At 44.4% G+C, this 72089-nt stretch overlaps 1 protein-coding gene across 1 annotated transcript; it reads left to right on the top strand.

The window, feature by feature from the left end:
* The first annotated feature begins 36134 nt into the window (after positions 1–36134).
* TMED10 (transmembrane p24 trafficking protein 10) lies at positions 36135–71757 on the top strand. Its single transcript, XM_047795273.1, has 5 exons — positions 36135–36420; positions 51129–51240; positions 57243–57316; positions 67752–67878; positions 68601–71757. The coding sequence occupies exons 1-5, from the start codon at positions 36196–36198 to the stop codon at positions 68720–68722; spliced, it is 660 nt and encodes a 219-aa protein (XP_047651229.1). The 5' UTR covers positions 36135–36195; the 3' UTR covers positions 68723–71757.
* Positions 71758–72089: the final 332 nt, after the last annotated feature.

Here is a 72089-nt window from a genome sequence, read left to right as displayed (position 1 = left end):
CAAGGGCTGTCTGTTTCCTGAAATGCCCCACGTGCAGGAGGACTTGTTCTGCTGCCCATCCTGAGGCTTATTCACAGCAGATCCTCGGCCTCAAAATAAACAGCCAGGGTGTTTCCTCTTCCTAAAGGGGAAGCAGAAGCCCCTGGTGAGCAGAGAGAGGGAAGGGTGAGCCCTGTCTAGACCATCATCCAGGGGGAATTCTGTCCACACAGTTCCCCCTGGAAATCCCCGTGGCCCAGAGCAGCTCTGCTGACTCAGGCCCCCCATTTGATGACGCCTCAGATCCCAGCCCTTCTCCAGCACCCCCATCCATCCCAGCCCCCTAAGAAAAGGCAAATTATCCTAGGGGTACACTGATTGGGGTGATCTTCCAAAGGAGGATTTGCTCAGATAAGGTAATGGGTCCAAGGAGAGCCTCCTAGATTGACATGGCTGCCAGGTCCAGCCTTGAGTCTTGCCCGCAGGTAATCCTCTCTTCCCAGCTCTGGGAACGCAGCTGGCTGAGGCCTGGCCCAGAGACACTCAAAGAGACATTGCAGGAGTGCAGGTAAATAGACCCCCTTTCAGTTCTGAGTCAAAGAATCAAGTAAAGGGGAGTTCCCGTCGTGGCTCAGAGGTTAACGAATCCGACTAGGAACCACGAGGTCGCAGCTTCAATCCCTGGCCTTGCTCAGTGGATTAAGGATCCGGCATTGCTGTGAGCTGTGGTGTAGGTTGCAGATGCGGCTCGGATCCCACGTTGCTGTGGCTGTGGTGTAGGCCAGTGGCTACAGCTCTGATTAGACCCCTAGCCTGGGAACCTCCATATACCGCTGGAGCAGCCCAAGAAATGGCAAAAAGACAAAAAGAAATTAAAAAAGAATCAAGTAAAGTGATTCTCAACCATGGAAAACTTGCCCCTGGGGAGACATTTGGCAATGTCTTGTGACACTTTTGGTTGTCACAGCTGGAGGGTGTGTGTGTGTGTGTGTGTGTGTGTGTGTGTGTGTGTGTGTGCGCGCTCACACAAGTACAGCCTGAGATCTGGAAGCATCTCAGAATGCACAGAATAGCACCCTCCCCCATCAAAGACTTATCCAGCCCCAAATGTCAATAGTGCTGAGGTTGGGAAACTCAGGTCCAAGGGGTGTTCTTTGCTTTATAGAAACAAAGAAAAAGGGCTCTGGGGGATCCCCAGACTTCGGGACATCTGAAAAGGAAGCCCCACTGGGAGAAGGGTTTCCTGAAGATAAATGTTTCCAAGCTACTGGCCCTCCTTAAAACATGGTATAGCTCTATTTCAAAAGTGTGTTTTAAAGACGTGATTGTCTTAAATACTTATCTTTATTTATTTATTTATTTATTTATTTATTTAGGTCTTTTGAGGGCCTCACCCACAGCACATGGAAGTTCCCAGGCCAGGGGTTGAATCAGAGCTGCAGCTGCCAGCCTACACCACAGCCACAGCAACTCAGGATCCAAGCTGCATCTGTGACCTACACCACAGCTCACAGCAATGCCGGATCCTTAACCCATTGAACGAGGCCATGGATTGACCTCATGTCCTCATGGGTACTAGTTGGGTTAGTTACTGCTGAGCCACAACAGGAACTCTTTTTTTTTTTTTTTTAAGAAATAAAAATAATATGGGAAAGGGCAGGGTAAGGCACTAGCTTACACTGTTCTGAGCATTTGATAATTAAAGCTAGACTTCTTTGTCAGAAACCCAGGAAATAAAGCAAAAGAATAGAATCCTTATTTGTCATGTCAATGATTATAATTGCAATCTTGGAAATATTCTTGACCGCTCTTAAAAAATATATTAGCATAGGAGTCGTGGCGCAGCGGAAATGAATCCGGATAGGAACCATGAGGTTGCGGGTTCAATCCCTGGCCTTGCTCAGTGGGTTGGGGATCCGGTGTTGCCATGAGCTGTGGTGTAGGTTGCAGACATGGCTCGAATCTGGCGTTGCTGTGTCTCTGGCGTAGGCCAGCAGCTGTAGCTCCGATTAGATCCCTAGCCTGGGAATTTCCATATGCTGCAGGTGCAGCCCAAAAAAGGACAAAAATACTATATATATTTATTTATTTATATATAATACAATATATATACTATATATAATACAATATATATATACTATATATATACAATACAATATATATACTATATGTATATAATACTATATGTGTGTGTATATATATATATAATACAAAGTGACCTGTAAGTTTAATAGCACTTAACTTGTAGGTAGGTGGTCAAATGTCTGAGGTCTAAGTTGTTCCAGCAAAGATTCGGATTAACTATGTTTGCAGGGATCACATTTGCCAGATGTTTGCTAAGTTTCTCCCTGGGAATCTTGGGTACTTCCGTAGGTATCTTGAGCCTTTTAGTAGGATGCTGTTATATATCCTTCTCCTTGGACTCCTTTCCCAACATCTGATTTGACTCACCACGACTAGACTCCTTCCCATGTGCCCTACAGTATGGTAGCTGCTGTGGATACATAGTACAATGCATGGATGCTAATTTAGGATTAGCATCTCTAGAGCTGAGACTGAAGGTTTGAAAATATGCTGTTGCTTCTAAAGGAAAAGAATACTAGGTGAGTGAGTGGGAGTTGGATTGGGCTGGAAGATAATGACTCAGCATCAGATGATCAAGCACATCCCAGTGGAAAATGTTCGTGAAATTGTTGGAGCTGGAGGGTTGGGTCTCAGGTAGGAATATGAGCTCAAGTTCTAAATGTGGAAATCTTCCACATAAAGATGAGTCCACAGAGACGGGCAGAAAATAGAACAGAAGCCCAAGGGCTGGACTTTGAGGTGCAATTCCTGGTTGAGGGGTAGGAGGAGGAAGAGAAAGCAGCAAAGGAGATGAGTAAGAGCAATTAGAGAAATAGGAAGAAACTCAAGAGAGCACAGCACTGTTATAGTGGAGGAGTGAGAGTTTTTTTTGGGTTTTTTTTGTTTTAAAGGGCCAGTCAAAAGGTACCAAAACTTTATATCATGAACCCCAAGAACACTGGGATATAGGGTGACCAGTTGCCCTGGTTTGCCCGAGACTATCCCAGTTTCGTTACTTGAAAGTCCTACATCCCAGGAAACATCTCAGTCCTGGGCAAAGCGAACGGTTGTGATGCGCCAAACCTTAAGCTAGATACTAAATTGGGGCACCAAAAATGAGGCGCTCAGCAGCCAGTCATGTAGATACATACCCTCTAAGAAACCATATTTTTAAAAATCAGATCCTGTATTCACCACATCCTCTAGGCATGCATGACCCTGGCTCAGACACAGGCTAAGGTTAACAAACTGAATGAGTTTGATCCAGTCTTTGAAAACCTTTGATCACTTTTTGAGAGTTTTGGCCTGCAAGCATTTCCTATCATAAAGTTTCGTTAGCCAAACTCTTATTTGGCTGAAGTACCATTTCTCTAAATTGCCTTCACTCCAGGCATTGCTTTTACTGGAAACTCAGCTGTCAAGATAGAGTCAATGGCCTTTCAGAAAAGAAAGTAAACCTAAAAAATGATGTACAACGCTCCCCCACCCCCGCAAAAAAACCCCTCAGACAAACAAACAAAAAACCGTGATGTACCTGAGAGAAAGATGAAAGAAAATTAACTCACTCCATCAAAAGCTATAGATCCGACTTTGAGGAAACTGCAAAAGATTTGGGGAACTACAAGGTGCCTCTCTGACAACTTCCAGAAGCCCAGAGCTTTTCTGAAGACCAAACATATTATGGTTTTGTGAGTGGTTGTCCCAAAGCTCTTTTTCCAGTAGTATCTTATGGTGTTTGGAAATCGGGAAATTATGAATGATTTTCATGTTTTCTGTTTTTGTTGTTTTTACATGTTTCTGTTTCTGCCCATTTCCTTTAAGCCGGAGGCCAAAAGCTGGCAGCCTGTGAGCCAGTTCAGCCTGTGAATGTGTTTTCTTTGGCCTACAGAGTGTTTTTCAAAATTTTGAATTAGTGGCCAGCATTTAAAAATTAGATTTCATCCCCCTTTAAAAAAAAAAAATTCCGGATTTCCTGCTTTTCTTGAAAAATTAGAGGATCTGAAGACATTAGGGTTGCATGTCCACATGGCAATGAGCCACAGGAGCTGAGCAGCATCCGCCCCTTTCGGACAAGCCATGTGCTCTTCCCTGGCCCCAGTCCCACCTGGCCCTCGACCTCCCTTTACTTTAATTACCGGGCCCATCCCACAACTTCACAGAGAAGAAGGCCTCCAAAATACCTTGGTCATTAGTTCTAGACCACTTGCCTTCACCTCCTTCCTGTTCTACACCCCAACATGTTCCCAAGACATGGAGGTTCTGATGTCATGGCTGATTTCCTGTTTGTGGATTTGACTCATCCCCCTGGTCCAGCACCTGGCACCATTCCCTCAGGCTACCTGTGCTTCCTGCCCCCCCTGCCGCTATCCCTCTAAACCAGGAAGACCCACCCATGTCCCATGCTGCTGGTGGCTACAAAAACCAAGCCAGAGGCACCCCGTGTGGTTTGCTTCATATCTGTCCCGCTCTGATTTCTCACTCACTACTTCTTTAAGGCCCCCCCCACTCCCAGTTGTTGACCCTCTGACTATCTCCTGTTTCCATCCCTGAAATCATCCCTTGGACTTGACCATAGAGTTCAGCACCTGCTTCAATTCTGAGCTTTCTCTCTCTCTCCCTTTTTTTTGGAAGGGAATATGGAAGTTCCCAGGCTAGGGGCTGAATTGGAGCTGCAGGTGCTGGCCTTCGCCACGGCCACAGCAACACAGGATCCAAGCCAAGACTGTGAGCTGCACCACAGCTCACGACAATGCAGGATTTTTGACCCACTGAGCAAGGCCAGGGGTTGAACCCGCACCTGCATGGATACCAGTGAAATTCATTTCTGCTGCGTCACAACGGGAACTCCCTAAGCTTCTTTCTCTTAAGCTTTGCTTGTAACTCTTCCTACTTACAAAATCTTCCACTGGGGAGTTCCCATTGCGGCTTAGTGGGTTAAGAGCCCAACTAGTATCCATGAGGATGTGGGTTCAATCCTTGGCCCCACTCAATGAGTTAAGGATCCAGCGTTCCTGTGAGCCGCGGCATAGCTGGCAGATGTGGCTTGGATCCAGTTTTGCTGTGGCTGTGGTATAGACTAGCAGCTGCAGTTCTGTTTCAACCCGCAGTCTGGGAACTTCCAGATGCTGCAGGTTGGGCCCTAAAAAGAAATCTTCCCCTGAACCCAGCTCCAGCTCTTGGAAATGTGTTAGTCAGAGTAGTGTTAGCTGCTTTAACAAACAAATCCCCAACATTTCAGTGGCCTAAGGCCAAAACATTTACTTCTCTCTCCCACAACAGCCAAATGAGAGTTTTCGTGGCCTGAAGGCGGGATCCAGGCTCCTCAGAATCCTCTGTGTCCAGCTAATGGGCAGCAAAAAGGAGAGAAGGGTGAGGGACCCCTCCTTCTTCGCTGCCTTTCAGCCTGGAATTGACACGTGTCGTTTCCACTCACATTCCCTTGGTGAGAGCATGCCATGAGTTCCCACCTAATGTAAGAGGATGGGAAGTGCAGTCTGGGGGTGAAGTACCACCCCCCAATGAGTGTCTGCAATGGAAGGGAGAGGCTGAGTTTGGGGAGGGCAGCTGGCCTTCTCTGCCACTGCACCCTATCCAAGCAGAGGTCCGCAGAACGTTTTCCCAGGCTGAACCGGCACGAGTCCCCATTAAGTGTGGGAAGGAAATTGCACATTTTTCTCCAGGATTATAGAGCTCTCCATGGCAACCGACAAAAACCCAAATCGGCCTAAGAAAAAAAGGTCATTTATTGGTTCTCCTAATTGAGAAGGGCAGGGGGATGAGGTGGCCTAAAATGCAGCTGGATCCAGACCCTTAGCCATGGGTTTTAGGTTTCTCTTTCTCTCTCCATTTCCATATCTTGACTGAGGCCCCTCTATGCTTCTGAAGATCTTCTCCCCATGGCAGGGAAAGAGGCTGACAGCTGCCCTTGAGTCACCCCTCCCAATTCCATGCTCTAAAAGACCCAGGCCCTTTTCCAGCAGCTCTGTGCTATAACCACAGAGAAGGTTCTGACTGGCTGGCAGGAGCCACAGGCCTACCAGGGAGACAGACGGCCTGTGAGTTCCGTCCCCACACATTGGAGTGGGACAGGAGCAGCTTCCTGAGGGAATCAGGTTCTGCAGGACATACAGAGCAATGTGTACATAAACCTTAGACCGCGCAGCCTCTGACCATATCTCTGTGGCCAGCCCAGATGCCAGACCTCCGTGCGGGACCCAGGGAGCAGCCCCTGTGAGCAGAGCACATTCGCTCCATACACTTTTAGTTAAAGCTATACTTTCCATAATAGTTTATAAGAGCTTCATGGCTTTCCATGAATTCACCAGAGTTGGAAAAAGCCTGACGATTTCTCATAAGACCTGAAGGCTTTGTGAGTTCCATCAAGTTCCATCAAACGGATATATTTACATAATGAAATATCCTCAGAAAAGCATGTGTTTTTTCAGGCAAGTTTCATTTCAAATGCTAGTTTCAAATTCAAGTTTCACTTCACCTCTTTTACCATCCAACAAATAATTCTTAAGAATCTGCAAAAGAGTTCCTGTTGTGGTGCAGCAGAAATGAATCCAACTAGGAACCATGAGGTTGCGGGTTCAATCCCTGGCCTTACTCAGTGGATTAAGGATCTGGCATTGCCATGGGCTGTGGTGTAGGTTGCAGACGTGGCTTGGATCCTGCGTTGCTGTGGCTCTGGCGTAGGCCTGCAGCTGTAGCTCTGATTGGACCCCTAGCCTGCGAACTTCCATGTGCCATGGATACAGTCTTCATACCTTGGTTCCCATTCTGGGAAATCAAAATGAAATCCCCTTTGTAATGTTTTTATTTATTTATTTATTTATTTATTTTATTTTTGTCTTTTTAGGGCCTCACTCACAACGTGCAGAGGTTCCCAGGCTAGGGGTCTAAACGGAGCTACAGCTGCCAGCCTACACCACAGCCACAGCAACATGGGATCCAAGGTGCATCTGTGACCTACACCACAGCTCATGGCAGTGCCATATCCTTAACCCACTGAGGGAGGCCAGGGATCGAACCTGCAACCTCATGGATACTAGTCAGATTCATTTCCGCTGAGCCACGATGGGAATTCCCATGACCAAGTCTTTAAGATAATATTGTTATCTTAATACAATATATATAAATTATAATAAAATAAATATAAGTATCAGTATAAATCTTAATAAAATAATATAATAAAAACAAACAAAAGAAACCCTGAATCCTGAGTATCGAATGAAGAGATTCTCAAGAATGGAAGAAATTCCTGATATGCTGACTATATGTTCCCAGAGCAAAGAGCAGTCAGGATATCTTGGAATCATGCTACATGACAAAGCGATTTGGAGTGTGGTTATCACTGGTCTGCTACCTTGCAGGTATGACCTTGGGACCAGCCATCCTCTAACTCCTTCCTTGACTGCTACTGAGTTTTCATTTGTAGACGTTTCTTCCCATTAACACATAGTTCCAGTTTTTTCTTCTTAAGTCAATGGCAATTGTTTTACATGTTCAGCGCCTTGTAATACCATCACACAAAGTAAAGAAAACTCATAGAGTCTAGCACCTGATTCCTTTAACAAACTTTTAATTTCTGAATAATTTTGATTTACAGAAAAGTTGCAAAGATAATACAGAGACTTTCCAAATTGCCCCTTACCCAGGTTCTCCTCCGAATGCATTTGGCAAAACTAAGAAACCAACGTTGGTACATTATTATTAACTAAACTCCCTTCTTTGTTCTGATTTGACCAGTTTTTCTGCTAATATCCTTTTTCTGTTCCAGGATCCAATCCAGCGTACCACGGTGCATTTTGTAGCTCTCGATTTTTGAGGATCATTATTCGTCAGACATGGGTCATCTCTACTTCCTTTCCTCCTCGATGCCAATGCTTCAGACATTTCATGGTTCATTAGCACCTGCTGTAGGGTGTGAAGAAGGGAAGGAAACAATTTTGAAATGCAAATCAGCCAAATGTTATTTATTGGTTTGTGGCAGTTAGTTCAGTTGTTAATAAGGCCAAGGTTATTAGCTTCATCTTGGTAAATGAGTCAGCCGGCTTAGCAATGACAGGGGAAATTTTGTCTTCTGGCCATATTTGCACCCTAAACATTGTTTGCCTTCTCTGAAATGCAGACTTTATGCCACGGTGGGGTAGGGGTGGGAGTGTCTATTCTCTTACCTTGCTACTCAAAGTGTGGCCCAGGGACCAGAAGCATCAGCATCCCCTGGAGCTTGTGAGACGTGCAGACTCTCAGGCCCCACCCAGATCTAAGAGTCAGAATCTGCACCCTTTTTTTTTTTTTTTTTTTTTGTCTTTTTAGGGCCGCATCCTCAGCATATATGAGGTTCCCAGCTAGGGGGTCGAATCAGACCTATAGCTGCTGGCCTGCACCACAGCCATAGCAACACCAGATCATTAACCCACTGAGTGAGGCCAGGGATCAAACCCGCATCCTCATGGATACTAGTTGGGTTCCTTAACCACTGAGGCATGATGGGAACTCCAGAGTCTGCACTTTCAGAGGATTCCCAGGGGATGAAGATGCATAGCCCTTCCACAGATGTTTATTGAAAACCGGCCCTGTAAAGCTGCTGGAGTCTCAAAAGAAAAAAGGAAGCATATCTCACCATCATAAACCATACCATCCACCTCGTAGGGATTCCAGACAAGCCAAATGACAACTACAATTACAAAGGAAATGTCATATTTAAGCTGAGCGCTGAAGAATGAGAAGATTTAGCCAGTTCAAAGGGGGAAGGAGGGGAGGGGTGAGGGTGGAGGAAAAGCAGGGTAGGGTTGGAGGAACTCACAAACAAGAGAGACAATGGCATCTCTTAGGAATTGCACAGAGGGCAACACAGCTAGAGCATCAAATGCCAACACTGGGAATACATGATGGGGATGATCCAGAGAGTTCCTTCTCTCTGTAATCATCAGCATCATCAACACATGTTATTGAGCACCACCTACACACTAGGCACCCCGCAAGGGACTGGGGATATGGGCCATAAATACCATGGTCCCATTAGATACGGGACTCCAGTCCAGGTCACTTAAATGTTGTAATTCCTCAAACAATCGGAGGGGAAAGACGCACAATACACCAGAGGGGCCTTGCAGGATACATCAAGGATGCTCCAGATGGAACAGTCCAAGGGAGACTAGGCCTGTGTTCAGATAGGATCAGTAGAGCCTGACACATATCGAAGGGCTAAGAGGAGGAGTCCCAACCAAAGCATCCTGTAATAAAGGATATATGAGTCCCACAGGGCCAGAAGGCAATGCTGAGGTCAACATTAGACAGAGGATAGACAGTATATTAGTTTTTTGTTGCTACATAACAAATCACCACAAACTTAGTGGTTTAAAATGAAAGCCACATATTAGCTGACAGTTCTGTACATCAGAAGTCCAGCAGGCTTACTTGGGCTCTCTGCTTAGGTTCTCACAAGGCTGAAGTCAAGGTATCAACCAGCCTGGACCCTTATTTGGAAGCCCTGGAGAGGAACTCGGTTGGAAATTCATCCAGATATTGGCAAAGTCCAGTTTCTTGTGGCTATGGAACTGAGGTTTCTATTTCCTTGCTGGCTTCCAGTCAGGGTCCATCACTTTCTGTTCCTAGACGCCACCCACATTCTCTTTCAAGTGGCCCTTATATCTTCAAAGCCATCAACAATGTATCAAGGACTTCCTATGTGGCAGCAGGTTAAGAATCTGCCTGCAGTGGCTCCGGTTGCTGCAGAGGAGTAGGTTCAATACCTGGCCTGGCACAGTGGGTTAAAAGATCCAGGAATTCAGAGTTCCTGTTGTGGCACAGCAGAAACGAATGTGACTAGCAACCATGAGGTTTGCGGTTCAATCTCTGGCCTCGGTCAGTGGGTTAACAATCCGGCGTTGCCGTGAGCTGTGGTGTAGGTTGCAGACACGGCTCGGATCCCGAGTTGCTGTGGCTCTGGCGTAGGCCGGTGGCTACAGCTCCGATTCAACCCCTAGCCTGGGAACCTACATATGCCGCGGGAGCGGCCCAAGAAAATAGCAACAACAACAACAACAACAACAACAACAACAAAAAGACAAAAAAAAAAAGAAACGAATTTGACTAGCATCCATGGGAGGCAGGTTCGATCCCTGGCTTCATTCTGTGGGTTAAGGATCACAGACATGGCTCAGATCTGGTGTTGCTGTGGCTGTGGTGTAGGCCAGGGGCTACAGTTCTGATTTGACCCCTAGCCTGGGAACCTCCATATGCTTTGGTGGCAGCCTTAAAAGCCAAAAAAAAAAAAAAAAAAAAAATCCAGCATTGCCAGAGCTGTGGTGTAAGTCCCTGGCCCAGCAACTTTCATACACTGTGGGTGCAGCCATTTAAACAAACAAAAAACAATGATGTCTCAAATCCCCCTCATGCTCTGAATCTCCAACTTCTTCTGCTGCCCTCTGCAAAGCTCTCTGCTTCTAAAGGGCTGTGTGATTAGATCAGGCCCACCTGGATAATCTTCCTCCCTTAAGGTCAACTGTGCCCTATCACATACCATCCGCATGGGACTCATATGGCATCATATATGCAAAGGTTCTGGGGTTAGGCGAGCTGTGGGGGTGGGAGTGGGGGTGGGGGTCAGGGACCATTTTAGAAATTCTGCTGCTAGGAGCTAGGAATCAGACGGAGTTTGGGAATCCTAAATGGCAGGCTTCGGTTCCACATGAGGCTTACAGTGAGGACAGAAGAAGTGGAGTGTGCATTCTCATGAGTCCCCAGGAGGCGTGCCCTCATGCCGATGATCTGAATACACACAGCCAGAGATGGCACACAGATGACCCCTGAGGTTTATCTGAGCTCTTGTGGGATTCTGGTGATCATGATTACTTCTGGAGCCAAGCTTCTTCCTCTGAATTAGGTCAGGCTGTGAATCTTCTTGCCATCCCCATGCAGGGTCTCTGTTCTGTTCCATGACAGATCAGGAGCTCGGTCTCATTTCCGTCCTGGCCCCCAAAGCCACTCACTATGGCTGTGGTGGAAGCAGCAGACCTTACCAAGGTGTGAGAGAGGCACCTTAGGGTCCCCTGAGAGTATAAGCATCTCTCTCCTTAGAGATCCTTCGTGATGATTTTTTCATTTAGGGCCGCACCGGCGGCACATGAAATTTCCCAGGATAGGGGTTGAAACAGAGCTGCAGCTGCCAGCCTACACCACAGCCACAGCCACACCATATCTGAGCCACATCTGCGACCTATACCACAGCTCACTGGAATATTGGATCCTTAACCCGCTGAGGGAGGCCTGGGATCAACCCGAATCCTCATGGATACTGGTCGGGTTTGTTACCACTGAGCCATGATGGGAACTCCCTTTGTGATGACTGCTTCTCTCCCCTCTCTCCTCTCTCCAACTTCCCCATCCTGCGCTACTTCACCTCTTCCTGATGCTCAGAAGTCAACTCCATTCCTCCCTTTATCATACACAGAGCAATTTTGGTGTGAGGATGAAGGAGAAAAGAATAGCTTTGTTGCTTTGCCAGGCAAAGGGTGACACAGCAGGCTCATGCCTCCAGAAACTATATGTACCCCAGAGCAATCTCATTTTCCCCAGCTCCAGATTTTCTTTCTTTTTCTTTCTTTCTTTTTTTTTTTTCTTTTTTGTCTTTTATCTTTTTAGGGCTCCACTCTTGGCATATGGAGGTTCCCAGGCTAGGGGTCTAATCAGAGCTGTAGCTGCCGGCCTACCCCACAGCCACAGCAACACCACGTCTGTGACCTAACAGCACAGCTCAGGGCAATGCTGGATCCTTAACCCACTGAGCAAGGCCAGGGATCAAACCCGCAACCTCATGGTTCCTAGTTAGGTTAACCCACAGAGCCATGACAGGAACTCCCAGATTTTCTTTTGCACGGTGGATGATTTGGCTAAAGCTTTGGTGTCACCAGACCCGGAACTCAGGACCCTTTCTCCTAAGCCTTTGTCTTTCCAGGGGAGTGAGGGTGAAGCAGGTTTCCTTCTTCCGACTTCACATTCTGGGGGGAGTGCCCAGGAAAGTGGGCGCACAGGGCTGGAGCCCCTCCCCTAGCAAGTTACAGGAAAGGAAGACCTGACACCAGGTCCCAAGTGAGGAGAATAGTTTTTACTAAAGAGGGTGCAGAGAGTGAGAGGGAAGAAGCACAGAAGTGGACCTTGAAGGAAGATGAAGATTTAAGAACATGGAGAAGAGGAAAAACCGGCTTTCCAAACATGGCCCTGTTGACAAGAAAGGCAGAAAGGAGCACAGTTTGAGGGCTTCTTGTCAGTTACTAGAACTTTCTGACTGGAGTGGATACTGCCGCAGATCAGGCTGGCTTTTAAGGCCAACGGATAAAAGGCCTCGGACAAGGGCTATTACTGGACTTCCCCGTCCATGCCACTGAGGTTTGAGGCATGGCATGCCGATGTGTGCTACCAAGGTCACTTTTATCAACTTAGCCAGTACGGGAGTTTTTTGGTTGGGGTTTTTGTTGGTTTGCTTTTGCCGAGCCCGAAGCCTGCCGAAGTTCCCAGGCCAGGGATCGAACCGTGCCACTGCAGCGACACAAGCCTCTGCTGAACAATGCTGGCTCCCTGTGGTGCAGTGACGAGGGAAGTATGTTTGCAGGTGCATACTTTCTGATTACACCAAACACACCTTTACACACATACACACACATACACACACACACTTCACAAAGAGAAACTGTTAAGAACCTGCTTTGATCTTGTTTTTTTCTCTTTGGCTTAATGATTCTTTACTTCACCGGGAATCAGCAGCAGAGTATTACCACTGACAGGCAATATATCAGATGAGATTAAGTAGCTTTCAGCATTCAGTCTCCCTTTTTACTGGGCCCTCTTAAAAGCTAGAAAGCTATAAACTATGTTGCTCAGAATCCCTTGTGGCTGGGGTTCTGGATGATGCAAATTAGGCTTCACCAATTAAAAGCACTCATGAGACATTTAAATGGCATAAGAGAGTCGGGGGCACCTTTCTGATGCTTTGGTTATGTCTGCTGACAGGCAATGTCAAAGCCACGTGGACATCTACAGCAGCAGTCCAGTGTTCAATTTCCAGACCCGTGACGTCAAGAGGAACTTGTGGCAGGGGGGGGCAGAGGTGGTACCTGATCCCAGGATATAGCCATGGTGATGAATTCTTAAATCACGCAGTCTCATTAGTAGCTTCCTGATTATGGAGGAGTTGCAGTTCCCCTGGCAGTTTAGTTCTATAGTGCTTTCTGGTTTTCATTCCAAAAGGAGCCCAGGAGTTCCCGTCGTGGTGCAGTGGTTAATGAATCTGACTAGAAACCATGAGGATGCGGGTTCGATCCCTGGCCTCACTCAGTGGGTTGAGAATCCGGTGTTGCCATGAGCTGTGGTGTAGGCCACAGACATGGCTGGAATCTTGCATTGCTGTGGCTGTGGTGTTGGCCAGCCGCTGGCAGCTCCGATTCAACCCCTAGGCTGGGAACCTCCATATACCACGGGTTTAGCCCTAAAAAAGCAAAAAATCAAAAAACAAAATGGAGCTCAGTCCTCCAAGCTTTCTGACAATTATAATTTTCTTCTTGCTTAAAATACCTTGAGTGGCTTCTACTTCTTGCTCTGAACTTTAACTTCTTCAGTAAGAGGCTATAAAAGCATAGTTTTTCACTGAATGAACTCTCAAAAAATATTCTCAGAATTGATAGCCAAACTGTGGTACTCTGAGTGATCTAGAACTTCGTGCCTCTTAGCCATAAGCTTTTCCAGCCTAATGTTCCGAAGGTGTGATGCATATACCTTTAATGATATACATACCTCCCTCTATGGGAGGATTTTAGACAGAACATGGGTGAACATTTACACAGTTTTAATAAATGCATATTGATTTTAATATGTTCTAGAAGAAAATTGACTGGTAGCTTATCAGACCTGATCTCATGAATCCGTGACCTCATAAATATTACTGTTTTTGAGAAGGTTAGCGTGGGGTATGAGTCCTCCAGCAAAACATGTTAATTAATGTAATGAAAAACATGAGGTAAATAACAGATAGATGGGACACAGATTTGGCAGGAACCATGGAGCTGGTATTCAAGTGACTGAGGTTTGGAAAACAATTTCCTAAATGAACATGTTGATTTATATACTTATTTCCTAGTGACGTATTTGTGTGAGTCCCCTCACTCCATGAATGAGGGGAAGAAACTTGAGCCATAAATCCTGTTCGCCCACCTGTACCAGACCCCATTCCAAAGATTACCACTCTTTAACTCCAGATGCGACTAAAGTCTATACTTCTCTGGAATGTTGCAGAGAGAACACCCAGAACCTTCGGGTTATCACGTGCCAGGGCTGGATCAGCCCATCAGTGGGACCAAAGGGTGGGGTGGGGAGGAGAAACTGCAGAATGAGCCCGTCTCCAGGAACAGCATGTATTCAGCACAGAGCCATAAGTTCAGAAATACCAGCCTTGGGTGTGTTGCTTATGGAGACTTACTACAGCAAAGGAGGGTAAGAACCCAGGATTATTCTCGAGGGGAAAGCTGGCAAAGTCATCTCCCAAGAGTCCATGTCAAAAGCCACGAACCCCAGACGCTCTAACAAAATAAGGGAACAGCCAGGAGCCACCCTACCTCTCTGTCTGTTTTCATCTCCCAGACCTTAGGAGAGATACTGCAGATATATGACACTCAATGTAATGAGTACAAATTGCAACTACTCCAAACCTATACTTTGATAAAGCTTAACTGCAACAGCAGAGAGATAAGACAGGAAACTGGACTAGAGGACATTTACAAAAAAGTGTCTGATAGGTCAATGAGTTCCATATGCCAGTCTATCAACCAGTGGCCCGCTGACTGCACAAGAATCACCTGCATGGGGGATGGGCGTGTGTTTAAAATTTTTTTCAAGCTTTATTGAGATATAATTGACATATAACAATGTGTACGTTGAAGGTGTACAAGAGTAGATTTATAGTCTTATGTATTGCAAAATGATTGCTACCACAGGATGGGTGTGTGCTTTAAAATTGTCCATCTCCAGTCACCACCCAGAGAGTATTGTGGTTCAGGTCAGAAATGGACTCTTGGGATTGGTGTTTTTCACAAACTGCCCTGACGCAGTTCTTTTTCTTTTTCCCCTTTTCTTTCTTTCTTTTTTTTTTTTTGTCTTTTTGCCATTTCTTGGGCTGTTCCCGCGGCATATGGAGGTTCCCAGGCTAGGGGTCTAATCAGGGCTGTAGCCACCAGCCTACGCCAGAGCCACAGCAGCACAGGATCCGAGCCACGTCTGCAACCTACAGCACAGCTCACGGCAATGCCCGATCGTTAACCCACTGAGCAAGGGCTGGGATCGAACCCGCAAACTCGTGGTTCCTAGTCAGATTCGCAAACCACTGCGCCACAACGGGCGCAGGGAACTCCCCCCTTTTCTTTTTAGGGCCGCACCTGAGGCATAGGGACGTTCCCAGGTAAGGTGTTGAATCAGGGCTGCAGCTGCCGGCCTACGCCACAGCCACAGCAATGCCAGATCCGAGCCTAGTCTGGGACCTACCCCAGAGCTCAGGGCAGGGCCAGGGATAGAACCCGAGTTCTCAAGGATTGAGGTTTGTTATTGCTGAGCCACAGCAGGAACTCCCTGCCCTGACAGTTCTGATGTTCCGTCAAGTTTTCAAACTACTTTTTGAGCCCTCGTGATTCATGTCTTATTGCTTCCTTTCGTTCCTCACAGGCCCAGCCAGGTTCACTTGTTCCATGTTGGTTGACATCAACAGCTTGATAACCCATCTCCTTCTCCTTTCTTATCTTTAAACACTTTAGAGCCAAACCAATGATTCTACAAAACAGGAAAATCATACAGTAAAGAGAAATAGAATTCACTGTCTCCAAAGAGCTTTTCCTCTTGGGAAAAGTCATGTAACCTTTTAAAACTTCACTTTTCCTCCTTTAAAAATAGGGGTTAAAAAGAAGAGTTAATAGGAGTTCCCGTCATGGCACGGCAGAAACGAATCCGGGTAGGAACCATGAGGTTGCGGGTTCGGTCCCTGCCCTTGCTCAGTGGGGTTAACCATCTGGCGTTGCTGTGAGCTGTGGTATAAGTCGTAGACACGGCTCGGATCCCGAGTTGCTATGGTTCTGGCATAGGCCAGCAGCTGTAGCTCCGATTAGACCTTTAGCCTGGGAACCTCCATATACTTCGGGTGCAGTCCTTTAAAAAAAAAAAAAAGAAAGAAAGAAAAGAAAAGTTAATAAATGTGCCCTCATTACTGAGCTGGTATAAGGATCAAACAAATCTATTGACTCAAGCACATAGTGGCATGTGATCTAAGTTAATCATATTATTTCTGTGCTCAGAAGCATCCAGTGACTGCAAGACCAGCATGTCTTGCCTGTCTAGCCAGCAACTCTTCCTTTGAGAACTGTCTCCTTTTCCGTGTTCTGCAGGATGCTGCAGAACAGTCAATCCTAGAGCCTCTGCAATGGGCACATGACCCAAGATAAGCCAATCAGACGCTCTCCTGGAAATCTGAATTCTTTGTTTTTTTTGTTTTTGGGGGTTTTTTGGGTTTTTTTGCTTTTTTAGGACCCCACCCACGGCATATGGAATTTCCTAGGCTAGGGGTCGAATTGCAGCTGCAGGTGCCAGCCTACACCACAGCCACAGCAACTGCAGGATCTGAGACGCATCTGCAACATACACCACAACTCACAGCAATGCTGGATCCTTAACCCATTCAGCAAGGCCAGGGATTGAACCCACATCTTCATGGGTACTAGTCAGGTTCATTACCGCTGAGCCACAATGGGAACTCTGGGAATTTGAATTCTGAATGGGGATACAGGAATGAGAGATTTGATGTTGAGTTATGAATTCATCCTCTGGTGAGCCTCTCTCACTAGTCAGGTCTTTCTTCACTTCTGTCAACTTCCCAATATCCCTCCGACAAATAACCCTCTTTCTCATTTCAGCTAACCTAGAATTGACTCCTATCTTCCCAAACTAAAGAGCGCTAACTGATACAGCTCTCCATCATCTGCAGAATGAAACATGCAAACTTCTCATCCTGTGTTACAGATTCTTATTTATTTATTTATTTATTGGGCCACGACAACAGCATGCAGAAATTCCCAGGCCAGGGATGGAACTCATGCCACCCAGGACAGAGCAGAGACAATACCAGATCCTTAACCCATTAGGCTACCAGGGAACTCCTGTGTTACAGATTCTCCACATTGTGTTTCTATCTCACTTGATGGCCCTTCCCTAACTAAGCTTAAGCCCCTGGGAGCTAGCCATTAGACTGTTTGCTTTTTATGGGCAAGGAGGAGGTCTAACTCATTTCTGTCCCCTGCCAGATGGCTTGATGTATTTCCATCAGATGTAATTAAGAACCAGCTCTGACATTAAAAATAAGAAAAAGTATCCTATGGCTCAGAGCAGAAATGGTTCCCAGACTAAGATTACAGAGAATCTGGGTATCAAACAAATTCTAGGGATTTTTGTTTGTTAGTTTGTTTGCCAGAGCGTACAGCGGCTTGATGTGGGATCTCAGTTCCCAGACCAGGGATTGAACCCACGCTGCAGCAGTGAATGCTCTGAGTCCTAACCATTAGGTCACCAGGGAATTCCCACTAGGGATTTTTTTTTTTTTTTTTTGGCTGCATCCTCGGCATGTAGAAGTTCCCAGGCCAGAGATTGGACCCCATACCCCGGCAGCAACCCTGGCCACTCCAGTGACAAGGCCAGATATGGAACCCTCTGCGCAACAGGGGAATTCCAACCACTACAGAAACTTTTAAAAGTAAGTTCTAAAGGGTATATTCTCTTCCTTTGGCTAGAAATTAGATTTGGAAGTTTAAGAGAGACAGCTCAGCTCTGCTCAATGAAGCCAAAAGCCCCCAGATTTACATATTATAAACCTCTGGATTATGCATTTGGACGTTCAGGAAAGTTATTTGCACCCTCAGGACGTCATCGAGCTCGGGTTCAATCCCTGGCCTTGTTCATTGGACTAAGGATCCAGCGTTTCTGTGAGTTGTGGTGTAGGTCACATACACGGCTCGGATCCCATGTTGTTGTGGCTGTGGTGTAGGCTGGCAACTACAGCTCTGATTCAACCCCTAGCCATATGCCACAGGTGGGACCCTAAAAAGACAGAAAAAAAAAAAGATTATAATTGTTTTGGCCATGCCTGCGGCATGTGGAAATTCCCAGGCCAGGGATCGAACCTGCACCACGGCAACACCACTAGATACCTAACCTACTGGGTCACCAGGGAACTCGTAATTTTTTTTTTTAACTAAGGGAAAGGAATGCAAATTCTTTTTTTTTTCCTTTTTTTTGCCTTTTAGGACCACACTCGTGGCATATGGAGATTCCCAGGCTAGGGATCGAATTGGAGCTCCAGCCACCAGCCACAGCCACAGCAACACCAGATCCAAGCCGTGTCTGCGACCTACACCACAGCTCATGGACCCTGGCCTACACCACACCAATGTGGGATCCGAGTCGCATCTTCGACCTACACCACAGCTCACAGCAACGCCAGATCCTTAACCCACTGAGTGAGGCCAGGGATCGAACCCACAACCTCATGGTTCCTAGTCGGATTCGTTAACCACTGCACCAAGAGGGGAACTCCCAAACACACGTGATTTTAATACATCCACATATTCTATGCACATAGTCATTCATTTGTTTAACAAATAGCTCTTGAGAATCCATTTGTGCCAGTTAGACAAGTTTCCCGTTCTCATGGGTCTTACTTTCTAGGAGGGGGTTATGTGATAAGGACGGGCAAGCATGCCATGCGGACCAGGCAAGTAAGGAAGGCTTCTCTGAAGAGGAGGCCTGTGAGATCCAGAGGACGAGGAGGAGCCCACCAGAAGTCAGGCAAGAGAACCCCAGGCAGAGGGCAGAAATGTTGAAGCTGGAAAAGGATGAGCTCAGATCTGTGTAAAAAGTATCCTTCTGTGGCTCAGTGGGTTAAGGACCCAACATTGCCTCCATGAGGATGTGGATTCGATCCCTGGCCTCTCTCAGGCCTTGCTGCAACCTTTGGCATAGGTCACCAATGCACCTCAGATAGGGTGTTGCTATGGCTGTAGTGTAGGCTGGGAGCTGCAGCTCCCATTTGACCTCTGGCCCAAGAACTTCCATGTGCCACAGGTATGGCAGTAAAAAGAAAAAAAAAGGATCACTCTGGCTACTCAGTGTCTCTGATGTCTCAGTGAACTACAAGAGGCCAGGATGGAAGCAACTCCACAACACAGCACACCTGACACGTGGATGCCCAGAGAAGGAGACGAGGGCGGAGGAGCTCTGGCCTCGCTCAGCGGGTTAAGGATTCGACGTTGCCGTGAGCTGTGGTGTAGGTCGAAGACGAGGCTTGGATCTGGCATTGCTGTGGCTCTGGTGTAGGCTGGCAGCAACAGCTCCAGTTGGCCCCCTACCCTGGGAACCTCCATATGCCGGGGGTGCAGTCCTAAAAAGACAAAAAAGACCAAAAATTTAAAAAAAATTTTTTTTTTTTTTGGTCTTTTGTTGTTGTTGTTGTTGATGTTGCTATTTCTTGGGCCGCTCCCGCGGCATATGGAGGTTCCCAGGCTAGGGGTCCAATCGGAGCTGTAGCCACCGGCCTACGCCAGAGCCACAGCAACGCGGGATCCGAGCCGCATCTTCGAACTACACCACAGCTCACGGCAACGCCAGATCGTTAACCCACCGAGCAAGGGCAGGGACCGAACCTGCAATCTCATGGTTCCTAGTCGGATTCGTTAACCACTGCGTCACGACGGGAACTCCTTAAAAATTTTTAAATTAAAAAAATAAAAAACAAACTCCCTTGAGAGTTGAGAATCCTTAGGTCTGGGTGAACTCTCCAGGGTGCAAGCTCTGACTGCCGCCAGAGATAGCTTTCCAGTGTTGGACATCCCATTACTTCAGTGTTCTTTTTCAGAGTGGACTAAAATCAGCCTCTGGGTGGCTTCCCTGTACACCCACCGCTGTGGGGCCAGCCAGCAACTCTTTCTTCTACTACAGTTACAGTGCCAACCCCCACCTTCACCCCCATTGTCACAGCCACCATCACCAAGGTGAATTGTGGCAAAGGGAGTGAAGGACTCCAGACACAGGAACCCAGGCTAGGGAAGGAGGAGCTGTCAGCTTTGGGGCAGCCCTCTCACCGCTGCAGGCCTCACCTACGAGGTTCTTGCATCCAGGGCCACTGGGTGGGCTGCTCAGAGACAAGCCTTGGGGCAGCAGGGGCCAACACGTCCCCGGAAGATGAACTGCTGCCTGTCCTCTCCCACCCAGTCCTCACGAGCTACCAGAGAATTTGAGAACAGGAAGGGGCTTTAGCATAAGTAGTTTAATTCTAACTGAACCATGGGTGGGCGGCGGAGGGAGCCAGGCACTAAATATAGTCTGTCTTGTATTTTTGGGGCATTCCTAGAAGTTGAGAAGGGGGAACTTGATCAACTACATTCTGGCAGCCTTGGTGTTCTGTAATTTACAGTCCTCACAAAAGATCCATGGAGCAGATGCTGCTCTCCTTGAGGGATTGGGCAACTTTACTCAAAGCAGTAAAGCAACTTGGCCAAGTTCTCACGGCCGATCAGAGTCTGGGGCTTAATGAAAACCCAGTTGGCTTCTCACCACAGCTCAGTCTTCGTCCACCACTTCCTCTTGGTGTCCTTTTTTTTTTTTTTTTTGGTCTTTTTTCGAGGGCTGCACCCATGGCATTTGGAGGTTCCCAGGCTAGGGGTCTAATCGGAGCTCTAGCTGCCGGCCTAGGCCAGAGCCCTAGCAATGCAGCTGCGTCTGCAACCTACACCACAGCTCACGGTAACACCAGATCCTTAACCCACTGAGCAAGGCCAGGGATCGAACCTGCAGCCTCATGGTTCCTAGTCGGATTCGTTAACCACGGTACCACGACGGGAACTCCTTGGTGTCCTTTTCTACTGTCTTCCTTCAGTAGAGGGATAATCAGCCATGTCACCCAGTTTGAGGCCAGGAGCCAGCTCTCCAATTCCTGCTGCCCACTGCCCATCACTCTAGGAGCCCTGTCCCCTGGGTGCCCTCTACCAAGGCCTAGCCCCTTCTGGGCCCTCTCTGCTCTTTTTCAACCATGTTTCCATGACAAAACCAGTCCAGAGCCCAAAGAAACTCTAAAGTATTAAGAAAAAAAAAACCAAACTTTGAGTTTGAAAGGTTGTCCATTTTGCTTGCATGTTTTGATGGAGCGGGGTAGGAAGGAAACTCCTTTCACTCCTGTGTTTTGAACTTTTTTTTTTGGCCGCAACCTTGGCATGCAGAAGGTCCCAGGCCAGGGATGGAACCCAAGCCATAGCAGGGACAATGCTGAATCCTTAACCACTAGGCCACCAGAGAACTCCTCACTCCTGTGTTTGGACATGTAGCCAATTGCTTTGCCTGGGTTGCTGTGATGTTGCATACTGATTCCTCAGCCATGAGAAATTTCCTAACTACTCCAGGCCTCTGGTGAGCTCTCCCGTGTAGACTGTGCCCACAGAGTTAACACTCACCTAGGAAATCAGCTTATCCTATCCTATGATGTTCTCTTACTGTTGAATGTGGACATGTTATGACCAACCACTGCCACAACCCCATGGTAAACTGAGGGCCTTTGTTCTACATTCCATCTGTCCCCCAACAAGTGAGTTACTAATGCATCCTTGTGGACTCATTGGCTGCCCTGTATGCAGGGACCACTCAAATGAAACCTGAAAGATAGCACCACACCTACTCTGGACCTCGAAAGAGCAGGGACAAGAGAAAAAGAAGCCATTCTTTTTTTTTTTTTTTTTTGGCCACACTCACAGCACATGGAAGTTCCTGGGTCAGGGCTTGAACCCATCACACAGCAGTGAAAAGAGCCACCAGATCCTTAACCCGCTGAGCCACAAAGGAACTCCAAGGAGCCTTTCTTTTTTCTTTTTTTGTTGTTGTCTTTTCTAGGGCTGCACTCGCGTTATATGGAGGTTCCCAGGCTAGGGGTCTAATTGGAGCTGTAGCTGCCGGCCTACACCACAGCCACAGCAACATGGGATCGGAGCTGCGTCTGCAACCTCCACCACAGCTCACGGCAACGCAGAACCCTTAACCTGATGAGTGAGGCCAGGGATCAAACCCAAAACCTCATGGTTCCTAGTCGGATTCGTTAACCACTGAGCCATGACGGGAACTCCCAAGAAGCCTTTCTTGATGGTATTTTGCTTTCAAGGCAGAACTCAGTCTTTAACCACGGTCCTCTCCCACCTGAAAGAAGCCTCCTCCAGCTCCTGAAGATCCTCCCTCGCCTCCCCTGGGAACCCAGGCGCTAACATCATTATCAGGGGCTCTGCCAGGCCCTATGTGGATCTTAGTTTATTCCCAGCCAACCTGGGCAGCATGATTCCCATTTCACAGCTAAGAAAACTCAGGATCAAAAAAGGGTAAGTCACTTGCTCCAGGGCGCAGAAAGATAGTACAGAGCAGAGATGGGATTAGAACCCAGGCGTGCTGGGCTACAAAGCACCAGGGCACCTGATCCTCCTGGGTGTGCTTTTTGACCAGATTCAAGGCTCCTCAAAGGACTTCCCATAGCGGTGCAGTGGAAACAAACCTGACTAGTATCCATGAGGATGCAGTTTCGATCCCTGGCCTCATTCAGTGGGCCAGGATCCAGCGTTTCCATGAGCTGTGGTGTAGGTCACAGATGCAGCTCAGATCCTGTGTTGCTGTGGCTGCGGTGTAGGCCGGCAGCTGTAGCTCTGATTCTACCCTAGCCTGGGAACATCCGTATGCCTTGGGTGTGGTCCTAAAAAGCAATAATAATAACAATAATAATAATAACAAGGCTTCTCAAGGTGGAGACCAGGCTGGGGTTCCCCTATAAGCCTTAGCATAGGGCAGAGGCAGTGTTTGCTCAGTAAATTGTTGCAGGAAGTTTACCCTGATAACCTATTGTATGAGAAATGGTATTGGGGGAAAGAGGAAGTGTTTGTGTAGTGATAAAGCCTCTGTGCCCGAGGGTGGCCCTGGGCCAGGGACAAGAAGTCAGAGGGTGGGCAGCAGAGGGGGGCAGGGTGAGAGGCCCCTCCCTGGCAGGGGCTGAAGGGAGGCGGGAGGAGGGATTTAGTGGAGGGTGGGACCTGTGCTTGGAAGGCTGACTGGCTTTCCTTCCCCAACGTCCAGGCCTACAGGTTCCCTCCACCCGAAGGAGCTACCGAGCCAGGGAAGGAAGAGGGGGGCAAGCTCTCTGTGGATACCAGGGCCACCCCGGGGTTGAGGGTGAAACTAACGAGGGTGACTGTGTGTGGGGCCAGGGCTTTGGGTTTGAGAGACGCTGGAGGCGATTTAGGATTTGAAGGAGCACTCCAGGAAGGTGGAGGAGAAATACAGTTTGATTCCAACCCCTCTGAGAAGAGGACTTTTTCTTGGAGGGTCCCAGACCAAGGAGGCAAAGCATGGAAAAGCATGGTTTGGAGGGATCAGAAAAGGTGGAGCTTGATGCGGAGAAGCTGGTTAATGGAGACAGCTGGGCCGGGTGAGGGCACAGGGAAAAGCTTCAGTGGGATCATAGCAGGGCAGGGTAGTGGTCGGAGCCCGACCCAAGCTGATACTAACCACGCGACCTCACTGTGCACTGACTCTGGGACATCAGGCAAGTTCCTGAACCTACCTGACACTCCGTTTCCACATCCATAAAATGGGAGGTAATACCACTGTCTCGTACCATTGCTGCGAGGGTGAAATGAGATAAAGCACATACTGAGCTTGGCACAGTGCCCAGAAAAGACAAAGATTCAATAAATATTAGCAATAATTGTGATAATGGGGTGTGTTCCTGGATGGAGGGATCTAGGAAAACTGAAATAATCAGCCACTGCCAGCCTGTTCAGTTTCAGCCTGTTCTCGTTTCATGACAGCTTAATTTACTGAGTGTATGCTACGTGCTAGACGCTCTTTTCAACGGTTTGAAGATTTTATTTCATTTAGACCTCACTACAGTCTTAAGAGGTAGGCACAATCATTTCCCTCATTTACACAAGGAAGCAGAAGCACAGAGGGTTTAGGTAACTAGCCTGAAATCACACAGTTAGTGGGTAACAGAACGCAGGCACTCTGACCCCAGGACCACACACTTTCCTCTTGTCTCTCATCAACTCAAACACATGTAATACATCTAGAGATACAGCAGAGAACTGGGCACGAGTACACAGCATGGCATGGGGCTTCTCAAGCTTCTGCTGCAGCAGAATCTCCCAGGGTGATGGTCCAAATGCACATCAGAATGCTGAAGAGGTCCCGCTGTGGCTCAGCAGGTTACAGACCCAACTAGTATCCATGAGGATGCGGGTTCGATCCCAGGCCTCTCTCAGTGGGTTAAGGATTCAGCATTGCTGTGAGCTGTGGTGTAGGTCACAGACTCGGCTCGGATCCTAAGTGTCTGTGGCTGTGGCATAGGCTGGCAGCTACAGCTCCAATTCAACCCCTAGCCTGGGAACTTGCACATGCTGCAGGTGTGGCCCTAAAATGAAAAAATAAATAAAATAAAATAAAATAAAATAGAAAGAGGCGGTCTTTTCCGACACCCACTCGCTTTGGATGATTAAACTATAGCCCACTGGATCCTTGGGGCAGAGATTCCTTGCCTGCCTACTTGTATCTCTCACAAGCATCCTAATAAATCTATTTCTTGCCTATCAAAATAAATAAATAAATAAAACAAAATAAAGTAAAATAAAAAACATGTTGAGGTCCCACACTCTGAAAGCCTGACTCTGGCAGCAGTAACAGTGGTAGGGCTGGAGCAGAGAGGACAGAAGTTTGTGTTTTTTGTTTGGGTGGGGTGTTAGCCATGCCTGCAGCAGGTGGAAGTTCCTGGGCCAGGAATGGAACCCACGCCACCACAGTAACAAAGCCAGATCCTTAACCACTAGGCCACCAGGCCAGGGATCAAACCTGCGCCCCAGCACTCCCAAGACACTGCTGATCCCATTATGCCATGGCAGGAACTCCAGAAATTTGTATTTTTAACCAGCTCCATAGGTGATTCTGATGCAGGTGGTCTAGAGGTAGGAGGGGAACACAGCACAAGACTAACTAGATGGCCCCATGGGGATAAGATCTGGGTGCTGTGAAATGGCAAGTTCTCCTGGATAAGCTGGCATGTAACCTGGGCTTTGCTTTTTATTTATTTGTTTAGATATTTATTTATTTATTTATTTTTTGCTTTTTAGGGCCGCACCTGCGGCATATGGCGGTTCTCAAGCTAGGACTCAAATCGGAGCTACAGCTGCCAACCTATGCCACAGCCACAGCAACACCAGATCCAAGTCATGTCTGTGAGCTACACCACAGCAACATGGGATCCTTAACCCACTGAGCGAGGCCAGGGATCGAACTCGCAACTTCACGTTTCCTAGTTGGATTTGTTTCCGCTGCGCCACAACAGGAACTCCTGGGCTTTTCTTTTTAACTGAGGTATAACTGACGCATACATTATATTAGTTTCAGGTGTACAACATAATGATTCAATAGTCATAGATGTTGCAAAATGATGACCTGGGCTTTAAGGATGGATAGGATTTTGTCCCGCCTTCTATCCTTCTCCATTTGGGGGCTATATCAGGTGGAACTGTGTCCCCCAAAAGATATGTTGATGTGGAAATCCCTGGAACCTGTGTGACTGTAATTGGTAACAGGATCTCTGCCCATGTAGTTAAGTTAAGGATCTTGAGGTGAGATCCTCCTGGATTATGTGGGTGTATCTAATAACAAGTGTCCTTAGAAGAGACACCGCAGTGGTGCAGTGGGTTAATGATCTGGCTTGGCTCTGTGGAGACACCAGTTCGATATCTGGTCTGGTGCAGTGAGTTAAGGATCCAGTGTTACTGTAGCTGTGGCCACTGAAATTTGATCCCTGGCCTGGGAACTTCCAAGGTGGGGTGGCCAAAAAAGAAAAAAAGAGAGAGGAGTTCCCATTGTGGCTCAGTGGTTAACAAACCCAACTCGTAACTATGAGGTTTCAGGTTCAATCCCTGGCCTTGCTCAGTGGGTTAAGAATCCACCGTTGCCATGAGCTGTGGAGTAGGTCAAAGAGGCGGCTCAGATCCTGAGTTGCTGTGGTTGTGGCATAGGCCAGCAGCTGTAGCTCCAATTCGACCCCTAGCCTGGGAACCTCCATATGCCGTGGGTGCAACTCTAAAAAGCAAAAAAAAAAGAAAAAAAAAGAAAGAGAGAGACAGAGGAGACATACAGAAAGGAAGTGTGTTTGAAGACAGACAGAGATTGGAATGATGCTGCCACAAGCCAAGGAATCCCTGCAGCCACCAGAAGCTAGAAGCTGGAAGGGGCAAGAAAAGAGACCTCAGATGAAGCACATCCCAGTTGTTATCCTGATTTCAGACTTTGGGCCTCCAAAACTATGGGAGAATACATTTTTGTTGTTTTAAGCCACCAAGCTTGTGGTCACGCACTATAGCAGCACTGGGACACTCAGACAAAGGCTTTCATCCCAATCACACCATTTGCCCTGGAGAGGTTTTTGCAGTTCGATGCTGAGCTGTGGAGGTCCTGAACCCCCAGCCAGGACACCAGGCAGGAAGGAAGGTCAGCTGTGAATGCTATAGAACCATCACCTTTGCGAGCCTACGACTTTGTTTTGGATGCAGGCTTATAAGTCAAAGGAAGGCTTGGTCCTCAGCCTCTGGCTTCACATTTTACACCAGGCAGGAAGGAAGGTCAGCTGTGAATGCTATAGAACCATCACCTTTGCGAGCCTACGACTTTGTTTTGGATGCAGGCTTATAAGTCAAAGGAAGGCTTGGTCCTCAGCCTCTGGCTTCACATTTTACAAAGAAGGAAGTCAATATCCAGATGGCCTAATTTCCAGCCCAAGGTCACCCAGTGAGTGGGTGACAGGGCAGAGCCAGAGCCCCTGTTTAGAGCACACATCTCCTGTGGGTTGCCCAGTACACAGCTCTCAGTGTGGGCTTGCTGTGACGCCCTGGGTATTATAATGCTGTAATGTTGTTACTTTAATTTCACTCCAGAGTCAACTCTCTCTGACGATTCAGCTTGATGGTCAGTCTTCTTGCCCCTGATCAATACATGGGTAGTGGCTTTTGACCTCTGGCTTGGAGACTCTGAGGGTTCCCTTCCCCATGGCTGGGTCTTCTGCTTTAGGGATGCAAGTTGAACTATCTTCAGAAGCCACTATCCAAAATGTGGAAGTTGGCCATCTGTAGAACTGACAGCACTGGCTGTGGTCTGTGAAACACCAAATCTTGGAGAAGTACCTCTTTAGGAAGGTTATTAATACTTCCTTTGTCCACGTGCCACAATGATCTGCAAGAAAGAAGAAGCCTCCTTCATGTGCCTGCGGAGAGAGCTTCCTCCTCATCTGCAGCCCTTGCTTCCCATTCCTGCTCCTCGGCTAACATTTGAGCTGGCAGCACGTGGTTGGCCCAGGAATGAACCTTGTCCCTAAGCTGGGGTTCCAGGTGTTCTCCTTACCAGAGGTCTGATTTCATGTCAAGTTCTAGGAGCAAGGAGCAGTGCTTTCGGAGGAGAAATCAGGGGTGTAAACCAGACTGAGAAATAGTTATTGAGAGCATGCTCCTTGGAAGGCGTGGAAAGGTTAGCTGCTGAAAAAGGAATAGCCAAGGGTTCGATGGAGCCATTCGTTTTCAACCCGGGATGCATACTGGATCATAGGCAAGTTTTTAAAAATTCCAGTGCCGGGGAGTTCCCATCGTGGCTCAGCAGAAATGAATCTGACTAGCATCCATGAGGGCTCGGGTTCAATTCCTGGCCCCATGCAGTGGGTTAAGGATCCGGCGTTGCCATGAGCTATGGTGTAGGTTGCAGATGTGACTTGGATCTGGCATTGCTGTGGCTGTGGCATAGGCCAGCAGCTAGCGCTCCCATTCGACCCCTTAGCCTGGGGACCTCCATATGCTGTGAGTTCGGCCCTCAAAATCCCAATGCCAAGGTTGCCTGAATATAATTTGCACCAGAATGCACAGGGTGGGGTGGGGTGTGGAGTCAGGCATCAATATTTATTAAAGATCCCCAGGGGGTTCCAGCACACAGCAAAAGGTAGGGAACCACTGAAACATGCTATTCCCTGGAATGTACCCAGATATTCTGTTTTCAGTGGTCTGTGCTGGATTCTAGGTGGGTCCTAGGTATTGGTAGTTTTTAAAAGGTGGCTAGAAATTCCCATCATGGCTCAGTAGTAAGGAACCTGACTAGTATCCATGTGGACATGGGTTGGATCTCTGGCCTCGCTCAGTGGGTTAAGGATCTGGAGTTGCCATGAGCTGTGGTGTAGGTCACAGGTGGGGTTCGTATCCCGAATTGCTGTGGCTGTGGCATAGGCTGGCATCTACAGCTCCAATTTGCCCGTTAGCCTGGGAACTTCTTGTACTGAGGGTACGGCCCTAAAAGACCCCAAAAATAATAATAATAAATCAAATAAATAAATGGTGGCTAGGTGATTCCAGTGTGCAGAGGTGATTCAAATAAAGAATAAAGGGAAAGTCACATAGGCTTTACCAAGGTGCCCACAGCCTATGGCCATTTCCCATCTGTATGGTCCATATTGTTCACAAGATGGAGGTTTTGTTGAAGGAGAATGAGTTTTCATGGATTTCAGAGACAGCTGGTGATGGTGGACATAAGATACAGAACGCTGAGTGGCCTATCTGGGAAAATGCATTGGAGAGCAAACAAAATTTTCTCAGAACCAGGAGTGAAGGCCAAAAACAGTACAGTCATCTTCTCTAGATCACCCAGCTTTAAGGTCTTAGATCACTTTTGAAGTAATTCCAAGTGCTCTTAAGAGCTGCATGTGGACAGGCTTCAGGCAAGGCTATGTCCAGGGGTTTGGAGTAGGTGCCACTTGACACTTTATTAATCCCCCTTTGGAAGGCCTCCACTCCGGGGCTATTTCACAAAGCACTGAGAAATTTCTACATTTCTAGCTTTCCTTCTCAATAGTTTTCTTCTTCTCTGAAGCATAAGTAGCTACACACGTAAGGTAAACGGAGGCCCCTGTGGTTCCCATCTTACCTCCCTGACCCTACTTCCCTCTCCCTAGAGTCTCACCTTCACAGCTCTTCTTTTTTGTCCCTTGGTCCCTCCAATTCAACTGATCCAGTGGATTTATTCTCATCTCATTCCTGCCTTAGGATTCTACCTTCCTGGCCTCCAGGACTTCATTTCCCTGCCCCAGGCTCTAGGGCCAAGGTTCTTCATATGCAAACAGTGCTGATGGGGCAGAAGAGACACCTCTCTTCTATTCCTGTTCTTTTCAGCTTTGGTTTGCTCCCAAGGCATGTAGGTAGTGGTGGTGGTTCTTAGGTTTTCTGAAACTTCATTGGGGACACATTTTGTATCTTTTGCTTGCATCATTTCTAGAATTCTTCCTAAAATTTTTTGTTAAATCCATACTTCTTAGTGCTCTCAGCTCACATACATCACTAGAAGAACTTTGATCCTGGCAAAAAGGATTTATAAACTGTAACATAAAGGCCAGGTCCTGCTAGTTTAACTCAGCAAAATTCTATAGACATCACTGCTGGAGGGCATTGTGATGAAGAGTTGGTGAGGAGTTTATACTTCCCACCTAGGAAGATAAAAATTCAGCATCATGGAAATCTGGAGAGGAAGATAAATCTTGATTTTTTTTTTTTCAAGCAAAGTGAATTGAGGGGAGATGCTAATAGATGCCACAGGTTTTGCATTAACTATTAATATCTTCATGGATGTTCTGAAAGACTGAAATTTACTTAAACCCCACAAAAGTTGTATTACGAATACAAGCAAGGGTAGAAAAGAGTACATGGATGAATCTAAAACTTCTTAATAGAGTGGGAACTAAATAATAAATATCATCTTTTGTCAAGTGTAATGACAGTTACGTCTGAAAGTCTGTCTGCAGTTAGGAACTCTCATTTCTATTCTCAGCTCTAACAATGACTCATTGTATGGCTTGAAGCAAGTCACTACACAATGTTGGACCTCAGCTTCTCCATATGAAAAATGGTAATTAAAACACTAGCTAGAGGAACTAGCATGTATTGAGCAACTGCTCTATGTTGATGTGCTAAATGCTTTACATTATATTATTTCTTTTTTTTTTTGTCTTTTGTCTTTTTGTTGTTGTTGTTGCTATTTCTTGGGCCGCTCCCGCGGCATATGGAGGTTCCCAGGCTAGGGGTCGAATCGGAGCTGTAGCCACCGGCCTACGCCAGAGCCACAGCAACTCGGGATTCAAGCCGCATCTGCAACCTACACCACAGCTCACGGCAACGCCGGATCGTTAACCCACTGAGCAAGGGCAGGGACCGAACCCGCAACCTCATGTTTCCTAGTCAGATTCATTAACCACTGCGCCACGACGGGAACTCCCTACATTATATTATTTCATTCATTCATTCAGCAAGTATTTGTTGACCACCCAGTATGTACAGAATATTGTGCCTGGCCTCACACCTTGCTTTCTTAAACCTTGAGTTCCAGTTGGGTTGAGTAATAATTTATTTTATTTTTTATTTTTTTGCTCTTTGCTTTTTAGGGCTGAACCTGCAGCATATGGAAGTTCCCAGACTAGGGGTCAAATCAGAGCTATAGCTGATGGCCTACACCACAGCCGTGGCAACTCGGGATCTGAGCCACACCTGCGAACTGCACCTCAGCTCACGGTGACACCAGATCCTTAATCCACTGAGCGAGGCCAAGGATAGAACCCACATCCTCATGGATCCTAGTTCAGTTTGTTAAATGCTGAGCCAGAAAGGGAACCCCAGGTGGTAATAAATTTTAAAACAGGAAAAGAAAGAAATAACAAGATGCTCTCAAATAGTGGCAAATACTCTATAGATAATTAAACCGGATCACATGGGTGACTTATGTAAGGTGGGCTCTCTGGGATGTGATGTTGGAGTTGGGACCTAAACATCAGGAGCAGCCTGCAGAGTCCAGAGTCCACAGGACAAGATGTCGAGAAGAGAGCTCCAGGTAGAAGCTTAAACTGCTTGAAAAGTCAAATGACTATAGGAGAATGAATGGATGGGTGATGGGAGGAAGCGATTATTGGGTAAGGTGAGATTAGAGAGGAGTTCCCATTGTGGCTCAACAGGTTAAGGACCCGACATAACCTCTGTGAAGATGCAGCTTTGATCCCTGGCCTCACTCAGTGGGTTAAGAATCCACCATTGCGGCAAGTTGTGGCACAGGTCACAAATGTGGCTCAGATGTGGTGTGGCCATGGCTGTGGTGTAGGCCTGCAGCCGCAGCTCTGATTTAACCCCTAGCCCAGGAACTTCCATATGCCACAGGCAAGTCTGTAAAAAGGGTAAAAAAAAAAAAAAATAGATGATATTAGAAAGGTAGGCTGGAATTGGCCCACATAGGTTTGGGGGCTGTGGTAAGGTATTTGGGCTTAATTCTGACGGATTTACACATTTTAAGAAAATCACTTGAGGTGTATTAAGGAGCATGATTATAGAGGTGCAAGAATGGAAGCAGAGACAATAGTCAGGAGACTTTTGTCTTAGTGAGAGAGGAAAACTTAGGTGAGAGAAGCAAGATTTTCTGTAAAGACTCAGATAGTAAATATGTTAGGTTTTGTGAGCCACTAAGCTCTCTGTCACATACTCTTCTCCCCCGCCACCTCCCCATCCTCTTTTTTCTTCAACAACTCTCTACAAATGTAGAAACCATTCTTAGCTCTTGGGTGATACAAAAATAGGAGGCTGTCTGCCAGATTTGGCCTGCCCAGCTAGGCCGTAGTTTGCCTGCCCCTGGCTTAGAGTGAAGTACAAACCGATTGGCATATATTTAGGACACAAAACTGGTAGGACTGGCTGGTGAACTGGCTGTGTGTGGGGTGGGGGTAAGAGAAAGAGGAAACAGGGATGGGCTCATTGAAGAAGTAGCAGGTGGTGTCCTTTACTGAGATGGGGAAGAAGCAGATTTGGGGGCTGGGGGGAAAGAGGAAATCAAGAGTTAAGTATGAGTTGTCTATTAGTCATCCAAGGGGAGATGTCAAGTAGGGAGCCTGATATAGACCCTGGAGTTTAGGGGAGAGGTCAGGGTTGGAGATTCACATTTGGGAGTTTGGGGTCCCTGGACGCATTTAAAGTCATAGACTGGATGAGATCACCCAGAGTGCAGCACAGAGGTTCCAGGACCAGCTCCTGGGGGACGCCAGAACTCAGAGGACCCATAGAAAAGCTCCTTGGCATCACTCTCTGGCTCAGAGTGTGACGCATGACAAATATTACTAAACTGCTTTCCCAAAGGGTCTTTTGTATCTTCACAGAACCCATCTTGTTTTAGCTATTTAAATACACACTGTGAGTGGGGGTGGGACTGTACACAAGAATGGGCAGGGACACCGAAGTTAGAAATCCTTGACTACTTTTGCCTTGGAGCTGGGGAGCCTCAAGCCACACCTGGGGATTAGGCTGCTTAAAGGAGGTATCGGGAGGGCTGAAGTGCTTCCAAGGCCTCCCAACCACAGAACTGCCCAGCAAGTTTTATTACAAATGCAGATGTTCAATAAGAGCTCCTGATTCACTGTCTGGAGTGAGGTGTGTTGGGAAACCTGTGGCTTAGGGAGAGACTGGGTAAAGGGTGTGTCCTGGTGACATCTCTTCACCTCCAGAGGCTCCAGGAATCTTAGGTGGGTCAGGCCGGGGGAGCTTCAGGATGATGAGATGGCAGAAGACAGTCCAGGAAAAAAACAACTTCTCTAATTGCGGGATACTTTCCATTTGCTCTCCAATTCAGAATGAGGCCTTTTCTCCAGATTTAAAATGGTACCTTGTTTAATGCAGATGCAGAGTTTAAAAATTCTATTTGGGAGTTCCTGGGAAATGAATCTGATGAGTATCAATGAGGACACAGGTCTGATCCCTGGCCTTGCTCAGTGGGTTAAGGATCCAGGGATGCTGTGAGCTGTGGTGTAGGTCACAGACACGGCTTGGATCTAGTGTTGCTGGGACTGCAGTGTAGGCCGGTGGCTGCAGCTCCAATTCAACCTCTGGCCTGGAAACTTCCATGAGTGCGGCCCTAAAAAGACAAGAAAAATTCTAGTTGCTAGGAGTATCTACTCTGCCCTCTAGTACCACAGCCTAGAGGGGAGATTTTTGTATGTGTATGTCCTTATATAGAAATAAGGACACACTTTTCAATTTTTTTTTCTGCCCTTTGTCCTTTTAGGGCCGCACTCTCGGTATATGGAGCTTCGCAGGCTAGGGGTCTAATCGGAGCTGTAGCCACCGGCCTATGCCAAAACCATAGCAATGCTAGATATGAGACATGTCTGCTACCTACACCACAGCTCACCGTTCACTGAATCCACTGAGCAAGGCTAGGGATCGAACCTGCAACCTCATACTTCCTAGTCGGATTCGTTTCGGCTGCACTGCAACAGGAACTCCCATTTTTCAATTTTAAAAAAAGATTTGTGGCATTCCCATCGTGGTTCAGCAGTTAACGAACCCCACTAGTATCCATGAGGATGCGGGTTCAATACCTGGCCTCACTCAGTGGGTTAAGGATCCGGCGTTGCTGTGAGCTGTGGTTTAAGCCGGTGGCTACAGCTCCAATTGGACCCCTAGCCTGGGTACCTCCATATGCCATGGATGCAGCCCTAAAAAGACAAAAAATAAAAATAAAGATTTGCATATTGTTGGCGAAAATGAAATAGTACCTACACTTTGGATACATTGTGGGTTAAATAAATTTGTGTGAAAACAGCTGAGGAATAACAGAAGAATTTTACTATTAGACTTTGTTAGGAGCTAAGGAATTATTCTTGCATTCCTTGAACCATTATTTATTGTGCCTCCTAAGCACCAGGCACTATTTTAGATTTAGAAGATAAAGCAGTGAACAAAACAGACAAAAATCCCTGTCCCTCACAAAAAGAAATCCCAGTCAGGGAGACAGATTAATAAGTGTGTAAGTAAAATGCATGAGGCTTAGACAGTGGTGAGTACTAAGAAGAAAAACAGAAGGAAGGAAGGGGGAAAGGAAAGAGCTGCAGGCCAGGGTAAGTGAGGACACAGGATCAGGACCTGAGAGCTGTAATTTAGGAAAGTAACTCAATTTTTCTGTTTCTTCACTTGTAAAATAATAGTGCCTTTCTGAAGAAGGCTCAGGCCCTTAGACCGACTTTGTCACTTTTAAACTATGGGACTTTGGGTACGAAAGTTCTCTGGCCTCTCAGAACTTCTCCTCATCTGTAAAATGAACAGATTTGCCCAGCCTACATCACATGGTTTTTGAAAATGCCAAATGAGATAACTAATATATGTGAAAATATTTTAAAACATATAAGCTGTCATTTAAATATAAAATAGAAATAGAAATTTAGGAGTTCCCATCGTGGCTCAATGGTAAACAAACCTGACTAGTATCCACGAGGATGCGTGTTGGATCTCTGGCCTTGCTCAGTGGGTTAAGGATCCAATGTTGCCCTGAGCTGTGGTGTAGGTTGCCTCGGATCTGGATCTGGCATTGCTGTGGCTGTGGCTGTGGTAGGCCAACAGCTGTAGCTCCAATTCAGCCGTAGCCTGGGAACTTCCATATGCCCTGGGTGTGGCCCTAAAAAAAAAAAAAAAGTAATTTAAAGGAAAAAACCACACAGGTATTTCTTGGGTTGCAAATGGTCAGCAAAGCCTCAGGACTGAGAGTAAACAGGGAATTAGATAACTGCTTGGTATTGATCCTCCCCCCACCCTCCCCAGGGAAAAAACTAATGGCCAATGCAAATTACCAGGGTGTTCTGAGTAGATTACCATCGGTATCTTAGATGAGGGATAAGATAGTCAAACTAAATGTTCCTAAGTGGACACCTCATAAAATAATTATTATATGACATTTGTCAAATTTTAAAATGCTTTACAGCTCTTTTGTTTGTTCTTGTTTTGTTTGTGGGATTTCAGTTCCAGGAAATAGTCTGAAAGAAGTTATAAACACAGAACAACTGTTTAATTTGTTAAAAGCATACAGTCCATCTTCTTGGTATTTCTGTAGATGCTCAATAAACATGAATCAAAGTAGATAATTCTAAACATAGGCTGATGAGTACTTTTTCATCTTCCTACTTTCTTCAGCTCTGAATATTTTATAGCATCCCCCTCATGGTTTGTTGAGTCAATAGACATTTCAGTAGGCATGCATGGGATAGTGTCTGGCACATAGTAGGTAGTCAATAAATATTTGTTAAACAAAAGCATGCATGATTACCATATAAGTTTCCTTACTACGGACTTGCCAATTTGATCCCTAAAGTGTTTTAAACATTTAAAACACATCAATACTTGCCTTCCCTGGACAATGCTTATCTAGTAAAACACATTAGGTCCATCTCCAACACTGGACTAAAAGCGTGTTTTATTCAATTTAAATACAGAATCCAAATTATAGTTTGAATACCACCTAGCATAGTAGGTGCTTAATGTCTGTTACATAAGATGCATATTCAGAAATCAGTTACTCCAGCCCAAATACCCCCGCTCAGGGGCATGAACTGGACGGTTCCAGCTCACATTCACCAGGCGACCTCTACTTCTCTGAGGTTCTGGCTCCTGCTCGCTTAATAGCCAGATTGCAAATTTTCCTCGGCCTCTTGAGGTCTTCCTCTCGAGCGCTCAAAGTCCCAACGGTCACCACGTCACTGGGACGGCACCTACTCTGCCTGCATCTCCGCCCTCTCCGGGTGCTCTCCGGAGGTCGGAAGGCGGGCCCAGCAATTGGCATTGTGGCTGTTTCCTATTGGGGCTTAGTTGCTATGGTATCACAGACCATTAAAACTCCAGGGCACTACTTCCGGAATTTAAAGGAGAATTACTTCCAGGGCTGCCCATACTTGCTATGGCCGAGTGCGCTATCACTGAGCTTAACAAAAACGAAAATTTTCGGGGAAACGTCTGGGAAATCTCATTTAACCACGTTAATCTGTGAGTACGACGTGTTATCATATCCCCACTTCCCTTTAAAAGACTTACTGTACATTTTTTATCTATTTGCCAGCCTCCAAAATGGCGCCGGCAGTATTGAAAGGTCAGAGGTGAGTTACGTGGGCCCTCCCGGTTCCGGCGCGATACAGGCCCACGGTGGTGAACAGTCTCCGGCACCATGTCTGGCTTGTCTGGTCCACAAGCCCTGCGTGGCCCTTGCCCGCTAGCGTTGCTGCTTTTACTCCTGCTCGGCCCCAGCTCCGTCCTCACGATCTCCTTCCATCTGCCCGTTAATTCCCGCAAGTGCCTCCGCGAGGAGATCCACAAGGACCTGCTGGTGACGGGCGCGTACGAGATCACCGACCAGTCTGGGGGCGCTGGCGGCCCGCGCACCCACCTCAAGGTGCGACCGTCGGGGGCGAGGGGCGGGGAGGATACACCACAGGCGTCGGCGCGGTGGCGGAGAACCTGGGGAGTCTTGCAGGTTGAGGTCTGGAGGGCGGCCTGGCCTCCCCGAGCGCTCGGGGCGAGCCGCCGAGACCGCCCCCTCATCCTCCTCGTTGGCGTTCGCTGGGCGGGGCTGGGCGCCAAAGCCGGGAACCCATTGAAGGGCCGCCAGGCCTTGGCGGATGTGGTGACAGTTGAGCTGCAGTGGCTTCGACTTTGGGTCGTTGTCGTGGCCCTATACCTGTTTTGGTCTTAAGTACCTTGAACTGTAACTTGGTTCTCCAAAGAAGTCTATGGATGCCGAGTGTTTGTGGGGACCAGCATCTAAGACACATTGATACCTGCAGGAAAATGATGGAAGCATTTAAGCGAGCTGTGGGTAGTAAAAGCTGTTATTTCTTGAGCATTAGCCGTGTGTCAGGTTCTGTACTGTACATACATTTAGTTCTTACATTACCCTGTGAAGTGGGTACTATTGACCTCATTTTACGCAATTGAGGCTCAGAGAAGTTGGAGAACAAACTGGTGATTCTTAGTTTAGGAGTTGAGTAAAGTGAGGGAAAAGTGCTGCAATCTTAGTCTCTCCTTGCCTTTTATTTGTAATTCCTGTGATTGATTCAAGTCCATTATTGGTCACGAAATGGTCTCAGTCTCTTGTACTTTCCTTTCCCGTACCCCAGAATCTGGACTTGGCCAAGTTTTGTGTAAATTTTAATATACTCTTGGACAGCTATTACCAATTATGTCACTTTGGTCCCATATTGCAGTTAGAATGACCAGGCCTCCTCTTTGAAACCTTAACATGATTTGGTATCTCTTAAGATTGGGTTTTGTTTTAGGTGGTTTTATTCATTCGCAGTAAGCATGTGGGGGTTTTGTTTGTTTGGCCTGCTGGGGCATGTGGAAGTTTCTGGGCCAGGGATCAAACCCTCCAGACAAAGCTGTAACACTGCCACTGCAGTGACAACAGCTGGATCCTTAACCAGCTGTGCCACAAGGGAACCCCATATGGGTTTTTTTGTTTGTTTGTTTTTAACAGTATGGGTCTTGAACTAAATAGGAAGAAACATTTTTACGTTTTAATAGAGCTTTAGGTACATAATCTTAAGGTATTGGAGGAATTCCCATCGTGGCACAACGGAAATGAATCTGACTAGGAACCATGAGGTTGTGGTTCGATACCTGGCCTTGCTCAGTGGGTTAAGAATATGGAGTTGCCGTGAGCTATGGTATAGGTCACAGATGTGGCTCGGATTTGATGTGGCTTAGGCCGGCAGCTGTGGCTCCAATTGGACCCCTAGCTTGGGAACCTCCATATGCAGCAGGTGCAGCCCTAAGAAGTTAAAAAAAAAAAAAAAAGCTCAAGGTATTGGAATGCAATAGTCATAATAGATGCGATTTCTTACTTAAACTTTGAGAGATGATAAATTATAGGACTGTTGCATAATGACCGAGGCTTTTATTTCTGCCTAGCCAAGAAAACCATGATGGCGTGATTTTAGAGGCTTAGGTGCAACAATTTGGGGATCACGCTTCTGGCTCGATTCTATGTATGTAGTGCATAGGATCAGAGAATTTTAGCAGTGAAAGAGACTTTATTCTCATCTCTCGTGTCTCGCCCCCTCTGATTTGTACTTACATTTTAAAACCTTCCAGAGGCTCACTATTCCTTATCTGGTAAAGTTTAAATTTCTCAATAGGAGTTCCCATTGTGGCGCAGTGGAAACAATCCACTAGTATCCATGAGGATGCGGGTTCAATCCTTGGCCTCACTCAGTGGGTTGGGGATCCAGGATTGCTGTGAGCTGTGGTGTAGGTTGCAGACGTGGCTCAGATCCATTGTTATGGCTGTGGCATAGGCCAGCAGCATGTTATTCGATCCCTAGCCTGAGAACCTCCATATGCCACAGATGTGTCCCTAAATAAAAAGCAAAAAAATAATAATAAATAGATTTCCCGGTATACTCTGTAGTGCTCATTATCTGTTCCTGAAACTGTAATTGCTTTGCCGCTCCCCGCTTTGCATTTTACATATGCGCCATCCTGAACAGTACCCTAAACTCAACTTATTTTCATCTTAAATTGTAATTACTTGTATCTTGTCTTCCTCATTAGACCATTAGTATCCTGAGGGCAAGAATTTTATTCATGTTCATATTTTTCAGAATGTCAAACATACCACCTTGCTTCCAGGAAGCTCTTAATACAGGGAGCACATAGTGTAGCATGGTTTTATGGGTGTCACGTCTGTATCCGAGGCTGCTGAAGGACTTACGCAGCAGAAGTCTGTGCACCTGCATTGCAGGCATTTTGCCATCAGTTATGTCGGCTCTTTTCTTCTGCTACCAACCAGCTTAATTGGACTACTCCTGAGGCCTTAACTCAGATGCTAAGTCGGTAACATAAATGAATGATTTGGGCCAGCTATAAGAAAAACAGCAGGAGTGGGAGTTCTCTTCTTGGCTCAGTGGTTAACAAACCTGACTAGTATCCATGAGGACTCAGGTTCAGTCCCTGGCCTTGCTCAGTGAGTTATGGATCTGGCATTGCCGTGAGCTGTGGTGTGGGTTGGCAGCTCTAGCTCAGATTTGACCCCTAGCCTGGGAACTTGGCATATGCCATGCATACAGCTCTAAAAAGAAGAGAGAGAGAGAGAAAGACAGACAGACAGCAGTGATGATAAATGGGGGATAATTGGAAGTTGTGAAAACTCAATTTGAAGTAGTTAGTACTCATCTCTTTATGTGGGCCTTGTTGCCATATCTGATTTTTCAAAAAACCAGAAATCCTGTTTTTTGTTTGTTTGTTTTTGTCTTTTCAGGGCCACACCGCAGCATATGAAAGTTCCCAGGCTAGGGGTTGAATCAGAGCTGCAGCTGCTGGCCTACATCACAGCCACAGCAACATCAGATCTGAGCCATGTCTGGGACCTACAGCACAGTTCACAGCAACACTGAATCCTTAACCCACTGAGAGAGGCCAGGGATCGAACTTGGGTCCTCACCAATACTAGTCAGATTTGTTTCTACTGAGCCACAATGGGAACTCCCAGAAATCCTGATTTTGATGTGAAAGCTCCTGGTTTTTAGGATCTTGCCACACTTATTTCATCTTAACTGCCTCTTTCTTCTCATTTGGTTTTAAAGTAAATCCTAGATGTCATGGTATTTCAGTCCTGCATACTTCAGCCTGACTCTCTTTTAAAAATGTGAATTTAATCACAGTATTCTGTGGCTATAATCATACCTCGAAAAATTAGCAGTAATTCCTTAATGTCATCTAATGATACCCACTTCATATTCAGATTTCTCCACTTGTCTCAAAAATATCTATTTAAAATTAAGTTGCATCTCTCAAGTCTCTTTATAATCTAGAGCAGTCCATTCTTTCCCTCCTCCCCCTTTTTTATATGCCTCCAATTGTATTGTTGGTCGGTAGTCCTTAAAGAATGTCCTATATTTTATGGAGTTCCTGTTTCGGCTCAGCGGTAATGAATCTGACTAGTATCCATGTGGATGTGGGTTCAATCCCTGGCCTTGCTCAGTGGGTGGGGGATCCAGTGTTGCCACGAGCTGTGGTGTAGGTCACAGACGAGGCTCAGATTCTGGGTTGCTGTGGCTGCATTGTAGGCTGGCAACTGCTGCTCTGGTTGGACCCCTAGCCTGGGAACTTCCATATGCCATAGGTGCAGGCCTGAAAAAAGAAAAAAGACTGCTGCACAGAATTGAAGCAGGGCATATCAATTAATCATCCATAGTGAATATAGATGTTTCCTCATTACTTTAGGCCTGTAATAAAAGCCTGTTGTAGGGACTCAGAATCTGTGAAAAACCACATTTTTATAAAGACTAGATGATACCATAATAGTTTAATGGACTCCAGTACCATTTATTATTTAGAATGCTTGTTAATAGTGAAAATTGGAGGATGAATTAATTTTGGGGGATGAGATAAGTTATTGCTAAGGATGACTTAGCTTTTGGAAATATTACAGAAACAAAAAAAGCAGTTGTGAGGAGATGCCATTATCATCCCCAGAAAGAAAAGACAAGCCTGATGGTAATAAAATCATCTAATTGTTTTAACTTTTTTTTCATTGTCATTTTGCAAGAGTGCTATTGCTAATTAATAATTCATTTTGCTAAATGGGATTATTTGTTATTTGGATATTACACTCAGTTATGGTCCCTGTGTTTCCCAGCTAGCTTACAGATGAGAAAGCCAAACAGATCATTTGAAGAGTTCAGCCTTGAGTCATAGGCCTATCACGTGTTAAGCCTCAAAATCATCAAAAAATATTTTGGCAGTTGGGAAACCATTGGCTTATATTTTTTCCCCCACTAAAAGCTATATTAAAAGATTGTGTGTGTGTGTGTGTGTGTGTGTACACGTGCGTGCACACTATAGTTTTGATCAATTTTGTTTGGAGCTCTTATACTTTAGCTCATGATTGCTGTTGCTGTATTGAGGGCTGATCTTTTTCTATTAAGAAAAGTATCCCTTTTTCAAATTCACATTTGATGTGGACTGTTGTCCAGTGGGTTAGAAACAGGTCAGTAAATAGGTGGTTTAACACATCTAATGTACTGATGATTTAGTAATATACTAATGGTTTGATACGTGGAAATTTAATAATACTAACATCTGGTTTATTTTTGTATTGTATACAAATTTCTAGCTTTAAATTAAGACCTGACCATATGTTTCCTTCTCCAGAAAAGTTAAACAGTATGTTACTTTATTTAAATCTCTCTTGTTCAACAGTTGTCCACAGCCTTCTCTATTTTCAGCTGATCTAGAGAACAGGGCTGCTTAGAATTTGAAATTGTTATACCATATTTTTATGATGACTTCTGAAGACTGAGTCTAGTTTCTAGGAAAAGGGGACAGATTTATGAAGGTAGTCTAGTGGGGTACAGTGACTTCTGTGCTGTTTCCTGTGTGATTTGCTGACTGGTGGTTGATTGTGAGCCCTGGCCCCCATGTACATATGCAGCCTGGCTGCCTGGACAGTAGAGCCCTCTGTGTAATCAGCCAGCTGGCCACAGACCAGAATTTGGGCTCCCAAACAAGCCTACGACTTGAGGGAGGTTGATGTCATCTGCTTTATCCTGTGCCCCCAACCTCATTGTTCAACACAACGTGTGGGAAATCAAGGGACTAGTTGTTAAGAAAGAACAAGGCTTTGTTTGTGTCTAAAAGGGTCATGCTGGAGGTTTTTTACCGTAAATAACTTTGGAACAGTATGAAAAAAAACATTTGATCTGGCTTCACCCCCGCAGTAGTATTGTTAGAGCAGCAACTGGTCTTTCCTTCTCATTCCCCTCCCTTCCTCCCTCTCTTTCTCCAGCTTTCTCCTCCTCACCTCCCCCCCCACCGAAATTCCCCCACTCTTACCCCCCAGTCAAGTGTGACGCATTGGCTTTGTCGAGTTAATGTAGTAAATGCTGATAGAAGCAGGAAGAGAGCATCTATCCATTATCATACCAGTGCCTGGAAATTTTCCATGTCTAGTTTTCAACATTTCTACAAGCCTCCTTAATCAGGACTTCTGTGCTATGCTATGCCATTGCTGAATTATGTTGGAAATTTGAAAGAATTTAGTGTTGCTAATTGCTGCTTAGGGCTTTTCTGAGTTTGACTTCGTTCTGGGTGAAATCTAGATATAATTCCCTGATTCCAGGGGTGCCATTGGTAGACTCAGTCCTTGGCTCTTGTTTGAAAGATCAGGGTAAATTTGTTTTATGGCCATTAAATGTAGCTTCTAGGCTATCAGAGTTGTCCATGTTCTTCCTGTCTGAGGACAGTGGGGGCTTGTGGTAGCCTTTTGAAAGTATTTCCACGAGTTCCCGTCATGGCTCAGAGAAACGAATCTGACTAGTATCTATGAGAACACCGGTTCCATCCCTGGCCTCACTCAGTGGGTTAAGGATCCAATGTTGCCATGAACTGTGGTGTAGGTCACAGACGAGGCTTGGATCTGGCGTTACTGTGGCTGTGGTGTTGGCCGGCAGGTGTAGCTCCAATTCGACCTCTAGCCCAGGAACCTCCATATGCCATGGGTGCGACCCTAAAAGATAAAAAGCAAAAAAAAAAAAAAAAAGGAATTTCCAATACTATTATTCTAGTCTAAAACTACAGCATCTTCAGTGATTTGGAGTTCTTTTTTTTTAGTCTTAGAGTAGTAGACCTCACAGCTTAAGATTCATTGTGAACTCTTACCTAAGAAGTGTAGACACCTGCAACCATGATCATTCTGTGTGCACCCACAGTCTTCTTTTTTCTTTTCCCACCTCCCACACCTAATGTTGTTGGGTCTTTCATGTAGTTTATTACTTATCAAGTAAAACCCATGCAGGACATGCTAAAGTCACCTCGTATTTCTTACTATCCCCTGTTAGCAGTTAAAACAATTCATTGGATGCCTGCTTTGTGAGGCATTCTGTATCCCTCTGTTTCTGAATCTTACGGCTGCTTCCTTGAGGCTTATCTGTCTTTTCCTTTTGCATGCAGGAATCATTTAGGCCCTTGTCATCCGTGGGTTTAGTTAGCGTAGACTGCTTTATCTAGTTTGCCATCCTTTAGCACTTTTAGATTGGAGGTATGCTTAGTGACTAAATGTTCCGGAGTTCTGAGTTACCACTAATAAGCAGTTATGACAACAGCAATGCTAGCAGTAACAACAGCAGTGATCGTAACACTTACTGAGGGCTTGCCAGATGCCAAACCCTGTTCCAGGCGCTTTGCTTATGTTAAATTTAATCCTCGCATCAACCCCATGAAGTACATACTCTGGTCCTTACTTTACATATGGGGCACAGAGAGGTTAAGGAACATTACCAGGGCTTTCCAGCTAGAGGTCTGACTCTAGAGCCTTCAGTCTCACGAGTATGCTGTACTGTCTCTCACATGGAGAAAATGATAGGTGTTTCTGTTGGGTTATTTTTATTCAGTGTATAGAGCTTCTGCGACAGACTTGCTCTGTCTTAATTCCTGAGTTAGTCATTCAGGAACTACATGGTTGATGGTTGTCCTTAAAATAATATGTGCACATTGTATACTCAGTGTTATACCACAGACTGATCATAAACCTGAGGAGGATGGAGTGCAGGTAGGAGCCTATTTGAAGGAAATTACATCTTCAGGGTTTCACCAACTGCACCAAAGCCCCAGGCTGATTGACCACTGCTGCTGTGGTAGCACACCTGGAAAGATGTGGATTTGGCTCTCGGTTTTTATCACATTGCACTGGTGGGGTATGGAGCTGATACAGCAAGTAAAAGCACTGTGAGACCTGTGCCTGTAGAAAGACACAGACGTGCCACCTCCCTCGTGGGTAATCTCTCCTTTTATAGGCCTAGCTATAGACTTGTCCAAATTAACTATTTGTATTTACAACATGGAAAGTATGTAAAAATGCTTATTTGCTTGCTTGGCTTTGATGACTGTACATTTCTTGAGGATCTGGAGGGTTGTGTGTATGTTTGACTTTATCCATCTGCATAGTGTTTTTTAAATAAAGTTTTTATTTTAGAACAGTTTTAGATATACAGAAAAGTAAAGATCGTACAGTTCCCATATAGCCCACATCATTCCCCTGTTGTTAACATCTTACATCTCTGTGGCACATTCGTCACCATGAGTGAACCAGTGTGACTTTCCCTATTTTTGAGCACCGTTTGAGTTTTGAGGAGAACTGGTCAAGTATTTTGTAGGCTGCCCCTTTCTGTTGGGATTTGTCTGATGTTTTCCATGATCCGATGGGGATTATGGGTTTTGGCAAAAAAGACTACAGAGGTGAAGTGTCGTTTCCTTTTTTTTTTTTTTGTCTTTTTGCCTTGTCTAGGGCCGCACCTGCAGCGTATGGAGGTTCCCAGGCTAGGGGTCTAATTGGAGCTGTAGGCGCCAGCCCACGCCACAGCCACGGCAACATGGGATCCGAGCCACGTCTGTGACCTACACCACAGCTCATGGCAACGCTAGATCCTTAACCCACTGAGCAAGGCCAGTGATTGAACCTGCACCCTCATGGTTCCTAGTTGGATTCGTTAACCACTGCGTCGCGACAGGAACTCCAAGTGTCATTTTCATCATACTATGCCAAAGGAGCATACTGACAGCATGAATTATCACTTGCATTGACCTTGGTCATCAGGCTGAGGTAGTGTTTATCAGGTTTCTTCACTGTAAAGTACTTTTTTCCCTCTTTCTATGTTGAGTACTTTGGAAGGAAATCACTCTGTACAGCCCACATTTAAGGCGTGGGGAGTTAATTCTTGACCTCCTTGAGGCTGCTACTTTTGCATAAATTACTTGAGAGTCTTCTGCATAGGAGATTTGTCTCTTTGCCCCCGTTTGTTTAATTATTTATACCAGTATGGACTTGTGGGTATTTATTTTATACTTTGGATTATAATCCAGTACTACTTTAATTCATTGTTCAAATTGTTTCAGCTTTGCCTCTTTGGAGCTCTTTCACTTGGCTTCTGTGTCCCTTTGACATAACCCATTCTTATTTTTTGCCTTGTTTTGTTTTTCAGCACCACTGTCTCATACTACAAGGTGCTCCAGGCTCATCTTGTGTATTTCTTGCCCCAGTCCTAATATCAGCCCTTTCTCCAAGGAGCCCTGGTTCCTTTTATTGGAGAGTGGCATTAGAAACCAGGATCTGGGTGGATATTATTGTTGTTGTTGTTATTATTATTTTCATTTTATGGCCACACCTGTGGCATATGGAAGTTCTCAGTCCAGGAACTGAATCTGAGCCCCAGCTGCAGACCCTTTAGCCCACTATGCTGTGCTGGGAGCGAACCTGCACCTCTGCAGCAACCTGAGCCATTGCATTCAGATTCTTGACGCCACAGCAGGAACTCCCTGATGGTATCATTTTTAAAACATCTTTTCCTGATGCTTTTTTTTTTCCAGACATACTCGTGGTGGTAGCAAGTGGAAGTAGTCTCAGCCTTCTTGCAACTTTAGAGGAAGGCTAGGAATTCCCTGAGCAGCTAGAGGAGGCAGGATGGGGAGAGAAGTAGTGGTGCTAAAGGGCAAAGGCCTGGGACACGGGAGCTCTCATCCACTTCCTTCAGTTCCCGCTTCTGCAGTGGGTCACTAAAAGCATTCATTTGAACTGTATTTGTAACTTTAGCAAGGCCATGGTTGCAAGTGGAGAGACTGCTATTGGTCACCATTCTTTCACAAGGACCTTCCTGATAAATGGTTCTTCTTGTTTAGTTCCAGGAAAACTATCTCCGAAGATAAATTTGCAAGCTTTCATCAGAAAACAAATGATGTGTAACCCAACTTGTTTCTCTCTTAATCTTGGCTTCCAGAAAACTGAGAGGCAAATTTGTTGTGCAGATATCATTTGCTCAGTTCAAGTGTTTGGTAGTGCCTGTTTGTTTCTTCCTCCAGGTGAACTCTATTCTTTAATTCCTAATTGCTGTTTACCTAGTGTTTGGGCCTAAGCTACTTAAAAGATCCTTTTGAAGTAGAGGGGGTATTGAATGTTTGGTAAGGGAAGAGGGGCAGGCTTCAGGAGCAGAAGCTGCTCGAGATCATGTTTTTTGGGTGTTCCCCCTCGTGGCACAGGGGAAGTGAATCCGGCTAGGAGCCATGAGGTTGCGGGTTCCATCCTTGCCTCGCTCAGTGGGTTAAGGATCCGGCATTGCTGTGGGCTGTGGTGTAGGTTGCAGACACGGCTCGGAAATGGTGTTGCTATGGCCATGGTGTAGGCTGGCAGCAGCAGCTCCAATTGGACCCCTAGCCTGGGAACCTCCATATGCCCCCGGTGCAATCCTAAAAAGACTAAAGACAAAAAAAAAAAAAAAAAAAGATCATGTTTTTTGGATGCTGCCTAGAATAGTCCAAGAAAATCCAATTCTAAATGAGTCTCTTTTTCCCATTGGACCTGTAATCTCACTTATCTGACAGTTTCAGTGCGAGTATTCACATATTCTTGACATCAGCTACTGTGCATATACAATTAACACTTTACTACTTTATAGGTTGTGAACTTTGCTTTTCTACAGAAGGTGTTATCTAGAAACAAATCTTTATTACTTCCCATTCCTTGATGTCATATGGGCAGATTTTATGGCTTAATATTACCTTTGTTTAATTAAGAACTTTACAGTAAATTTTATAAGTGTTTTTTATTGGGGTTTTTTTATGTTTTGTTTTGCTTTGCTTTTTAGGGCCACATCTGCTGCATATGGAGGTTCCCAGGCTAGGGGTCTAATCGGAGCTATAGCTGCCGGCCTACAGCACAGCCACAGCAATACTAGATTCCAGCTGCGTCTTCGACCTACACCACAGCTCACGGCAACGCTGGATCTTTAACCCACTGAGCGAGGCCAAGGATCGAACCCACAGCCTCATGGTTCCTAGTCGGATTTGTTTCTGCTGAGCCACTGTGGGAACTCCTTGTTTTTTATGGTTAAAAGGGAAGGCGGGAATCCTTTGAGGGCTTGCTGTTAGAGTAGATAAAAGTGGCAGTTATTTATCATATTACCAAAGTAGTTCTCAGTAGAATTTAAGAGGAAAAAAAATCTCAATTTTTGAGAAACCAGGTGGTTTTTTTTTTTTTTTTCTGCTTTTTTAGGGCCTCACCCACAGCGTATAGAAGTTCCCAGGCTAGGGGGGTTGAATCGGAGCTGCATCTGCCGGCCTACACTACAGCCACAGCAACTCAGGGACCGAGCCACATCTGCATCGTACGCCTCAGTTTACGGCAAGGCCAGATCCTCAATCCACTGATTGAGGCAAGGGATTGAACCCAGGTCCCCATGGTTACTAGTTGGGTTCATTACCACTAAGCCATAACGGGAATTCCACCAGATAACCTTTTAAGGTGATCTATAATCAGAGCATTTTAATTAAAGAAATTTAAAACCATCATTTCAGCCTATTAGACTTTTTGCCAGTTCTGGCTAATCACTGAGATTGGCCTAGTTTTCTGTTCCCTAAATTTAGCTACCTGCTGATTTATGTAATTTTGCTGGGCATGTGATTTTTTTGTTGTTCTTCTTAAGATCAATGGCTTGGCTCCTAAATAGCTGCAAAGTAATGAACTACATGGGAAATGTACTGATTTTCAGAAAAACTCTAGGATCTGTTAGAATGCTCAACAGTCTCTAAGAGCATAACATCAAGGTTAAGTTGTCAAGTGGTCTGCCTAAATTTCCAAATATCTGGATGTATGCTCTTATATAGCTGTGTCAACTGAAGATCATAAGGAGTATAGAAATAACATCTCCACGTTTCCCTCTACTGAGGGAATTGTGATATTATCACAATTTCAAGGAGGTAGATTTCATGCTAATAAAAGGCACAGACAGTGAGAGATTCTTTGCCTTCAGCCTCTTGTAAAGCATTTGAATGGTTAATAACATTCTCAGATGTCATAGAATCAACCACACAGGTGTTCTGCCATAGTTACTGTAGTTCCTCAGTATAATGTGGAAAGCAATTTAAACAATTTTTACACCACTCAATACCAATTGGGGGGTGGGTTGTATCTGAGTCTTTCAGAAGAACATGGCAGATTTCTTAATTCATTTTGCAAAGTACTCAATGAAGGATTTTGCCAGTGCCTTAATAAGTGTTTTCTGACCTGTTTCTAGGCTCCTTTATCATCTAAAGAGACTCCTGCCCTTAAATAAATAATTTTTTTTTTTAAACTCTTGAGATCTTAAGAGAATACAAAGAGATCATAAGCAATTCTTCTAGGAAACAAGTTGGTTAGGCAAATGTGTGCCAAATCTTGTAAGCCTGAATAAGTTTGGTTGTTTGTCATAGGCCAGTGACCTGGCCTCTTTCCTTCCTTGACCTTGGGCATGATGACATCTGGGATGACTGTTCCATGCTGTACCCTTGGTGCTTATTTCCTGATATCCTCTGCTGGTTTCATTTAATCCTTTCCTTCTCCCTTAAGAATTAAACTAATACAATGAGCAAATCTGGAAGCTTATTTTTATCCACCTATGCCTTGGAGAAATTCTGCATCTTTACAACTTTATTCATAGGAGCCAAATCCAAATTAGAGTTTTTAGATAAGCTTAGAATATGAAAATTTGTTATTCCTGATGTTTGACTTCCTCTTTGCTCTTAAGAATTATCATTGTCTTTGGGGGGCTAGGGAGTGGGGAAGTGTGAGTATCTGATGGTGAGCAGGTTCTGAAGAAAGGAAGAATGGCGCTACCCTGGTGACTACACAGTACTTTGGGATTTAATGATTAGTTCCCAGACATTTTTGCCCTATAATAAAGTTCTCAAGTAGTCCTTTGTTTTGCTTTTTCTTTTAGTTGATAATTCAGGAAAAATATCCCATAAAAAGAGGCCTTTAGGAGTCTTCAGGGCTAAGCGTTCCCATGCAAATTGTTTTATTTATTGCTAACTTCAAGACCTCTACCTTGTGGCTGCCTGCTAATCCCTCTAAGGTAGAGAACGCAGACTGAACACTGCTATGTCCCCACTCAGGAGGACTCTCAGGCTGTCTGACTTGCATTGACCCAAAGAATCCATCAGATTCTGTTAGTCTTTCTTGGCTTCTGTGCATTCCATTTCTTTCAGCCATTCTTTTGTGGGGAGGCAAGATGGAATGTGGAAAGAACATGGGTTTTAGACCCTATCTTCAAATCCACAGACACAGTTTTTAACTCTGTGGTAATGGATGGATTACTACATTTTTGCATCAATAAAATGGGGATAATAAGACTGGCTTCTCCAGGATTGTTGTGAGGATTAAAGACTACGTAGGTAAAGTTTATAAAATAATTCTTTAATCCCTTTTTAAAAGAGTCTTTCCTTTTTTTATGGCTGCACCTGTAGCATATGAAAGTTCCTGGGCCAGGGATTGAATCCAAGCTGCAGCTGCAACATACACCGTGGCTGTGGCAATGCTGGATCCTTTAACCTACTGTGCCACAGCAGGAACTCCCCTTACTCCCTTTATTCTTCCAAACCACTCAGGTGCAAAACCCCAGACCTAAATTACTTACTACTTTTCTTTGCTCCTATATCTTGGCTGCTAGGTGTGGCCACTAGAAGTCCATGGTCCCTGATCTCAGGTGAGACCTCAGTGCTCTCCAGCAGTTCTTCTATATGATTTTAGTCTTTCTTCCTGTCTTGTGCAGAGGTCAGATATTGGTGGCCCAGAAGAAGTTGTTCTATAGACATCTTTTTTTTTTTTTGTCTTTTTAGGGCCGCACCTTCGGCATACGGAGGTTACCAGGCTAGGGGTCAAATCAGAACTGTAGCTACTGGACTACACCACAGCCACAGCAGCACCAGATCCGAGCCGTGTCTTCAGCCTACACCACAGCTCACGGCAACTCCAGATCCTTTACCCACTGAGCGAGGCCAGGGATCAAACCTGCATCCTTGTGGATACTAGTCAGATTTGTTCCCTTTGAGCCACAGCAGGAGCTCCTAGACATCTTTTGTTTGGCCTTGAGATAGTTTTTCAAATGTTGGGATTGGTTGCAAGGATTTTAAAACTAGATTTCAAATAAAAGTTAAAACTTTTAGGTTCTTTTAGGAAATTGGATGATCTAAAAACCTGACATGCCATGGTAGATAGTAATTGGTTTCTCCCTTGAGACAATCCTATCTTCCCTATTTCACCACTTTGTTCTCCACACCCTGTGGACTTGTACTGGCCCATTAGACTTGGTTATGCTGCTTACTCGATCCTGTGGGCATTCACTTTTTGGTCTTTTCTTGTGGGCTTTCCCATTTTAAAATCCTCAAATCTGACCCCTTCTGTTCATATCCAAAGCCTTCATCATGTCTAACCTGGAGTATTGGAATAGTGTCCTAGCCCATCTTATCTCTGGTTTGTCCCTCTTAATTAAGTCTATCATCACAGTGTTATCAGATGCATCTTTCCAAACTGCAAATTGAATCACATCACCTCGTTTCAAATTCTTCATCGCCTTCCCACTTTGTACAAAATAAACTCCTTAGCATGATGTCGTGGTTCTACATGATCCAGCCACTTAACCGCTCTGTGCCTTAGTTTCCTCCTGTGGAACATGGGAGGAATAATACTTCTTACCTATAGGGTTAAAGTGAAGATTAAATTAAAAATTGCATGTAGGAGTTCCTGTCGTGGTGCAGCAGAAACGAATCCGACTAGGAACCGTCAGGTTGCAGGTTCAATCCCTGACCTCGCTCAGTGGGTTAAGGATCCGGCACTGCCATGAGCTGTGGTGTAGATCGCAGACATGGCTCAGATCTAGTGTTGCTGTGGCTCTGGCGTAGGCCGGCAGCAACAGCCCTGATTAGACCCCTAACCTGGGAACCTCCGTAAGCTGTGGGTGTGGCCTTAAAAGGACAAAAGACTTTTGAGTCTCCTCCTTCACGATACACTCTGTGACCCTCCATAATCTGGTGACACCTGAGCATGCCTCTAGCAGTGCACTCTCTACACTGCAGCAAAGTTGTCCCATTTCTTATTCTTCTCTTCATTTATGCTCTTAAGCTCTTTGAAGGAACCATCTTACACTTCCTTGTTTCCCTAGTGACCAGTGCAGATCCAGGGACCTTAAATGCTTGACAAAATAATGAACGATCAACGTCATTCGTGGCAGGAGATCCTGGCTTACTATTACTGCTATTTATTATTGCTGCCTATTCTTACTTAACTTTTTTAAATTTTAGATAACAGATTCTGCTGGCCATATTCTGTACTCCAAGGAGGACGCAACCAAGGGGAAGTTTGCCTTTACCACTGAAGATTATGACATGTTTGAAGTGTGTTTTGAGAGCAAGGGTAAGTAAATCAGAGTGTTCTCCCTGAATTAAGCATCATCTTCTAAGCAGGTTAAAGCATGAACTTTCTCTCCTGCGCTGGACGGAAAGTGGAAGTGAAAACTCCATTTGCTGGGGTGCACACACATGTCAGTGAAAGTTGGCTCGTCAGTAGAGTTCTTCATGTGCAGGAGCAGGCGTCTTTTGCGTGCTATGTTATACTTGGCCTGAATGGTAGAGTTAATTTGGTATAGATGCTAAAAATAGCGCATTTATATGCTAGTGACATGTTTTCTTGGAGATTAGAAGTAGGGTCTCCCTGAAAAATAACATACAGCAAGGCATTTGGGGTTTTTTTTGTTTTTTGGGGTTTTTTTTTTTGTAAAGCAGGCACAGTTGATTGGAAGCACAGTGTATGCAAAAAGAACAAAGAAGTAGTGGCAGAAGTCAAAGTCACACACTCAGAGAAGAGTGTAGTTATCCTCACCAGTGAGGAGCGCCCAGAGACAGTTTTGGTCTCCAAGGCATTTGCTATTTCCTAGTCCTAATATCTTGCTGTGGCATCTTCTGTGCATCTCAAGGCCAAGAGCCCATAGTAATTTTTAGGCTGATTACCTGATGGCTTCTGGCTCAGTGGTAGGTACCTTTCCACTCCTTATTCTTCAGCTTCAAGGACACGAGATTCTAATCCATGCATTTATACCTGTTATATTAGTTGGGATGGTTTGGGGCTACAGGACACAAAAACATAACTCAAACTTGCTAAAGAGGATGAAGAGAAAGTGTGATTCTGAACCAGGAAGTTTATAGTTTAGGGCTGACTTCAGGTACAGCTGGATCTTAGGGGTTTTAGCAATATCATTGGAAACTTACCTGGTTTTTAGAGATGCCCCACCCTCTTTTTTTGCCTCCATCTGATTTTATTCTTAGGCTTTCTCTGTATGGTAGGTAGCAAAAGGAATCCTGGCAGTTTTACATTTATAGAATATTCAGAACATAGCAATCCTAGAAGAGCAAGCACTTTTGCTGATGACACCAGTAGATTCCCAGGAATAACAGGTGAACTAGCTGTTTTTGACAGTTAACCAAGAATTCACCCCATGGAGCTCCCATCATGGCTCAGCAGTAACAAACCCGACTAGTATCCATGAGGATACAGGTTCAATCCCTGGCCTCACTTGGTGGGTTAAGGATCCGGTGTTGCCCTGAGCTGTGGTGTAAGTCGAAGACGTGGCTCAGATCTGGCGCTGCGGCTGTGGTGTAGGCCAGCAGCCATGGCTCTGATTCGACCCCTAGCTGGGGAACTTCCATATGCCACAAATGTGACCTTTAAAAAAACAAGAATTGACCCCATGATCTAAAATGAGTCAATTTAGCCTAAAAGCTAAAGGAGGTCTCATGAAATAAATGGAATAACAGATTAAAAATAGAAAACTAAGGGCTTTTTTTTGTCTTTTTTTGTTGTTGTTGTTGCTATTTCTTGGGCCGCTCCCGCGGCATATGGAGGTTCCCAGGCTAGGGGTTGAATCGGAGCTGTAGCCACCGGCCTACGCCAAGAGCCACAGCAACGCGGGATCCGAGCCGCGTCTGCAACCTATACCACAGCTCACGGCAACGCCGGATCGTTAACCCACTGAGCGAGGGCAGGGACCGAAGCCGCAACCTCATGGTTCCTAGTCGGATTCGTTAACCACTGTGCCACGACGGGAACTCCTTTTTTTTTTTTTTGGAAAACTAAGGGCTTTAATAGTGATTTCGTGACTGATACTTTTCTGCCTCCCTCACTCCTGCCAGTACCTGGATATCTCAGCGGTATTCTAGACATTTCCATATAGTTGTGCATTCTTACTTCAGAACTCAGGCATCTAAGACTGTATCTGTGATCTTCTCTTTCAAATTAGTTCCCTTCACTCATCAGTATTACCACCACCTTCCCAATTACTCGGGCTCATGTTTTTGAAATTACTGGTGTGTGTCTTTTCCAGCCTCTCATTAAGTTATGCTGGTACTTCTTTCAAAATACCTCCTGTATCTGTCACCACACAAATCTGAATTCTAATCTTAAATCATGGATGGTGTCATTAAGCTTCTGATATCCCTGCTTTTAATATGTTCAAATATTGCTATCACCTTTATCTCCTAAAACACATCTTTTATCATGTCCGTCCTTTTTCAGCTTTCCCTTCCTATCCTGTCCCTCCCCTTTTTCAGCTATACCCACAGCATATGGAAGTTCCTGGGCCAGGGATCAAATCTGAGCTGCAGCTATGGCCTACGACTCAGCCATGGCAATGCCGTATCCTTAACGCACTGCCCCACCTTCCTTGGGGTAGAAATGTTCCTGTTCGGTAGAATGAATCCCAGAATCACAGAATTTTCTAACTGGAAGGGACTTTAGGCATCATGCATTTAGTAGTCTTTATACTCTTGCTCCATCCAACCATATCTTCCACTGCTCGTCAGGCCCCAGCCATTCTGCCCCATCCTCTAAACATGTCACATTTATTCATTTGCTAAAACAAAATGCTCTCTTCCCATATATGTATATTCCCATATCCATACATTTCTCAACCATTCTAGTCTGCTCAATATCTCCATCAGTTGATTCATCTAGCACTGTTCTTGATGTTGAGGATATTATAGCAGTGAATAAAACAGAAGTCTGTGCTCTCAATGGAGCTTACATTTTCATTGAAGCAGACAGACAGTAGACAAGTATAAGTCCAGTGGTAATGAGGGCTTTGGAGAAAAAGCAAACGCCTCAAGATGCTGAACGTGTCTCAGAAACAGCAAGGAGGTCAGTGTGGTTTCCTCTGAATAGTGCATCACTTACTGATTGGCATATATAAATGTGTGTGTGTGTGTATCACAGCCATGGCAGTGACGATGCTAGATACTTAACCTGCCGAGCCATGAGTATCTTTTGTGCTGATACTATCCATGTAATTGCTCAGGAACTGGTATTAAAATGTGTGTATAAGGAGTTCCCGTCGTGGCTCAGCGGTGACAAACTCAACTGGTATCCATGAGGATGTGGGTTTGATCCCTGCCCTCGATCAGTGGGGTTAAAGATCTGGCATTGCCATGAGCTGGTGTAGGTCGAGGATGCAGTCTGGGTCTGGCGTGCTATCGCTATAGTGTAGGACAGCAGCTACAGGTCCAATTCGACTCCTAGCCTGGGAGCTTCTATGTGACACAGGTGTGGCCCTGAAAAGCAAAAAAAAAAAAAAGTGTGTATGTATTTGTATGTATGTGTATACACATGTATAAATGTTTGTATATACACACAGAAACAGCACTCAATTTCTAGTTTGTATTCTCTCTTTATTCTGATAAGAAGACCTTATACCTTGTAGTCTTTGGAGGACCTTTTAAAACATTGCTAGGCAAATGCGGAGAGAAATTACTAAAGCATCTTTTTACAAAGGAAACCCTTGAGGGCCACGATACCAACTAATGGGATGGGCTGTCTGTTCTGTGCAAGAGACTGTATGGTCTGGATTCAGGTGGTCTGTGGTTTTGTGGTTTCACTCGTGTTTGAATAATGCTGAAGCTGTGCTGTGGTGAACAGACAGTGGGAAGAATATGTTTGGACCAGGTGGAGCTGTGAGCTGCTTGGATTTCACAGTTTGGTTTTTTTGTTTTTTTTTTTTTTGTCGTTGTTGTTGTTGCTATTTCTTGGGCCGCACCCGCGGCATATGGAGGTTCCCAGGCCAGGGGTCGAATCGGAGCTGTAGCCACCGGCCTACGCCAGAGCCACAGCAACGCGGGATCGGAGCCGCGTCTGCAACCTACACCACAGCTCACGGCAACGCCGGATCGTTAACCCACTGAGCAAGGGCAGGGATCGAACCCGCAACCTCATGGTTCCTAGTTGGATTCATTAACCACTGCGCCACAACGGGAACTCCGGATTTCACAGTTTTTTAAATGAGGAAGGAGAATCAAAAATTTGTATTGAATCTCTTATGGGCGATGTTATGATCAGCACTGCACATTGGATTTGGGAGAAGAGAACTCTCTGGGTGTCGTTTTTTTGTTTTCTTTGGGAAACATAATTGGTTCAGTGCTCAGAAGCTATCTGTGACTTGTCTTAATTTCTTGATCCTACTGTTCTTTCTTATTTTATTGCTCTCAAGTTTATCTTTCTAGTCTATCCAGAAGAATTTCTTTTTTTTTTTGGTCTTTTTTTGTCTTTTTAGGTCCACACCCATGGCATATGGAAGTTCCCAGGCTAGGAGTCTAATTGGAGCTGTAGCCGCCAGCCCATACCACAGCACACAGCAACGCTGGATCCTTAACCCACTGAGAGAGGCCAGGGATCGAACCTGTGTCCTCATGGATGCTAGTCAGGTTTGCTAACCGTTGAGCCATGACGGGAACTCCAAGAAGGATTTCTTTACTGTCTTTTAAACATGCCACACACTCCTTTCAGTAAGTCTTTGCTCATGTGTTTCCTTCTGCCTACCATACCTTGTCTGCCTTCAGGTGCTACCTCTTGAGTAAAGTCTGTCCACAACTAATCTCTCACCTCCTCTAACTTTTGCTTCATAGCTGGGATTATCTGAACCTTTTTTTTTTTTTTTTACCCTTAAAGTTTTATACTGCTTTGCATTTTCACTGTAGCTGTTATGCATATTTATGTATTAGATGCCCATTGAATTATTTGAAGGCAGAGATTGAAATATCTAGCACAGTTCTAGTTCCTAGTGAGCTCTAAATGAGTAGTTATTGATTTGGCTTCAGTCCATCTCAGAAATCTCCAGTGTCTCTCAGTGTTCAGTGCATTCTCTGGCTTATGGTCTTAGGAACCCAAGTGCTTAAGTGGCACCGTTTCCAAAACTCCTAATTTCATGCAGGCAGTTTTGAAATTTATAAGTAATCAGGTAAATTCCAGGGAATTGGGACTGAGCAATTTTCTGGGGCTCTTTTGAACCACTCCAGTCCCTTTACTCCCACTTGATGATTTAAGATTAGAATTCTTTCTGATCAAGCTGAATCAGATTACTTTTTCCTAGAGTTCCTGTGGTGGCTCAGTGGTAACGCACCCAACTAGTATCCATGAGGATGCAGGTTCAATCCCTGGCCTTGCTCAATGGGTTAAGTATCTGGTGTTGCTGTCAGCTGTGGTGTAGGATGCAGACCCATCTCGTATTTGGCGTTGCTGTGACTGTGGCATAGGCCAGCAGCAGCCCTGATTCAGCCCCAGCCTGGGAACTTCCATATGCCATGGGTGTGCCCCTAAAAAGATCCACCCCCCAAAAAAGGCAGATTGCCTTTTCTAATATGAACATTGCTCTGTTGATCCTACTATCCCAAATAAACATTCCTCTTTTAAGAAGTATCTTCAAGAACTGTACTCTTTTTGTCAAGTTTCTTCTTGGGCTCTTCTCTTGTAAGGGTTTTGTGGGACTAGTTCTATAACATTTTGTTTACTTATTGAAATGGCCTTACATTGACCAAAATACTTTAGTCCTATAAAATATTAGAAAAATGCTGTGGTCTTTTCAGTACTTATATTTGTATTAAGTAAATTCAGGCTTAGCGTGTATGCAGTAATCCTTCTCTCAGAATTTCATGGGTCAGCCTTTTTAGATGTGGAAATGTACTTTTCGGCCTAAGCTGGTGCCCACTACCTCCGGGTCTGTATGCCAGTCAGTTGTATGATGTTTTGACTTTGGAGTTTTATTTCCTAATCCAATAAGCCAGTGTGTTTTCTCTTTTCTGCTTCTATTCCTCTGTGGTGCCAACTACATACATATCTTGTGTGCTGCTCCCTCAGAGACGTTTGCCAGCAGCGTGTTTTCGTTGCTTTCTGGCCCCCCTCACAGATAGAGGCTTTGTCTGGAATGCTTGTGATTTTTAGCCAGAGCCAGGAATTTTCTGCAGCTGAGTAGGGGGAGGAGTTGAGGCTATTTCCCTCTATTGAGAGGGTAGGGGTTAGGGAGGGAGAGGGAGGGTGGGTGGGTGATTTCCCGGAATTTTAAATATTCCGCACAATGAATCCTTTGATTTCTTTCTCAGGAACAGGGCGGATACCTGACCAACTCGTGATCCTAGACATGAAGCATGGAGTGGAGGCAAAAAATTATGAAGAGGTATGTCCTGCTGTAACAGCCAGTAGAGGCAGCAGCATGCTGGTCTGTGAGGTTTCTGTGACCTAGTCAGGCCAGCAGGCTGTGCTTTGCCCAGAAGGCTGTGGTTTTCTCAGCAGTCATGTGACAACCAGCTTGATATAAAAAGTTATGTTAACAGCCTTGAACAATAATTCTGGCTGTGCTGTCAGCCAAGTGACTGGACCAACTGTCCCATAGAAATGTTGGTATGATAAAACACTCAAGAACATGCTATTAGTGCTCTTGAGACAGAAACCAGATATATAGTTGTAATTTTTTAAAGCCGGAATTCATTTATATGTTAATGTTCAAGGTTAAGAGAAGTGATTTGGTTTTAATCCCTATGGCTTTTTTTCCCAGAGTGACAGCTATGTATAAAACTAGGGCATGGATTCATTGCTATTTAGACTTGAACAACTGTGCTGTCTTTGAGAAATGTAGTAGTCAAAAGTAGCTTTTAGTTAAAATAATTTCAATTTCAAATTTTTCAGAAAGAGAGCAGATGGAAGAAAAACTGCAAGCGATTAGGTGTGTTTTGTTTTGCTTTGTTTTTGTTTTGCTTTTTTACCCTCGGCGAATGGACATTCCCATGCTAAGGATTGAATCTGAGATGCAGCTGCCAACCTACCCCACAGCCACAGCAACGCTAGATCTGAGCCGCATCTGTGACCTACACCACAGCTCATGGCAACGCTAGATCCCTAGCCCACCAAGTGAGGCCAGGGATCGAACCCACCTCATGGTTCCTAGTCAGATTTGCTTCTACTGCGCCACAGCAGGAACTCCGAGATTAGGATTTTTGCTAACCGGAAGTATCGTAGAGAACAAGAACGGACCTTTATTTGGGTGGTAGGAAGGTGGAAGTGTGCATAGAATAAGGGGAAGGGGGACTGAGCCCTTCCTATCCCTGTCATGAGAGACTCTGGGGGCAGCACAAAAATGGCTCTTCAAATGAAGAGCACCTTTGAAAAACCACAAGAACTATTTAAGATTGGAGGATTGATCTTTACAGAAAGATTAGCGTGTTTTTACCCAGATCAGAGTCTTTCTACAACAGTACCCGAAGGCATGAAGAAAAGGTGGGGTGTAGGAAATACAGATGGCTTTTGAAGAAGGTAAACTGAATAAACAAAGGAAAGTTGCTTTAAGTGATTTAAGCAAATTCTCTAGGAATGATGGAGCGGGAGAAGTTGTTCTATCTTTGGTCAGAACTTAGAAGGGAAATATCCTAAAATGGAAGAAGACTAGAAGCCACTGGCTGCTTCTTCAACAGGAAGTAGTACTGCAATAATTGCAACTCTCCAGGTCTTGCCTCTTTTTCCTAGTTCATGGGTTCAGTTGAACAAAACTAGACTGAGTTATTTGTAGGCAGGAAACAGGAGCAATTGATGGAGCTGTGAGTGGAAGACAGTTCCTAGTGGAGACTCTTGCTTGTTTCTGGCTCCAGGATAGTTTAGTTAAAAGAGTTAAAGCAAGAGCCTCTTTGATGAACTTAGGAGTAAATCGAAAAATCCTTTTAAGTGTTTATGATTCAGGAGAATCCTGATTATATTTAAACAATATAATATAAGTTAAAGTGCTGTTGTAAGGTCTAAAACACTAAGAAAAATGTTATATTATTATGAGGTAGAAGAGTAGGTGAAATGATTTTCAGTTTTTGAGTACTGCTGCTGTATCATCCACCTCAGACAATTCTCTAGGCAAGCATTCATTGAGTTGCTTTTATGTGGAATTTTGCCTTTTGTGACTTTTCCCCTCTAATATGATGGCCATCAGTAGGTGGTATATATTAAATAACAGGACACTTGGTTTATATTAGACATAGTTTGTTCTTCTCTAAAATAGATGGTATTCAAAAAGCAAAAAAAAAAAAAAGGAGTTCCCGTCGTGGCGCAGTGGTTAACGAATCCGACTAGGAACCATGAGGTTGCGGGTTCGGTCCCTGCCCTTGCTCAGTGGGTTAACGATCCGGCGTTGCCGTGAGCTGTGGTGTAGGTTGCAGACGTGGCTCGGATCCCACGTTGCTGTGGGTCTGGCGTAGGCCCGAGGCTGCAGCTCCGATTGGACCCCTAGCCTGGGAACCTCCATATGCCGCGGGAGCGGCCCAAGAAATAGCAACAACAACAACAACTACAACAACAGAAAAAAGACAAAAATAAATAAATAAATAAAATAAAATAAAATAGATGGTATTACGGTGAGTTTACATATAGAATGATGTGGGCTGTCAGATAGCATTTTAGAACCTATACCTCCTGGAATTGCCATCACCCTTAAACTTTGTTAACACTGGGAAAAGTCCTTTATTTTTCCTGACCTTTTACTTAACCCAGGAGGGGAATCCCTAGCAGAAAGGAAACCACAGTGCTTCCTTTGCCTGCTTCCTGCTTCGGAAGTCTGTCGCGTCCTAAGCCTTTCTTTACGCACATGGTTACAACACAGTTCTAAAGTCTTTTTCTTAACCAAGAAACTCCTCCCAATACTTTCTTCAGTGACCTACCTCCCCATTCCCCCACCCCCCAAAAAAGCAGATCAAACTGAGGCAGAAAGGAAGTGGTTTTGACATAGGCCAAAACCCAGCCCTTTTCTCAGTCTGTGGCTAGGTTCCCTTAACCTTGCTCAAAAATTGGCAGAACATTGTAAATCACCTATAGTAAATTTTTTTTCCCCACTTTTTAGGGCTGCATCTGTGGCATACGGACATTCCCAGGCTGGGGGTCAAATCGGAGCTACAGCTGCTGGCCTACGCCACAGCCACAGCAGTGTGGGATCTGAGCCACCTCTGCGACCTATACCACAGCTCATGGCAACGCCACATCCTTAGCCTGATAAGAGAAGCAAGGGATCAAACCCACAACCTCATGGTTCCTAGTCAGATTCGTTTCTGCTGCACCACAATGGGAACTACCTAAAATTTTTTTTTAAAAAATATCTGTTATTTGTCTCTGGGCTAATGCCTATGACAAGAACATGAATAATAGAAAGCACTTGTTCCTTGGTTAATTACCAGAGAGCACTGAGCATAAGTAGAGGTTTTGAAGCATTTAGTTTCAGGCCCTTGAGGCAAAGAAGAGCCTTTATCTCCAGAGGATGGAGCCCTTCTGCGTCGGTATTTAAATTCAGGAAAGTGGTACGTTTCTTTTAGTTTTTTTCTCATTCAGCATCTCTCTCCTCACATTTTTGGACTTCATAATTCTAAAATCCCACGTGGCCCTTTAAAATTCAGTAGTGGAGTTTCTGTTGTGGTGCAGCAGAAACAAATCCGACTAGGAACCATGAGGTTGTAGGTTCGATCCCTGGCCTCGCTCAGCAGGTTTAGGATCCGTTGTTGCCGTGAGCTGTGGTGTAAGTTGCAGACGAGGCTCGGATCTGGTGTGGCTGTGGCTGTGGCTTGGGCTGGCGGCTACAGCGCCGGTTAGACCCCTAGCCTGGGAACCTCCATATGTTGCAGGTACAGCCCTAAAAAGCAAAAAAAAAAAAAAAAATTTTCAGTAGTAATCAGTGTCTTAATAGCTGGGCAGAGCACTACGCTACCTACTAAGTTGTTATGGAGGATTAGTTAATGCCTGTAACTTCCTATAAAAACAGTACAGAATGTAAGGTGATCTTATTTAAAGGCAGAATGGTTGTTATTTTGTGATGAGAAGCATAGTCTTTTTTGTAGTTTGAAATTTTTAAAGAGAATATGTCCTGAGACATAAAGCACTCTTGATTCTCTCTGTTGTATTTTAAGACCTCTCGCCACTATTTGCCCCTCAGAGGGGAGCATCTCTGTAGAATCAGTATGTGAATTAAGCCATTTCTTTTTCGTTTCTGGTCTCTGAACTAGAACAGCTGTCTTCAGGGACTTACTGTCTAATCTTACAGTTGTGGGAATGAAAGCAATTATTACCCCACCAGAAGGAGTTGTCTGACATATGTGCTGACTCTTGGGCTATGTGTATCCCTTCTTGGCGTGGATGGCAGCATTTTCAACACAACTGAAATCCTGTTTTGCCTAGGGATGCCATTAGTCTGCTATTTGCTACTAACATACACACCAAAAACACAGTTGCCCTTGTTTGAACAACAGCTGAAGACTTTTCAAAAGTTCTGTTTCTCTGAATACCCTCAGGAAGGAAGAACTCTGTTTCTATATACGAGATCAAAAATTCCTTTATTGACGTGGGTTAAATGAAATAACATGGGTAAGCCATCTGACACATAGGTGATCAGTTCAGTAGATTTTAGCTCCTTTCTCCTCCCTTTCTGGAAACTGCCAAGTGGCTATGACAGAGTAAATAGGATCTTGCTAAATTTCATTCGTTTAGCCCTAAGATTGGCAGTATTATCTGGACTTATTTTGCACATTTTTGACCTTTTGACCCTCTGTGAAGAAGCCTGTGATTCGCACGTGGCCCCCTGCCCCCCCATAAGTAGACTTGTCTTTGGATGTAGGTCTGTCTTCATTATCTTGATTGTGTTAGTGGTCTTCACTTTTATTGCTGTGCTTCGACAGTTCACAGGGGCTGCAGAACAGAGCATGGAGATAACAGAGTAATTTGACCAAATCTGGCTTAGCTCAAGAAGCTTCTCTTGAGTTTCTTAGTGATAACCAGGGCAAAGGATCTAGTAGCGATTCTCTAAGGGGCTTGGTTTCACATGTATGTTTTAAGAAGCAGTTTTTCAGATCTAACACCTTTCCTGTGTACAATTCCATATAACTCTGAACTCTTTAGATTCATGGCATTAGGAGAAGAATGGCAGATTTGGATATGGTTTAAGAAGAGTAATTGTACAGTTATTTTGGAGGTGTTGTAGATGTGCAGGGCAAGCTTTCCAGACAGTACCTGCTGCTGCTACAGATGAGTGTGATAGTTACTGTGGTAGAGAAAACTTTCTCCTAGGTCGTGGGCCTTGTGAAAAAGAATGCTGAGTGAAAATAGCTGCAGAGTGCTCCTGACATACAGGGAGTGCTTGCTTCAGGGCACCCGCGACCCTTACTATCTGCTATGAGAAAGTTGGCTCCTTTGAAGAAGGCGTAGAATGGACATAACAGGTCTGTGACGAGTGTGTGTACCATGTGTCAGGCATGTGGGACTATACAAAATATACATCGTCTTAATTCTGTTGAATTCAAGATCCAAACTAGTGTGGGGGGAAAGGATAAAAGCAAAACAGTGTGACTGTGACAATATGTAATTGAGTGTTAGCTGTGTGGCACAGTCTGCGTGTCTTAGGCCTTTGGGAACGAGGGAATCAATGTGGACAGGAGTAATTAAAGGAGACTTCATGGTTAAGGCTGGGAAGATCAGTAGGATTTGGATACCTTTGAGTGTGCATGCTTTTGAAAGTCAGAGATTTGTTTTTGCTTGCATTTTACAGCAGAGCTTTGAAGTTTTGATGCTGAATAAATGCTTCGGTAACCCTGGATTAGGTAGTCAAGAGACCATGGTTCTGCTAGCCTTGGTCTTCCACCCAAAGGACTAAGTAACTTTATGGAATCGACAGTTTCCTCATTTGTAAAATGAAGGCTCTTGACAGTCTTTGCTTACTGAATGGCTAAATGCAGCCCACAAGGGGAATGCTGCCTCCTAGTGGGGAACCTGTGGTGCTCATTGTCAGATAGGCTTTGCTTTGATCAAACTGTTGGCAAAACACAAGTCATCCTTCTAGCCATGGAAGAGAAAAGTAGACTAGAAGAATAATGGCCTGCCTTCACCTTCATGAAACATGTATAATCTCGCAATCTTACAGACACTTTGAACATTAAATCAGATGTTTAGAGTAGTGAATAGTAGTCAGTAGGAATGCTGATAGAAGTTTTCTTGTTAGCTTTTTATACTGCCTACGATATGAAGTCTTTGAATGCTTCATCCTAGGCAAGTGAAGAGCGCCTACCTGAAAATACATGGCTAATTTGTTTTTAAATTTTACTCTATTAGTCTCTAAAATTAGAGTAATAGCAGTATGGAACCTAGAAGTTTGATCGATAAACTAGACAACTTACCCAGATCCTTGCAGCCTCATATACCTCATTAACTTTACCTTTGATCCAGGTGTAGTCATCTGGCTTTCTTCACCTAATTTTTATACCCACAGAATAAAACGTAAACTCGGACTTGCATTGCAATCCCTGCTCCACCAAGCTCTGAGACCCTGGGCAAGTTATCTAACACTCTGAGCCTTAATTTCTTCATCTGAGAAATTTAGGAGTAATATTATTTACTCTATATAGGGTTTAGAGGATTAGTGAGAGTAGAGGATATAAAATATGGATCACAGTCTGGATATATACTAATAGGTCTAGTTCATCATACTACCTTCTTCATCCTCTTCCTCAGTTTAGTTCCAGCCTAACTTTTTTGCCTTATATTTGCTATTACCTACCACCCACCCCCAAAGCAAGTAAGTGTGCAAGTGCACACATGTGAGTATGTACTCACACACACACACACACACACACACACCAGCCTGCTTATAACCAGACTATTCATGGCCTCCTAAACAGGGCCTGCACTTTCCTCCCTCCATGTTTTGGTTTATAGGGGCCCCTCAGCATTAAATATCTGTCTTATCTTTTTAAATCCTATACAATTTGTGAGACCCAGCTCACCCATTTTCTTCTTCTAACCATAATTAATCTCATGCTACTTTTGTTACATTCCAATTTTAATGTGCACCTTTTGTGTGTGTGTGTGTGTGTGTGTGTGTGTGTGTGTGTGTGTGTCTTTTTAGGGCTGCATTCACAGCATATGAAAGTTCCTGGGCTAGGGGTTGAATCAGAGCTATAGCTGCCAGCCTATACCACAGCAACATCAGATCCTTAACCCACTGAGCAAGGCAAGGCATAGAACCCACATCCTCGTGGAGACTAGTTTGGTTCATTACTGCTGAGCCACATCAGGAACTCCTAATGTGTACCTTAGTTGTAGAAGTTAATACATAATGCTTTATATTATGGTTACAGCTCTTTACATGAGCCTCTCTACTGGGACTGTGAGCTTCTTAGGAGCAGAGGACATACTAATTTACCTTGGTGCTTTGCACTTAATGAGCACTCAAAAAGCATTGTTAGGGTCTTAAAATGTTAAAAAAAAAATTACATTTGTTTTGATTTATAGGTTTAGATTAAATGTAGAAATACATTCATTCACGATTTTTGTTACATACCACTGAGTATCCAGGATGTGTTGGATAACTGAAATAGCAGGTTGGTTTTCATTATTGTTTTAGTCTTTTTGCAATTCTTTAAGTTTGCTAGATTTTAAACTAATAGCAGGAATAAAGGTAGTGGGGTTCCCATCGTGGCTCAGCAGCTTAAGAACCCAACTAGTCTCCATGAGGATGTGGGTTTGATCCCTGGCCTTGCTCAGTGGGTTGGGATCCATCACTGCCGTGAGCTGTGATATAGGTTGCAGATTAGGCTGGGATCCCATATTGCTGTGGCTGTGGCGTAGGCTGGCAGCTGTAGGTCTGATTCAACCCCTAGCCTGGGAATGTCCATATGCTGCAGGTGCAGCCCTGAAAAGCAAAATATATACATATGCATACGTACATATATATATACACATACATAGATACACACACATGTATATACATATACAATTTTTTTTTTTCAGCTGCAGAAGTACAACCATAGTTTCCCTTCCAGTTTCTGTTTAGGGAGCTTTAAATCACCTATCTCTAAAGGTGTATCATGCTGTTGGCTTTAAACTATTTCACACAGGAAGCTTCGGAGGGGAAAGTATATATGAGGAGGGAAAATGTTGAACAGCCTAGGGTTCAGCTTATTATATATCTCTTGTATCTTTTTCCTGGGGAATTTCTTTGCTCTGCTCCTCCATATGGAATCAACTAACAAATGTATATTCTAGATTAATGGCAAAACCTGGCATTTGGGCATTTAGCTAGGAGAGTTAGCTCAGTGTAGTAACTAACTAAGCATTGGGCAAATCTTGTACCCAGTTAGCTTTATTCTGTTCTGCAGCTGTGAGTCATACCATTAACTCTATCCAACATTTTAAAATTGTAAGAAAAGGTATCCAGTGAAACAAAACTTAGACTGATCATTGCAAATCCATCACCATATTTTAGGTACCTTAAATATAATCTCAGTGTTTATATCCCTGTCTTAACAACACTTTATAGTTTTATTTTAAATAACTTTGTATTATTCTTCGTATTATGTTCAATGAAGAATATACAGTTCAGCAAAAGATCACAAGAACACCCTCAAACTGCTCTCATTCATTCCATGTTAACTGTTGTTAACATTTAACAGAGAAGAAGAACAAGGAAGGTAAATTAGACAAAAGAAAAGAAAAAGCAGGGAGTTCTGTAGGGAATGTATGATAAATAAGGAGTTAACAGATATAGAAACATTTTTTGAAGAATTCTCTGTGGAAAAAAATTTAGGAGCAACTGGTATATGAGTTTTTAAGATATGGAAAGCTCTGGTTGTTTATTTCCATTTTAAAGCAAATCATGAAATTCCCATTGTGGCTCAGCTGGTTAGGAACCCAACTAGTATCCTTGAGGGTACAGGTTTGATCTTTGCCCTGGCTCAGTGGATTAAGCATCCAGCGTGGCCAGTAGCTGCCATAGCTGCCATAGCTGCAGCGTAGGTCATAGATGCGGCTCACATCTGGTTTTGGGGTGGCTGTGATGGAGGCCTCAGCTGCAGCTTCAGTTTGACCCCTGGCCCATTAACTTCTACATGCCGCAGGTACGGCCGTAAAAAGGAAAAAAAACGCAAATCATAATCTAAGGTTGATAAAAACAAATAGAATAATGAAATCCTCTCTATGGTCATATATCATATGCCTTTAGGTGCTAAATACATACTCTTGGAGGTTTCACAGAGGTCTGCGTTGAAAAAGAAGACAATTTATTTTTACGCAATTCATTCTGTAGCACACAGGGAAGTCCTTGGAGATTTCTTGTGATAACTGGCTATGTAATTAAATGACAAGATGCAAATTTTTATTTTTAGTATTGGACCTAGGATTCATCTGGGCTTTTGAGCTCTGATGTTTTTTTGTTTTTGTTCTTAATTTTTGTCTTTTTGTCTTTTCTAGGGCCATACCCTCGGCATGTGGAGGTTCCCAGGCTAGGGGTCTAATCGGAGCTGTAGCCGCCGGCCTACACCACAGCTCACAGTAACGCCATATCCTTAACCCACTGAGCAAGGCCAGGGATCGAACCCACAACCTCACGGTTCCTAGTCGGATTCATTAACGACTGAGTCACGACGGGAACTCCGAGTTCTGATGATTTAAATCAGCAAACCAGAATTCTCTCATTTTGCAGTTTGAGTTATTATCTTAATGCTGTAATTATATGTAGTTTCTCATTCCTTTATATTCCCTTTTGGGAATTTTTTATTTTTCATTTACTCATTTATTTTTGGCTGGACCTGTGGCCTATGGAAGTTTCCAGGCCAGGGGTTGAACCTAGGCCATAGCAGTGACCCAAGCCACTGCAATGGCAATACTGGATTCTTAACCCACTGCACCAAGGGAACTCCTATTCTCTATTGGGAATTTGGTATGCTTTCTTCTTAAGACTACATTTGACTAATACTATAAATCTTAATTATGCTTATGCTAATAATATTACTTATTTTTTATACATAAGTGGAAGGACAAAATAAAGTGTTTTATTAAACTCAGAAATCTTGGAGAAATAGTACATCTTATTTTATAGGCTACCATATTATAGTGCTTCTGAGATGGGGAAAAAAAAAAGTCTGAGATGGAAACATAGTAGGGAAGGGAATTTTTAGGGGGCTGCCTCATGGCATATGGAGTTCCTGGGCCAAGGATCAGATCTGAGCCACAGCCGCAGCCTACACTGTGACTTTGGCAATGCCAGATCCTTGACCCACTGTGCCAGGTAGGTGATTGAACCTGTTTCCCAGCACTCCAGAGACATTATCAATCCTGTTGTGCCACAGTGGGAACTCCCTAAGTTTTATTATTATTATTATTATTATTATTTTGCCTTTTTTTTTTAGGCCGCACCTGTGGCACATGGAGATTCCCAGACTAGGGGTCCAGTCACAGCTACAGCTGCCGGCCTATATACCACAGCCACAGCAATGTCAGATTTAAGCCGCGTCTTTGACCTACACCATAGCTCAAAGCAGTGCCAGATCCTTGACCCACTGAGCAAGGCCAGGGATCGAACCTGAAACCTCATGGTTCCTAGTTGGATTTGTTTGCGCTGTGCCATGATGAGAACTCCAGAACTCCCTAAATTTTAAAATGTGTTAGAATGAGAGAAGAGATTTTAAGTTTGGTGAATCTTTTGAAGATACTCCTCTGTTACATGTTGCATGTGCGTGTGTTTTATTTTTATTTTTTATTTTTTTGACATTGTGTTCTTGACTGGAGCAATTTTTTCAGAGTGGCTTCATAATTCCTTTCTTTTCCAGATTGCAAAAGTTGAGAAGCTCAAACCTTTGGAGGTGGAGCTACGACGCCTAGAAGACCTTTCAGAGTCTATTGTTAATGATTTTGCCTATATGAAGAAGCGAGAGGAAGAGATGCGTGATACCAATGGTGAGGGCAAGGCAGCTCTGTTTCTCAATAAGTGCTTGTAAAGGAGACAGATCCCCAAATATCAGATTCAAATTCTGGAATACCCTTTTCCTCAGCTTTGCCAACGGGGGCAGTATGGACGGATAATTGCTTACCTCAGTGCTGTTGTTGCTACAGTTTTGTTGCTATTGAGAGCCTTGTTAGGTTTTTAAGGAAATAGGTTTATTTTTTTTCTGTGATAAACAGTTGACCATATTCTCAGTCAGCTTATAGTATCAAACTGATAGTACTAGTAGTTCCCATCATGGCGCAGCGGAAACGAATCCAACTAGGAACCAGGAGGTTGTGGATTCGATCCCTGGCCTCTCAGTGAGTTAAGGATCCTGCATTGCCATGAGCTGTGGTATAGGTAGCAGAGGTGGCTCGGATCCTGCGTTGCCATGGCTATGGTGTAGGCTGGCAGCAGAAGCTCCAATTGGACCCCTAGACTGGGAGCCTCCACATGCCATGGGTGCAACCCTAAAAAGCAAAAAAAAAAAAAAATTGATAGTACTAATCTTTGTAATTTTTAACATTATATATAGAATAATGAAAATTTAAGAAAAAACTATCTGAAATCCTACTGTAAGCCCTGAGAACAGAGTGAAGCTAATTAACTGGCTCTTTCCCCCTGGCCATTGTTTAGCCTGCGAAGCCTTACTTCATTACATTTACACTGCCTTTGTTTTTTTTTTTTTTTTTAGAATCCACAAACACTCGGGTCCTGTACTTCAGCATCTTTTCAATGTTCTGCCTCATTGGACTAGCCACCTGGCAGGTCTTCTACCTGCGTCGTTTCTTCAAAGCCAAGAAGTTGATTGAGTAATAAAGCCCAGCCTCCTCCCACTTGTATCTTAGCCAGCAGAACATCGCTGGTATGTGCCTGGCTTAAGGCATCCTACCAACAGCACCATCAAGGCACGTTGGAGCTTTCTTGCCAGAACTGGTCTCTTTTGGTGTGGGAGGATGTGGGTGGATGTGGGTTACCACCTACACCCAACATGTTGAAGATGGACTTTTTTTTAACTTGGTAGGATTTGGACTGGTTTTGCAACAGTAGGACTATTACTAGCGTCACCTACGACAAAAAATAGGGGTTACCTAGATAATGCCAAAGCCAGCATGTGTACTGGGTTTCCTCAAATGATCTGTGTAAACCATGTTTTCTTTCCTTCTCCCACTTACTCACCAGCTTGGGCTTCCACTCTAGTTCCTTTACCAAGATTTGTGTGACCATGTTGAACTTGTTTCATTCTGATTGTCCTCTTTGGGTTTCTCTGTGGCAACCTTTAACTTTCTCTTGACTCTTAGCTGAAATGTTTAGGTAGCTTCTGGTGATACCCTTTTCATCATTTTATGTCTCTTATAAAGGGTGATGGATGTGACATCTGATAGAAATGAGCTTTGAACTGTAGATAACTCTTAAAGAAAATTACATTTTAGAGAATTAAAATATTTGTGCTCAACTGCTTGACCTTTTTCCTTTTTGTGTATTGATGTGTGTTTAGTCCCATGCAGCTTTATCACATGTGTAGATTCATGTGACCACAGGATGCAGAACTGCTCCATCACATCTCTTTTGCTACCCTTTTATACTCACAGTCACCTCCTTGCTTACCTTCAAGCCCCAACCTCTGGTAGCCACTGATCTATTCACCGTCTCTCTAATTTTGTCCTTTCAGCAATGTGATATAAATGGAATCATAAAGAATGTAACTTTTTGGGATTGACTTTTTTCACTCAGCATAATGCTTTAGAAATCCATCCAGGTTGGTGCATATGTCAATAGTTTTTTCCTCTTTCTTGCTCAGTAATATTTCATGGTGTGGATGTACCACAGTTTGGCTATTCATCCATTGAAGGACATCGGGTTCGTTTTCAGTTTGGGGTCATGATTAATACAGCTGCTGTGAACATTCATGTGCAGGTCTTTATGTGAACATGAATTTTCATTTCTTTGAGCTAAGTCCCCAAGAGAGCAGTTGCTGGGTTGTATGGGAAACACATGTTTATTTTTGTAAGAAACCGTCCTGCTCTTTTTTCAGTGACTCTTGTTTTGCATCCCCACCAGCCATCTGTGTCCAATCCATTTTCTCCACATCTTCATCAGTATTTGCTAAATTATTGTTTTTTATTTTTTAGTCATTTTGAGAGATGAGTGTAATGATACTTCATTGTGCTTTTAATTTGCATTTTCCTAATAGCTAATGATGTTGAATATCTTTTCATGTGTTTATTTGCCATCTGTATATCTTCCTCAATGAAATATCTGTTCCTTTGCCCATTTTATGATTAGATGGTATGTGTTCATTTTATTATTGAGGGTTTTTTTTTAAATTGACATATAGTTGATTTATACTATTGTGTTCGAGAAGTCCTTATATGTCCTAGATATAAGTCATTTGTCAATGTGGTTGCTTAAATTTTTAACATATACAGAAGAAAAAATAAGTAAAATTTACCAAGTCTTACATGGCAAGTCACTGACTTAACTTCTATTCTTACGTGTTCCATCTAGAGAATTAAGATATTAAAAAATAACACATGTGGAAGGATCATGAATAGAGTAAATACTTGAAAATACACGTTGTAAAAACAAAGCTAAGAATCGCTGTGGGAATAAGATGCCTAAAGGCCAATACTAATGTAAATATTAGTAAATGACCATGTTCATAAACAATTGTGAAAAATACATCACTTGAAATTTTCCCCACTTCTCCCAGTAAAGTGGGTGGGAGTTTGTCCTTTCTGTAATCTCTTTTTTAACCCTGCTGACCATTATAGGGCTTGTCTAATGGCCATGGCAAGAATTACAGGACTTAGGCCTTGCAGCTTTCAGAGAAGCAGCAGCATGTTGGAATTTAATAGAGCACACTGCTGTGATGACCTGGATAAGGTACAGAGGTTGGGAGGAGGGACCGAGTTATGTTGTTAAAATCACAGGCTGTTCTGTTAATGTTCCAGCTACTGTGAACCCAAAGGCTTCCCCCGCCCCCTTCTTTTGACTCCCTGTATGAAGTCCTCTGGTGTGGCATAAAAGTGGTTTCATTAATTTGTGCAACATTGCCATCTGCTGTTAAGAAATGATAGCTACTGCTTCCAAGAACCTGGCCGCCAAATCCTCACCATAAAGGGCAGCAGATGTATTGAGAGTCTGTCTGTGGTATTATATATAATAAACAACAGAGAATACATCCAAGTGGGGAAGAGAATAACCAAATCTGTGAGTTAAGCTCTGTCTTTAGACACTTAAAGGTGGAATTCTGTTGTGTATGGTTAGCCTAACAAGATACTCTTTCATATTTCTGACTGGTGCCTTTCCCCTTTTTAGAAGCAATGAAAGCTACTCAGTTGGTTATAATCTTCTGTTCTGACAAAATGTCAAATAAAAAAAAAATAGAGGAGAGGAGAATATTTTATTTTGCCGATGTTTTGTTCCCAAGTGTGACTTTGTGAAACAAATTCTTTCATGTCCTTTCTTTTACTCATGCTGAAACTACTAACTTGGACATTTGTGCTTTTGGTTTACAATTTCATTGATATTACTCCTTGATTTTATCTGGAAATAAAATTTTTTTGTCTTTGACAGGACTAGTGTAAGAGCAAATCAGCTTTGAAAACAAGGATGTTATCTGTTTTCCTCTGTTTTTGAACCTGTTATTTAACACAGTCTGTAAATTATTGATGAGAATAACACAGTTTAAGTAAACTTTGTTATACTATTGTCATAAACCCCTGTCATAAGCCATTTTTCTGTTTGTTTAATGGAAAGAGGCATGTGGGATTTATACAGATTGACTTGTAAGTGTTGGATTGGGGATTTTTGTGTAAATTTTCTCAAATAAAAGCTAGCAGAAACCATTTTAGGTGTATTTTTCTGTTACTCTTGAGTATCTCTGCCTGGATTGGGAATAATTCTTCTGTGTTCCTCAGTGTTAAAGGATGGCAAATTAGGAGTTCCCGTCGTGGCTCAGTGGTTAACGAACCTAACTAGGAACCACGAGGTTGCAGGTTCGATCCCTGGTCTCACTCATTGGGTTAAGGATCTGATTCAACCCCTAGCCTGGGAAGCTCCACATGCCCCAGGTGCAGCCCTAAAAAGACAAATAATAATAAAGTATGGCAAATTATATGTGACAAAGAGGAAAAAAATGTCCATGATTTACTCCAGATGAGTTTATGTGGGCTAGTTA

This window comes from Phacochoerus africanus, chromosome 9 (assembly GCF_016906955.1).
Source record: "Phacochoerus africanus isolate WHEZ1 chromosome 9, ROS_Pafr_v1, whole genome shotgun sequence".
Lineage (NCBI taxonomy): Eukaryota > Metazoa > Chordata > Mammalia > Artiodactyla > Suidae > Phacochoerus > Phacochoerus africanus.
Note: the sequence above shows the minus strand (reverse complement) of the source record. Positions and strands in the feature narration are given on the sequence as shown.

Coding starts and splice junctions, on each gene's coding strand:
- TMED10 (XM_047795273.1), top strand. CDS start 36,196: ATGTCTGGCTTGTCTGGTCCACAAGCCCTGCGTGGCCCTTGCCCGCTA. Junction 51,241..57,242: donor AGTGTGTTTTGAGAGCAAGG/GTAAGTAAATCA, acceptor TTTCTTTCTCAG/GAACAGGGCGGATACCTGAC. Junction 57,317..67,751: donor AGGCAAAAAATTATGAAGAG/GTATGTCCTGCT, acceptor TTTCTTTTCCAG/ATTGCAAAAGTTGAGAAGCT.